Genomic DNA, 72089 nt, shown 5'->3' on the forward strand with positions numbered 1-72089 from the left:
ATGTTGAACATAAGACTTTTTTACTGTTGGTTTACCAAGGCCAAGTTGATAAGGGCATGTTAAAAACAGTATCAAAAGGACTTGATAACAGGTTTTGATAAGACAGAATCATACTCCATCCATCCACACTGTACAGACCTGGACTCGGTATCCATTTATGAAACCTCGGGTCATGCCCACTTTGACCAAGCCAGCATCTCTGTTAGTGCTGACATCTGTCCAGTTTGTAGTCCATAACCTTGGGTTCCATTTCGCGGTTTTAACTACAGCTTTCAACAACACCTCAGACCAAGAAGTTCAATAACACACTCTCTAAAGCCTCAGAGAGAAAAAAAGAAAACACTTAGTGAACTTACAGAGAAAGAAATGTGTTTGCCCTTCAGTTTACAGAACACACACACGTACCCTCGCTCACTCAACCACTGCTATACACTCTGACACTCAAACAAACATACAGACCCACAGATACATGCACACACACACAAACTTAAGAGGGATAGCTACTGGGGTGCCTGCAGGGGATTGGGCCTTAGACTTGAAAGCCAAGCCCCATAGGTTCCTGTTTTTTTTGGGTTTTTTTTCAATCTAAAAACTATATTATTGATAGTTTTACAAAATAAAAGGTCTGTGAAAGCATCCCTTTTTTCATTTTGTGACTTAAGCAAATAAAACAGATTGACCAAATTTTCCTCCCTGGATTATCAAAAAAAGCTTAGTTGGCTGTAACTATGGCAATACTTGCATGGCTGCACGCCATTATCAGTCAAGCAAAAACATGCATAAGCTCCTTTTTTTGTTGTTGTTGTGGCTTATAATGTAAATTTACCTAGAATTCATAGTTACCTTGAAATGAAGTTAATGTCTGCACCGTACAAGTAAAAATTCCGATTAATAAAATTGATGAATAAGAAAGCTTCTTCAGTTTTATAAGTGGCATGCTTTCATTTGTTACAGTAATTAACAGTAGACAATTAAAAAACGTGTTCATTATCCAAAAAATGTATTTATTTATTTTCTTCCTTCTGATTATGTCCTGAAACTAATCCAGCTTGATTTAGAAGCATAATCCTTACAATCTCTCCTTGTTAACCTTTAACAGGGACTTCCTAAATTAAATTTTGAATTTGCCACTTAAACACACACACACACACACACACACACACACACTCAATATCTCATTCTCAGTGGCCAGAGCAGGAGATGGGACTTTACTGAATTATGAAAAGCCATTTTGCCATCTTACTCTGTACATATCAGGCAAATGAATAAAGTAGGTTGAACATTAGAACACCAGAGAGGCCTAACATCCACTCAGAGAGAGCGGGAGAGCAAGGGACATAGAGAGAGAGAGAGAGGGGGGGGGTGGCTATGAAATGCAATCTCCCATATTGGCCTGCGAGTAATGGAGGGAGGCTCGGCATATCATTAAGTCGCCGCGGTGATGTATCATCCAGCCTCTTCGCATTAACTTATTAGCTTTACTTTCTGTCTTTTTCACTCACTCTCTTTCGCCTCGTCCGTCATTGAAACATAATCACCCTCTGAGAGGAGAGATAATAAAAGCAGAAGGATTAAATGACCTTAAGCGAGAATGGACAAGAAGGGAGAGGAAGAGAGAAAGAGAGAGAGCGAGAGAGAGAGACTTAAAATTCATTTGATGTGGCCATTTTGTTCCCTCACTTTTCATTGCCTTTCATTGGATCATGGACCAGGCATGAGATGTATATGTAAGCATGCATCTGCATCTGTGTGCGTGTGTGTGTGTGTGTGTGAGTGTGTGTATTAATGGCTCCCTGCTTGACTAGAGACAGTTCATTACTGAGCCTGTCCCAAACCCAATGATAAAGCCTTTTTAATTACATTTCATGAAACAATATTAAAGATTACTGAGGTGTGCCTAATTTTTCCACACACTGCCACACCTCTCTGGGGGCACCAGCATCATACAAAGAGCTGGAAATGATCGACAGCCAAGAGATGTTCCTCTACCTGACAGCTATTTCAGTATAAGTTATACTTTAATACCCTGGACTGCATTTGTAAGACGATTTGACATTTTTAGTATCACACATAAATTAATAAGTTCCGCGTATACTTCTACTGGCACTTCATTATACACATTATTAAAAACAATTCTGTTTGCTCACTCACATATTCAGGCATTGTTAGGAAGTGCACCACATGGGGCACTATTTCTCACAGTCTCACTCATTTAAAAACTGCTCAACTACAAAGGGCTGCTGTTCAGTGCTTCACATCAAAGAAAATTTAGCCCTTTTACTTTGAGGGACTTCATGCATTTTCTCTGTTAAGCAGCTCTAGATTAGTAACAATAGCATGAGGAACTTTTGCATAGCATGGCTAACTAAAGATCAAAGAAGCCTAGCTGCTGTGCTCTACCAGGGATGATCAGAGATTCTTCAAATTTTCACTGATAATACCGTCTGTGAATTAATAATACAGATGTGCAATATAAAGCTCACCTCATTATGTTATAACAGAAGAGCTTAGTCTGTGATGTCCATCCCTTTTATTGCTTATGAGTGGTTTTGGGTCACGTTTGGGATCCAAATTTGGCAGCATGCATTGGGGCTGCTCAGGCTGGATCTCAAAGCAGTGTTTACCAGTCTGGTTCGGCCCTCATTGTTATGCCCAAGCAGTTTCTGACCACAAAGCCCTTCTTGGAGGGAAAGAAAAAGTTCCAGTGTTACAGTTGTGCCTAGAATAGATATAAAAACAATTTCAGGACAACAGTGATCCTGTAGTCAGAACCTGACCAGTGATAAATGGAGTAAGGGGAAAGCAATAATGCACTTATATAACATAGGTGTTTCTAATAAAGGGCCAATGATATACAAGGGAAATCAAAGGGTTTCTAATAAGGCTGCTGGTGAGTGTGTATCTGCACTTTCATGTGAGAGAGCCATTGTGTGTGTGTGTGTATGTTTTAATCTTTGCCTCTGTTGTGATGCCACAGTGCAAGTAATGACTATGTTAGTCACTGGTAATTAACCAATTAACTTTAAATTAACTCTACACTAATAAAGATTTTCCCTCAGTATATTGGACCTCGATGGGATTTCACTTGTTAATTGTCGAGCAATATACTGAGTCAAAGAATAGGTTGATTATTAGATTAATTTATCAGTTAATTACAGCACAGATCATCCAATTAAAAGTGCTGTTCTATAATTACTCTTATTTTAATGCAGATGAATTCCTTGGACAGTTAGAATTTAGCTGATGGCCTCTTAACTCATGTGACTGGTATATTATGCCAGTATATTTATATATATATACACATTCAGTATGTTGTGTTGTGATTATTTCTTTTTAAATGTAATTAGATTTTTGAGATTTGCTCATGTTTCACATATGAAGTAATCTCTATGCTAATGTTATCATATTTTCATGATCAATGCTATATAGCTTTGTAAGTCAATATGGGATTCTCTTCCCCTCTGTCCATCTTTCTGGACAAATGTTTTAATTATTTAACCTTGGTCAGTTTGAGGCTATCTTTGTAATAGTTTGAGGGAACCCATTACGTAGAGGAGATTAGACAGTAATCTACTTGCTTAAGAAAATGGAACTAATTAACAGCTGTCAAAGACCAGGCAAACTCACAACCTGATTCAATATTAAAGCTTGCATCTTTGAGAGAGAGAGAGAGAGAGAGAGAGAGAGAGAGAGAGAGAGAGAGAGAGAGAGAGAGAGAAAGACAGAGAGAGAGAGAGAGCACAAAATTAAGTTCCACTCACTACTCATAAATTTTGATATAATCCACAGTGGTTGGTGTCCATTCTTCTTCTACCGTGAGTCTGAAAGAGTTCATAATAGGGATTTCTTGACTTGCTTTGTATTTGCATTCATTCATTCATTCATTCATTCATCTTCTGTAACCACTGCATTTTGTTCAGGGTCACAGTTGGTCTGTGGCCTCCCTGGAACTATTGGGCGCAAAACAAGAAAACACGAACCAGTCCATTTCAGGGCATCACACACTGATCCAATCACTCACACACTCACACACTCACACCTGTGGACACTTTCCCACAGCCAGCCCACCTCCTAAAGTGTCTTTGGATTGTGTGAGGAGAGAAAACCCATGCAGACACATGGAGAACACATAAAACACGTCACAGACAAGGTGTGGATTGAACCCAGACCCTGGAGCTGACCCACTTTGCAAGTGCTATGTTGTTTATTCCACATAACTACAACACTGGAGGGAAAAGGCTCTGTGCAAGCCTACTATTTTGGCTGCAATGTTTTCAGTTTGCAAGCAAAAATAATAATAATAATATTAATAATAATAATATAAATTAATGAGGGTTAAAATGCTTTACTAATTCTAAGGCTGTGATGAAAAAGTCAGTGAGTGAAAATCTCAGCAGCCACAGCAATCCATTTGTAAGGGTCATGGTCCTGTTTCCTCTCTTTCAAAATTCGGATTCTGTTACAGAGGCATTAGCTGGCTGACCCACGGTTTGCAATAGAAGTCACTCACTCATTCTCTCGATCGGTCCCCGTCTCACACACATGCGGCCCAACACACATACAAAGCTCTCGTAAAAGTGCACAAAGCTCGCTTACTTCTGATACACTAATGCATTTAATCAGAGAGGTATTTTGCAGCAGAGGCAAAGCAATCATTTCTGCACAATAAGCCACTTCTAAGGCCGTCCACTTCCATTTGTGTGAGTGCGGCTCACAGCCTCCCTGCTGCATTATTTATCCCCATGATGAATTACACTCACTGGATCCGTGCTGCTCTCCTGATACTGGATGTTTCTTTAATCAGTCACTCTGTGAGGAAATAAATAAATATTTTTGAAAAAAAAAAGCCTCAAGTTTCCTCTTGAGCCTTGAGAGGCCTGGGGCCCTCCAAGAAAAAAAAGGAAGAAAGAAAAGGTCTCCACAGAGGGAATCTGTGACAGTGCAGAAAGAAGAAAAGGGAGCACAACACAATCACTTTTTGAATGATAGAGGAATTCTTGAAATCAGACCAAGAAATCATTGTTTTGCCTGTAACAAGTGTTTATCCCATGATGCCGGAAAATGTAAGGGTTTCTGTGCCTTTTCCGAGTCACTGCAGGGATCGTTTCAAGGGCTCTTTTGAGGAAACAACCGCTGAACGCCACCGATTTTTCATGCACTTTCCTTGCCCCAGTTAAAATCTCAGCTGGACTCAAAGCAGAGTTACGCTCAAGAATTGAACTATTGATTAGGTGAAGTGGACATTCTCGGTCGATATGATTGTTTTCATTGAACGCTGCTTCTGAGCCAAGAAAAATCAAACCATAATGCCCATTCACCCCCTCTTTTACACACGCACACACACACACACACACACACACACACCCACACATTGTGGGGCCACTGAAAAGAGTTACTCTTCAGCATGTTCAGCAAGTGCTACTACTCTTAACATTCACCCTTACAGTAAGACCCTAACCCTAAGTTTAACATAAACTTAACACAGTTCCTCAGCTTGAAAGAACTCTAAGAACACTTTTTTATTCATGGTTTCTTTCCGTCCTCCAAAAGTTACATAGTGCAGTTTCAGTAGTGCCGTGCTCAGTGTAGCTAGGACAGAAGCTCTGTTCTCCATATTACAGGTCAGTGGTACATCGTAATGATAATGAAGCTGTAATTTTAAGGCAAAAATATTATATAGTCATTCATTCATTATCTGTAAGCGCTTATCCAGTTCAGGGTCGCGGTGGGTCCAGAGCCTCCCTGGAATCATTGGGCACAAAGCCCAATGGAGGGGGCGCCAGTCCTTCACAGGGCAACACAAACACATACACACTCACACCTATGGACACTTTTGAGTCACCAATCCACCTACCAATGTGTGTTTTTGGACTGTGGGAGGACACAGGAGGAAACCCACGCAGACACAGCGAGAACACACCACACTCCTCATAGACAGTCACCCGGAGGAAACCCACACGGACACAGGGAGAACACACCACACTCCTCATAGACAGTCACCCGGAGGAAACCCACACGGACACAGGGAGAACACACCACACTCCTCATAGACAGTCACCCGGAGGAAACTCACACGGACACACACCACACTCCTCACAGACAGTCACCCGGAGGAAACCCACGCAGACACAGGGAGAAGACACCACACTCCTCACAGACAGTCACCTGGAGGAAACTCACACAGATACAGGAAGAACACACCACACTCCTCACAGACAGTCACCCGGAGGAAACCCACACGGACACAGGGAGAACACACCACACTCCTCATAGACAGTCACCCGGAGGAAACCCACACGGACACAGGGAGAACACACCACACTCCTCATAGACAGTCACCCGGAGGAAACCCACACGGACACACACCACACTCCTCACAGACAGTCACCCGGAGGAAACCCACGCAGACACAGGGAGAAGACACCACACTCCTCACAGACAGTCACCCGGAGGAAACCGGACACAGGGAGAACACACCACACTCCTCACAGACAGTCACCCAGAGGAAACCCATGCAGACACAGGAAGAACACACTACACTCCTCACAGACAGTTACCCGGAGGAAACCCACACGGACACAGGAAGAACACACCACACTCCTCACAGACAGTCACCCAGAGGAAACCCACGTGGACACAGGGAGAACACACCAATGCCTCACAGACAGTCACCTGGAGCAGGACTCGAACCAACAACCTCCAGGTCCCTGGAGCTGCGTGACTTTGACACTACCTGCTGCGCCACCGTGCCACCCTATAATACATAGTGTTCGTTTAAAATAATAATGACAATTTACCATGTGGGAACCAACCTGTGGTCCTAACAATGCAGATAAATTTCCAAAATGTCATGGTATAAACATGTTCTCACGTTCTTTGGTGAGCACGAGGAACAAACACTAAGAGGAACCATGACGAAACGCCACAAGAGCACGAAGAACTCATTGCCCTGACTCGCTGCCTTGGGAGATTTCCATAATGATGCCATATGGTGTATATTCAGCATTAACAACCAAAGCATGTGCTGTACATCCCTGCCATTAAAAGGAAACCTCCACTGCCAGTAGAAACATTTCTCCCTCATATCGTGATACTGACTGCAGATGTCTGGGCTCTAACGCAATCTTTCATTTTGCTAATATGCTGCAGGTTGAAAAGTTTGTAGACACCCAATTAATAAGTATAATTCGCATCAACCCCTGAGAAATAGATAGCTCCCTGTATCTGTGCACTCTGGAGTGACAGAGCCATCCAAAACTTTGTTTATGATCCATAATCATCCAACATCAGCACCTGACTCACTAATTCTCTCCTGACTGAATTGTGTTCTAGTGGGAAGCTTTTTCTGTCTTCAAACATTTGAGGACTTTTCCGGAAGTCACACTTTTCTCCACCTTCGGAAAATCAAAATGTGATTCCACTGTCACCTACTAATTTTGTTTATGGTTACTCTGAGGGATCCAAGTTCTCCCAATGACTATTCCTATGCAGATACCACCTGATGGGATAACTTTTCTGCTTTCAATCTATCTTTCTTTTTATTAGGCTTTATTCCAAAGACCCCAAAGGCCCTTATGGTTTGTTCTCTATTTTGGGTGACAGCGGTTATTTTGCAGTGCCACTTTGTTATAATATTTCAAGGATAAATAATCAATTTGATGCGTCACCTAGATTACATTGATTCATTAAAAAACTGCTACAAATAAAAGGTCTTTGGCATGATCACCTCCATTAAAAACTAATTATTTTAATAAAAAATTCTCCACAGACAGCTTTAATGTTTAGTTTAAATAGCAGGGCATTATATAATGCAATACATTTCTCTGGAACTATCCTATAATTCCACTTTTGTGACTGATTATAAAGCTTCACACAAAGCTCAGTTCAAAAGTCATTACCTTTGAAGCATGCAACTGGGTGAAATGAAAACACATTACAATGGACAGTGATGACCATATGGCCGTTACACAGGCACAGAACTAGCCAATTTTGGGGGTGGAGGGGTCGTTTAGCTGTTGTCTCCATCAAAGCTTTGTTATGGTCTGATTCTCTCTGCAAGTAAAGCTTGAACCTATAAAGACAAAATGGAGGAGATGATCTTATGACCATATTTAATTTTCTCACTTCTCATAGAGCCCAAGTCTGATTTTAAATGCAAGGGTATTTGCTAATTTCTTTTTCTAGAATTTGTGAATATTTTTAAGAATGCAACAATCATTTTTTATATACATATAGAATGCTGAATGGTCACATTATGCATGGTAATATCTTAATAGAAAATAGCCTTATGTTGAAGAGACTGAACTCAGCAGCATGCTTATAATTTAATAATAAAATCATGCTGTAAATGCGTATGTAAATTAATCTAAATTACCTGAGTAATTTAATACGTTGGAACTTTAATAGATGTATAATAGTTTCAAAACTCTCCGCTCATATTTTAGTGTGCTACCGTTTCCGGTTCCAAAATCAAAAAATGCTGCCATCTGTTGGACGAATAAGAAACTGAAGGACCAGGTTGTTTGGACTGACAACTGCTTTATCATCTACTGCCAAATTAGTGCATCATGGTTACACTACATTACTCCCACAGTGAACGGTCAAAATTACAGTCTCTCTCCTCCATTGTTATTATATTTGATGTGTTGTTTTTAGTCTTGTGTAGGTGAGTCATTCTTTATAGCACCTTAGTCTCGGAGGAACATTGTTGTTTCACTATGAACTGAACTCTGAAAAATGACTCAACATTTGAGCTGATCTGGATTGTAGCGTTGACTACTAAGACTCATCTAGAGACAGTGTCCAGAGATATAGAAAAGCAGCTTATGAAGGAATATAAATATTCAGACATCTGGTGCCCATCACCACTAATGTGAATGATGAAGTTTCTTCTGAATGCCTTTGTTTACATTTCAGCATCGTAATTACATTCTGATAAGTTGGTCGAACTCTCATCTAGGGTTACACATTATTTATAGCTTGTGGTGGCTGTAGTTGATTCTCTGTTTGTTGTCTGCTCAGGCTCAGTTGTGTTGCTCAGTCTGACAAATTATATAATAATAACAGCACAGAGATAATCACAGCTAGACAAGGCAATGTATAAATTTACTTACAATCATTTTTCATACAATGCTTATTCCTATATATATATATATTCTGCTTTTTATATATAACCAGGGCTTCAAATTAAGCACCAAAGAAGCCCAAAACCCTTTTTTTTCCCCAAATATGCACCAGACACACAGAAATTTTCAAATCTTACGCAGTGAAAACACTATCAAAAATGGGCCTGAAAAGAAATGAATGAACTATAATATAAAGAGGAAAATAATCAAATAAATTAGATTAAAGTTGTAACATTCCACAGCATGTAGTTTCCAATATAAAAAAATGTAGTAAACAAACAAAAATAAAACAATGATCCCTATATAATAAACAAATTAACAGTACAGAAAAATACATGTTAATACGTTTCAGCATTTTTACACTGTACAAATATAAGACACTTGTAAAGCATTTCTGATTACGACGCACCAACAAATGAATGGGGGAATTTTCCACAACATCCTGTAAAAATCCAGAAAAAGGACTATATTTGTTTCCTATCAGTGGTGCGCGCTCTCCCTGTTATTCAACTCTTGCTCAGCCTCAAAAAGGTGTAACTCTGCAGACAGGATTGTTTTTGCAGCTGCTGTAATAAACATAAACAAAAATCGCATAATTTATTCCAAATGCAAAATATAGGATTTCAGCCACAATTGACTGTACTTAAGTAAACAGCAATAAGATTAACTTTAATTATGGCAGAATGCATTATTTGTGTAACACAAAATATTTATAGAAAAATAACTAGTGCTGATAGTTGATTTGAGAATACTTTATTAAGACTTGTCATGGGTAATTCTCATGCTTTGGGGCTCTATTTAGAAAATATGGGTCCTTTCACGTGAAAGACTGAAGTGTGTGAACTTGTACCATGGGCACATACTGTTTCAACAAGAAAACAATAAATTTGCAAACAATAAATGCCATGTACTGATAGCAGTAAAATGAGAAATATGTTATGGACTTGTTCACTAGACCACAGCAAAAGGAGGTATGAAAAAGGAGAAGAAAGCAACGTACCGCAAACTGGGTCGGTCCTCAGACCACAAACTTGTTCTTGGTGGTGGAGCCACTTTTTGTAGCTGTGTCTACATGTGACTGGTACCCAAGGATGACTTGAGGCGGCAGGCCTAACCTGGCCTTATACACTTGTCTGGGCAAAGGCAACAATAAGATCAGCAAATATCTGCAGCTTGGCAGCAACAAAGACACATTGATGGTTACTGATGAGCATATGTGTGTTCTGCTCGTACTGACTTCAGCTCTACTCCAGGGATTTTCACATACACTCACAACCAGAAGAAAGAATCCATAGTTTTATCAACAGGTACCTCCTGATATATACTTGGATATTCAGGCTTACTATTAGTAGCAGAATTTCTGTGCTGCAGATGTATTTCTAGATAAAACATATGTAATGAGAGGGTCTCTGAGCAGAGCTCAGCATTCTCTCGCAGTGATAAATGGTGGTGGGAAGGTGAGTTAAAACATAATATTACTGGTAATTATTCATCTGCCCTGCCTGGTTAAGTAATCACACATATCAGAGGCAGGTATAGCTAGTGGGTCTTACTCTACGGTGTGTTTAAGTGCATATGTCACCAGGTTGCCTTTCCAGTACAATCCAAGTAGTAATTATACTAGAACACTGCAAAATCTCTACACAAACAGCAGCACTCAATTACCCGATGTGGATGATTGCATCTTTGTTTTCATAATCTGTCGTCCATATTGCTATTTTGTCTCCTTTCGTCCGAATGTTAACAACTGCGCCACAGACGTCATCGCTGTGGTCATCAAACGCCTCACCCACAAGGCACAGAAGCTGAAAAATAAACCTGCTCCATCAGCAAACAAAACATCTATCTCCTCATATTTCAACTTAAAATATACTTGGAATGTGAGCATATATACATTCATTCATTCATTATCTGTAACCGCTTATCCAGTTCAGGGTCACGGTGGGTCCAGAGCCTACTTGGATTCACTGGGCGCAAGGCAGGAATTCACAGGGCAACACACACTCACACATTCACTCTAACACTCAGACACTTTTTACCAACGTGTTTTTGGACTGTGGGAGGAAACCGGAGCACCCGGAGGAAACCCACGCAGACACAGGAAGAACACACCAAACTCCTTACAGACAGTCACCCGGAGCAGGACAAGAACCCACAAACTCCAGGCCCCTGGAGCTGTGTGACTGTGACACTACCTGCTTTTTTAAGAATGATCTGAAATCAGACTATCTTAACAACATTGTAACCAACCACCAAAACACAATTATTTCCCAAGGAACTGTAATCAAATTAAATTAAAAATAATAAATTATTATTATTTATATTTTTTTTTGTATAACTTCCAAATAAACTGGAACTGAATCTGAATCATAAGGAGGCTGGAAGTTTCCAGCCTTGTTGTTGAAAAGATACCGTCTCGAGCCAGAAGCTGTCTAGGTCAGCTCTTCGTTGCTGTTTGGAAAGAGTGATGAGCCAGCGGCCTCCTTTCTTATTCCTCTCATCTTCCCACATGGGTTCAATACCATCCTGACACAAAAAACAGCACAGATCAACATGGGGTCACATACTTCTCTTTCTCTTTCTCTCCCTCTCTCTCTCTCTCACACACACACACACACACAAACAAAGACAGAGACAGAGACACACAGACACCTCTCTGTATCAGTGTGGCTGTACAAACTTCAGAACTAAGGATAATAATGCCCCTTCTACAATGAAACAATGAATGACAGTATAAAGAATGTAATGTCAGTCTGGTGCTTACTTTGAAGAGAGAGTAGTCACATCCAGACATCAAGTTACTTGATAACTGAATGTGATTGTAAAGCCTAGGAACACAGGATCAAAACATTTGCATTACTTAAGGGCACAGGTTTGAGTGTATTATGAGGCAAAAGTAAGACAGAAATAAACATTACACTAGAATTAAATTATGTCCACATCGATAGCCTATTCCATACTGAATGCAATGGTTAATGATCAAAAGTGTTGTGAATTTTTAGTGATAAGAATGCCATTTCTGTTTAAATATTAACATGTTTTGTATTTCCCTAAGCAACTATTTAAACAACACATTCAAACATTAGAAGCTGCCAAAACAATGAACAGAGAACAGAGCTGTAACTCACGCCCAAAAGTCTTCAACTGTGTCAAACTTGGAGACGAGCCGCAGGTTGGCTTGCCAGGTTTTGCTTTTGTCATTTTTAAAAAACCAAAGAGCCCATCTGAACCACACACACACAAAAACATTCCCACAGATGGTGTAAGACACTGCCTGGTCATAGTTATGTGTGTGTGTGTGTTTTTTTTTTTTTTACCTGTTCTGTAGTGGATGTTTAATGTAATCTTCAGGACTCACAATTGCTTGCCCAGAGGCAGCATTTTTCTCTTCTTCAGAATTCTGTATATTTGGGTTTATATCCTACAAAAGATAAGACACTTGGCACTAGAGACAATCTTAGAGAAAAAAATAAAACAAAACAAACAAACAAACAAACAAACAAAAACACTAAATATACTAACCCCATTGTCCATTTTATCATCTCCTTTACCTTTATAGGTGAACACTATTTTGACAGTTTCAAATGGTTACATTTGTTGCTCTGCATACTCTTACCCGTTCTGCCAAATGGGAGGTATTATTTGAGTAGTGGATCATGTGGCCACTTAGGAATGACTAGAGGAGGCATAACACAAATTGTGCAGTAAATGTTGAATTAGTGCCTTTGACTTTTCTACAATGTGAACCAACAAGGTAAATATTACTATATCAGTGCAACTCTGAAAATGATACACCATCAAATCATAGCTGATCTGTGGTGGTCCCCTCCATTCAGGAACATGGTGAACGGGGCTAACAACGCAGACAAAGCAACAGATGGACTACAGTCAGAAAAACAGTGTGAACGTACATGGCCATAATTGATTAAATGGATTTGGAGTGTTTGAACAGACAGTTTATGAAGAGCCCGTGACATTAATATTTCTCATGGATATCAGGTTCAAAACCATGCAATCTGCCCAAAGTCCTTTAAAGCACAACGACGTTGTTTGGAAATGTAAAGAATATTAGCCAGTAGTTACTGAGAAAATGGGCTGAGGTCAAATATGCACCTTTAACATGAACTGAAACACCGTGTCTGTGTTGACACTACATTAGATGCATTTATACATCAGAAAACCGCCTAACTGTCCACTTTTGAACTGACAAATCAGTAAAAATAAACACTGTAACTAGCTATAACGAACTCTGAAACAGTTGCCTACTCTGAGCTAACTTTTGACAACGTTAGCTAACAAGTTTACCCTAAACAGCTAAAGTAGACAGTTAGCTTGCTAAGGTAAGTTAAAACTACCGTATTGAGTAATGTAAAACAGGAATAACTACATTTAGTTGACTTTAAAACAGCAGCAATATCGAAGATAAATGCTTATTAGGTGCTAGCGGTCCTAGCAGTTCTAGCCCCGAGAACAGCCCAGTCTGTTTATTATTACAGCAGGGTTACATGAAGCCCGAGGACAGTGTTTGTAAAACACAGCGCGTACCTTCTTTGTAAATTCTGTTTAAACGAAGAAAATACTGCTAGATATGTTAATCAAATGCATGTGTTTAACTCCGAAATCAGCCACTCACCGGCTCAGCAGTCGCCATCTTCTAAATGGGAGGGGGATGATGAAGATGAAGAGGAGGATGAAAGTACCCCTAAAAGAAAAGCAATAGTTCTAAGCATTTCTCTACCTTGTAAATAAAGTCATTGATATGGAATGTGTTGCAAATAACTCTTCTCTTCTAGGAAAGATTTAGCCTACATTACTATATCATTGCTGTGAGGGTTAAATGGTTTTGTGTGGTTTAGGCTACTGGACCTAGTTCTGCAACTCATCTTTCTTCTCTACTGAGTAGATGTTGGTATATGTTGGATTTGATTCTGCCACATTATAGCGATATTGGATTACTGCTCCACTCCAGATCTGCCCAAATGTATCATAAATTGCTCCATCACATTAGAGAACAATTTCATTCCTGGACAGCCATCTAGACAACACTTGGCACTAAGCAAATAAGTATTTTTTATGGACATTTTATACAGTTTGTGCCTAGTAAAATATATCAGCTTGTATGTCATAGATCATTTTGTTATTTATTATTCCTGTATGTCACTTTTGATTCTGGTTTTGAAATATCAAAATACACCTTTCTATAGAAATTCAGATGTCACATATTGTGTGCACTGTCCAAAACTTTGTTGTAAGAACAGTTTGACTCTATTCATAGCAGAGTTGTAAGGTAAACATTTTTGTTTCAAATTAATTGTCAACTTTGCCTGTAAAAATTCTTAACACTTAAGCAGGTTCACTACACTTGGTAGGGTCCTGTTTCACTGGAAAGAAATCTGAACCTGGCTTATCTATATTGCTAAATCACAAACAACATATTTGAATGGTGTGTGTGTGTGTGTGTGTGTCAATCATAGAGGAGTTAGCAAAAATAATTACATTTCTCATCATAACTTAATTAAAAGGGGTCTCTGAAAAGAGATACTTGGTAGTATGGTACCTCTTAGAATCGATGTCATATGCAGACATGGTTTTGAAGGATGTTCCTTTTTTCTCTGCAGATATTGTCATTTTATAATCACACCAAGGTATCACAATGAAAAGTCTTGCAACAAAAATAACTACAATTACTTTTCTCTTAGTATATTCATTTAATAACCGGGGTTCAATCTGATGCAGAAATTCAAAAAATATGTACGCATAAATGCCATATTTAAAAGACACTACTGGAAACCCAGCAGTATAACTGTACCTGTTCCAGCTATGCACCAAAACATTTTTAAACAATGTAAAACAGAAAAAAAGACAATGCAATTTTGTCTCTGAATCAATTTTATTGACTCTTCCACACAAATGTAATCAAAAAGTTAAGTGCTCAACGTGTAAGTGCCCGAAGATTAAACACTAAACATTAATGCGATTGCTCAACAACAGTGTGAGTTAAGGCTTCAGGATTTTCAAGCTGGACTTTAGAAGGTCAGGACGGCTCTGATGCTGTGGGAGATAAACAGGAATTCATTACAACATGTAAACACAGTAGAGGGGAAAATACAGGAAAATAAGGGGGACTCAAACCTCTTTCCAGCATGCATCAGGTCAAAGGATTCGTTGATCTGAGCAAAAGGCATTGTGTGAGTTACAAATTCATCCACCATCAGCTTCTTGTTCATGTAGTCATCCACTAGTTTGGGGACACTCTCGACACTCTTCCAGCCTACAGATATGCAGTGATGAAAAAATAAATAATAATAATAAACAGGTTTGTTTCACTTTTTTCCCTCCATTGATTTCAAGGAACATTGTCACATTTTAGTTGGAGACCATGCAGCACCATTACTACTCATGTGTTTTTTATACTTTTTATTACCATTACACTTGAGTAACCTTTTGATTATTTCCCTGCAAATCAAATCTAAGTTATGTTGTTAAACTATTAGACTTTAATATTCGTTCACTGGTACCACACAATTTTGGTCATAGAGATAAACCAAATATGAAAAAGATGAAAATAAAGAATGCTTGGTGAAATGTATGCTCATTTTATAATCAAATTTGACTGTACACAACTGTGATGAATAAGGGCCACTGTGCATGAACGCCTACTGTTTTTTTCCCCCCTTGATGCCCTGTGACAAAGGATTAAACAAAGACCCCATATCAATATGGATATAGGAATGAGAAAACAAACTGCACCCAACAAAAGGGATACTGGCCTCCAAAAGCTGTGCCTTTCCAAGTGCGTCCAGTAACCAGCTGGAACGGACGTGTTGAGATCTCCTGTCCTGCTCCAGCCACACCAATGATCACACTTGTCCCCCAGCCCTTATGGCAAGCCTCCAGAGCAGCTCGCTACAAAACAAGCCAACAATCACATCTCTCAACAATGGCGTAACAAAGGCAAATCAAATGCATTATCAATACTGATAAGTGCAATACAATAAGTAAATTCTTAGTAATAATGACCCTGGCCATGACAGATTGCAACAGCAAATATTATTTTGTTTTACTTTCACCCACTTACCATAATGCCAACATTGCCAATGCACTCAAAGGAGTAGTCCACTCCGCCATCCGTCATGTCCACCAGTACCTCCTGAATGGGTTTGCTGTGGTCTTTAGGATTCACAAACTCAGTGGCTCCAAACTTCTTGGCCATCTCAAATTTATCCGGGTTGATATCGATGCCAATGATTCTGCTGGCACCAGCGGTCTTGCAACCCATAATAGCTGCCAGACCTACAGCTCCCAAACCAAACACAGCACAGATGGAGCCTGGTTCAACCTGCAGAAAAGTAAGAGTAAACATCATTATATTCATTGATTTCATTCATTATCTGTAACTGCTTATCCAGTTCAGGGTCACTGTGGGTCCGGAGTCTACCTGGAATCAGTCCTTCACAGGGCACCACACACTTACACCTGCGTACACTTAAGTCACCACCTACCAATGTGTGTTTTTTTTGGGAGGAAACCAGAGCACCTGGAGGAAACCCACGTGGACACGGGGAGAACACACAAAACTCCTCACAGTCAGTCACCCGAAGTGGGATTTGAACCCACAACCTCCAGGTCCTTGGAGCTGTGCGACAGCCAAAATACCTGCTGCACCACCGTGCTGACCTATTCATGGATTTATATTATTTGCTTTGAATTAGAAATATAATAGTAGTGAAAAAGGCAAACCTTGGCGGTGTTGAGAGCAGCCCCGTATCCGGTGGAGATACCACAGCCCAGCAGACACACTTTGTCCAGGGGAGCTTTCTCGTCCACTTTAGCCAGAGAGATCTCAGCCACCACGGTATACTCAGAGAAGGTGCTAGTGCCCATAAAGTGGAAGACTGTCTTTCCCTTACAGGTGAACCTGGAGGTCTTATCAGGCATGAGACCCTGGCCTTGAGTAACTCTGAGACGAGAAAGAAAACGTTAACATGGGTCCATTGGACTTATCTGCTATGGAAATCTCTCAAACTGTCAATAAAGTAATAATGTAAAACAATACATTTTATTACCTGATTTTCTGACAAAGGTTAGTTTTAGGATTTTTACAGAACTTGCATTCCCCACACTGAGGTACGTACAGGGGAATAACCGTGTCTCCTGAACAGAAGAACAAAGGTCACAATTTATAACCATTTTCAAACTCCAGGTATCCAATCTCCCTTTACAAAAATGATAACTAAATAAAAAAAATCCTTCATTTTATCCTACATTAGTGTAACAACACATTTTATGTGGAGTCACTGCTAAGAAGTGTCATCTGCAAACACTGACACATTTTGCCAAGCTCCCAGACCCCTTGTCAACACTAATCATGGACTAAATTTTTGCATCAAACCTGGTTTGAACTTGGTGACTCCCTCTCCTACACTCTCCACCGTTCCTGCCCCCTCATGTCCCAGGATGACAGGAAACAGCCCCTCAGGATCACTCCCACTCAGAGTGTAAGCATCAGTGTGACACACTCCTGTAGCATGGACCTGAAAATCAAACAATTATTTCACAGTGTTTTCATGTAATGCTTAATGTGTGTGTCAAGTGTGTGCACTGAGCTGTTAGTGATTTTTTTCAGTGAATTACATCCTATAGTTTTAGCTTTAGGACTTACATACAACACCAACCGTCCAATGATCAGGAAAGCATTAAAATGAACTTAGGCATTACATATTTCTAACACTTTTTCACAACCTCTGATGATCAATATTCCAACTGATTTACTGCCAGCAAGGGGCTGCGAGCTGCAAGGAGTTCAGTGTTTGTCCTTGGTTTGATGGAGTAGGTAGTATTCAGAGATGATTCTAACTGGCCGAGAAGTATGTTACTCATGAATCTGCAAATTTAGAAGTAAAACCTGCTATAACTGTCATTGCACAGAAGTCCATTAATATTAAAACTCCACATTTAACCCAATACATGGCAATGAAAACACAAACATTGCGGGGAGCAGCCGGCACTAGTGGCCAGGCAGTGGACAGTGTTTTTTTTCCTTGCTCAAGGGCAATTAAACCCTGAATATTGAAGGAGGAGAAAGGGCATTTCATTCCTCTTTTCTGCCACCATTACTCTGAGACCAAAGGATCCAACCACCGACCTTCAAGCTTTAGTCCAGTGTTTCTCAATCCAGACTCTAGTGGGCCAGCACCAGAAATTCCCCTGCTCTCAACAAACCTGATGCATCTAATGATCTAATTAACAACCCCTTCTGAAGCTTAAGTTGGTGTGATGGAGTGCAGAGAAACCTACAACATGCAGGACACCAGGACATGGACTGAGTACCACTTCTTCAGACCATAGCTACATTTAGGCAACAGCTGCTGAAAATGGCAGAGACTGCTTATGCAGTTTTACCTTAATCCGAACTTCATGGGCTTTGGGTGGTGCTACCTCCACCTCCTCCAATGATAGGGGCTGGCCAGCCTCCCAGGCAACTGCAGCCTTGCACTTGATGACCTACAGTTAAATTACAAATGAGATATGTACATGACAGAAATATATGCTAAGGGTACGTATAGAAATGTATCACATTCTAAATATTCCCTCTAGTGAAAGTCAGGTGTATAACGTCCATAGCATTTCAGTCTGTAGTTGTTTATATGCTAGAAAATGTGTAGTGCATGAAAATAAGTGCCATGTTATATCCACTATCTAACTGCAGGGTCCCAGAGACAGTTTCAAACAGGAAAATGCATACTGCCAGGATTTCTTACGTCTGTTTAAATAAAAAAAGAAAAAAAAAAACTGTACTCAAAATCCTGCTCGTAATTAAATATCGTAAATATGAAAAAGACCTCTTACAGAAGCCTGCGCGTAATTAAGAGTTAAGTTTGAGAAGTGGATGTTAATGTACAACAGGTCCAGCCAACGTTCATTTCCCTCTAAGTAGAGTTAATTAAGGTGAGTGGTTTTTTTTCGTTCACTTGTTACATAAGACGCGCTAGCTTTAAAATGGGTCGGTTCCGCACATGAATCTGTGTGTGCATCTGTGGTGAAACTAACACACCAACTCGTGCAGTTAACACACACACACACACACACACACACACAGAGAGAGAGAGAGACACAGCGCACATACTTTCAAGTTCAGACGATTATAAACAATGCCCTATAAGCATATAATACTGCCTCTTCAAACAGAGAAAGGCAACTGAATATCAGCCTTAAATCTGCAGGAGTTTGAGTTCAATGTTAAAATTCACTCACTTGTCCAACCGTGGCCATGTTCAGCTGCAGCAGAAAGGAGGGCGAGGAGGGGGAAAAAAAATCAACGCATCAGATTTCGACGAATTACAGGCGACTCGAGCTCAAAGCCAGCCAATCAGAGAGAAGGACGATTCCACCGCGCTAACAAAGAATGCCTTTTCTCATCGCTTCAGCAGCGCGGTTTACAACGATTGGCTCATAGACACATCGGTAAATCACAATGTTTATAATTATTAAAAAAAATCTTCCTATTATGTAGATGTTTTATACACTTCTACAACTCTGTAAAAGTAAAACAAGAATAACAGAGCAGACAAACACAAAAGCATAAGTTTATTTGCTTGATTTGAGTCACTAACCCGAGTCAGGCTGCAGGCCCGAGGAAATTCCAAAGGTCAAAGACCCACTGCTGAATTCTCAAATTCATATCCATCCACTAATGTGTCATTTAGCTTTCTGCGTTAGTTCAGCGCAGTCTGATTTGTAGCTTTTTCCATCGGGCACTGGTCCAGAATGAAATACCGTATCAAGTAGACTCTGATAAACACTTTCAGCGATAAGTAGAAAAGGATTTGGAGCAGTTTTCATTTAGCGAGAGTGAGAGCCGAGTGCTGTTTTAAACGAACGCCCCTCAGTTTGTCCCTGTGTTGAACAGGTTTCATTTGGGATTAAACTGAGCAAGAGAGATGATTTGGTCTTTAAAAATAAAATTTCACCATTTGGGCATCTCATGACAGGATATACTGGAGTAGTAAAGTGATAAATATCGATTTTCTGGCAGACTTAAATAATAATAATAATAATAATAATAATTAAAAATAAACTCGGTTTTCGCAGGAGCCGCTAGATGGAGTTGTTGAGCTTTTTGACATGTCTCAAATGTATTAAGGGAATATAAAACACCACAGATACTTGTAATTCCATATTACCTAACATTTGTGCAAATGTAATGTAAAACATAAAATCTACGACTAAGTAGATCCACCCCTTTCCTCAGAGAAAGTGTAACAGTCCAATGAATCAGTAAAGCACTGTTCATTGAAAATTACAGCCTGAATTACTTCCTATAAATGTTTACCCACTTAGTGAATGTCAAAAACTCTTCAATAAAGAAGACAACAGACAATAATAAAATTTGTACAAACCAGAGATTTTATTCAGCCTCAGTGTGGCAGTACTCCAACTGTACATAAAGTCTATAATACCTAAAGTGTGATTCTGTAACACAGTCCTGGTCCATATTCCTCACTTTAACACACTAAAAAATTAGCACAGGGCACTGAGCTTTCCACTGCACAATGATGTTTGCATTATACAGAGCTGCGGCGTTCTATCCTCCGTCAAATGCAAAACATAAGCCTGTAATCACAGTTAAACTTTGCACTTAAGCAAGTTCCAAACATGAATATTTAACACTGGATGCATGTTCATCATCATCCCTCAAAACATATATATAGATAAAAAAATAAAATAAAAAATTGAAGTTCATCCATAGGAAGAGGCACCAGTTCACAGCCTGAGAAATGAAGCCTCCATCAGCTGCTTCTCTGTGGCTTCATCCACTGAAGCTTCTTCTTAGAAAGACAGAAGAAACTCTTGCTTTCACAATCATCTTCCACCTGCGTAGAACGGGGAAAATGACACATTACAGTAAAGCCATGTTTATTTTAAAGTTACTGCATTTCCAGACTATGGTTGTGAGTTTATGTCCCAAAAAGGGAGTCATAAAATAATAATTTTACAGGAATATTTCTCAACGTCCATCATTTACAATACACTGATTTGGTTACAGTTTATGAACACACAATAGAATAATAAACCATTTAGAGTGCAAGAAAACAAATCTATTCAAATCAACTGCCTGGAGTTTTGTTATAGCCATCATACAACGGTTTACCACCAGCTGATTTGGTTTTAAAAGGGCTTTCAGCCACACATTTTCAACGTGAGACAAATCTGGACAGCAGCAAGGTCAGGTCTTTCCAGGACTTTTTAATACCCAACTACAATAGCTTTATCAGTTTATGCTTTTTCACATTTGTAATCTTACAGTTACCCCACTCCAATCTTGTAGTTCCCATTTGGGACTGAAATGCTTTATCATCACTCACCTCTAAATCCACGGCCACCGCCACCTCCTCTTCCTCCTCTGAATCCTCCTCCTCTACCTCCTCCAAACCCACCCCCAAATCCACCTCCACGACCTCCGCCACCTCTCCCCCCACGGAAACCACCTGCAACCGTACGATTCATTAGGATCTTCCTTTCACGATTACAAACACCTTATACTTTTTGTAGAAAGAAAAAAAAAAGCATAATGACACACAATTTGCTTAAATCTTTAGACGAGTCTAAATTTCTTACCTCCTCTTCCCCCCCCTCTGCCACCTCCTCTGCCCCCACGAGGAGGACCCTTCTCACCCGGCGGTCGGGGAAGAAATCTCTGGAGTGGCAACAACTTCATGGGATCAATGTAAAACTGAGGCACAAAGCAAAGGCAGAAGGAATACTGAGTTTATAACATGAATAATAAATTCATATAGCTATTAAAATTTCAGAAAAACATCCATTCAGAGGTATCAATCTAGATTCCTTCCGGGCCACATTTCTCAAAGCGTTCTGCCTCACTGTGGACATCTGGTTCAGCTGACTTCTAAAGAGCTATGATCTGCAAAGAACCCAGATTGATGTTCCTGTTCTAAATTAAACTATAATCTATTTACTTGGAGATTTATAATAATAGTCACAAAGAAATATATAAAGGCTGTAGAAAGGTTGTTCCAAGTTCTGTAGTACATAAAATGCTGAAGTTCTCAAACACACACACATTTTAATTCAAGAGAAAACCACCTACTTTCTGTAGTTTCTTGAATGATGCTGCTTTCATGTTTTCAGAGAGTTTGACTGAAAAGTACTGCAGAAATAATTAAGGATGCAAGCCCCAATGCCGAACAGTAAAAACAATGTGGAAACAAGAAAGAAACTGAATAAAAACATCAAAACAGGAAGAGTATAAATTGTGTGGCTTTTACCGCTGAGATACTAATAAAACTAAATCTATCTGAACATTGTAATACAGTTATATACAAAAAATACTACACTGGAATATGGCATAAACAGAACATGAAGGTTTCTCATCTGAAACACGAATGATGTAGCGATCAAGGATACAAAGTCTCGAAGCTGGCCGAAAATTTCATCAACTTTCCCGATCTGCTCCTTATTCTCCAGGTACACAGGAGCATTGAAGTAAGGCACTTTGTTTTCCTCCGTCACACACTTACAAACAATGTCATCTTCACAAGGGTGCATGAATTCTCCCAACGCTATGGACCAAAACACAAATTAACATATACAATATGAAGTGACGTGCTGGTGGTGGAACAAAGCCTAGAAATCTGACAAAAAAATAAATAAATAAATAAATAAAAAAAAAATAAAGCAGTTCCAACTGGAGGAAACGAGGAATCTATTTTAGACGTGGTTCACACATACTGTGGACATGGCACAGTGCACGCAGCCAAAATGGCAAAATTGCAGACAAAACAGATGGGCAAGATAGCTTTTACCACTCCAAAAAGTTAAACATGTCATTCCACGTAGGTACCAACCAGCCTTTAGCATCAATGCACATATTTACCAACAACATGGTCCGGAGGGCCAAAGTCCTGCTGTCTGTTGAAACCACCTCTACCTCGTCCACCTCCTCTGCCAAAGCCGCCTCCTCCGCCACCACCACCTCTCCAGCCTCCTCCTCCACCACCACTCCAGCCTCCTCCTCCACCACCACCACCACCACCACCTCTCCAGCCTCCTCCTCCACCTCTCCCACCTCCACCACGACCTCCTCCTCGGTAAGACATGACCACAACTTAAACCTGTGGAAAAAAGAACAGAAAAAAATACTCTGATTAGATTTAAAGAGAAAGAGTGAGCGAGTGACAGTGTGAATGTGTGAGAGAGAAAGTGAGCAAGCGACAGAGTGTGAAAGTGTGTGAGAGAAAGTGTGAGCGAGTGACAGTGTGAATGTGTGTGAGAGAGAAAGAGTGAGCGAGTGACAGTGTGAATGTGTGTGAGAGAGAAAGAGTGAGCGAGTGACAGTGTGAATGTGTGTGAGAGAGAAAGAGTGAGCAAGTGACAGTGTGAGAGAGAGAAAGAGTGAGCGAGTGACAGTGTGAGAATGTGTGTGAGAGAAAGAGTGAGCGAGTGACAGTGTGAATGTGTGTGAGAAAGAATGAGCGAGTGACAGTGTGAATGTGTGTGAGAGAGAAAGAGTGAGCGAGTGACAGTGTGAATGTGAGAGAGAGAAAGAGTGAGCGAGTGACAGTGTGTGAGAGAGAGAAAGAAAGTGAGCGAGTGACAGTGTGAATGTGTGAGAGAGTGACAGTGTGAGAATGTGTGTGAGAGAGAGAAAGAATGAGCGAGTGACAGTGTGAATGTGTGTGAGAGAGAGAAAGAATGAGCGAGTGACAGTGTGAATGTGTGAGAGAGAGAAAGAGTGAGCGAGTGACAGTGTGTGAATGTGAGAGAGAGAAAGAGTGTAAATGTGTGAGAGAGAAAAAGAGTGAGTGACAGAGTGAATGTGTGTTGTGAAAGATCATTTGAAAGTCATAGAAAAACAAAGGTGAGAATAGAAGCAGAATTTACAGCAAATTGTATTAAACATTAGAAAGGAATGAATTAGAACCACCTACAGAAGTCTGAAATAAGGCGGAAACCTTTGGTGTTGAGTCGGATTATGTCCCCGAGCAAAACAAGCACCACAAGGACCCTTTAGGCAGCTATGGTGCCTGCCTGATTTAAATCACCGCTCGTAAACAGAGTCAAAATCAAATAAAACACAATAACATTAACTAAAAAAAAAAAAATAAAAAAAAATCAGCATGTAAACTGCTACAGAGTATAAAAAACGCAGAAACGTGGAGCGTGTGGTTGTTCGTCATTCGATAACAAACGAGATGGAGGCTAAACAGTGAGGGGTGCAGGATTTGCGGGGTTTCGGATTCGGACGAAGCAGGGACATTTTATCAAACACACTAACATCATTTTACACGAAAAGGATTACAAAATTAAAGACCAAAATCACCAGTAAACAACTGTGGTCGACTTTTTAGTTTAATTCCACTCCCCAACACACAACATTCGTGTCTTAGGATCGTGGAAACGTTAGACAAACACCGCGTATACGTTCATTCATTCATTTATTTATTCATTTCGTGGAGACTTAAAGTTACGTTACGAACCTAAGCTTTACTCTTAATTATAGCTATCACATTAAATATGGAAAAGAAGCCTCTAATGTAAATGTGTAAATATATGTATGTCCTCAGATAGTTATTTACACGTTACATAGACACATACAGATAGCTAAATCAAACAAAGCCTTTCGACGGATATGAACTACACCACTGATGATATGATGGGAAACAAAACAGATAAGATAATAAGTTCAGCCATATCAAAAAATAACAACGATTAGAAACCATCGTATTAAAGCAGAACTATTCTCCAGCCGCTGTTTGAAGGACCACGTGTTTCAACACATCATTACTCTGTAAAAATATGATACTCACTCGGACCCGGTGAGAAACGGCACGAAGCTCCGAGAAGATGGAGAAACAATAAACACCAAAAACAAATCAGCGAAACGAGCAAAAGCTGAAGTAAAGTGGCTGTCGGACCCGCGCAGCTCCCCGCAGAGGAACACGTGGAGCCACCGCTGCCGCAGAAAGGCACAATGTCGTAAAAAAATATCTCAAGGGGTGTGTGTGTGTGTATGTGTGGGTCGGCAGAGGGCGCTGAAGGACTTTATCGCCATTGTTTTAGTAGGCGGCACAATGTTATAAACAAATATTCTAATAAATAGGCCAATTACATGATAAATACCACATTTAATATTAACATAACATCATTTCTATCATCATTTGTAACTTTAAAGGAAAAAAAAGAATAGAATGACTAAATTACAAACATATTAAACATTTAATAATTTATTCATATTCCATATCAGTTCCATATAGTGTTGTTGTAGATGTGAAACATACATGAACATATTGACGTTTAAAGTTAGGAACACACCCTGGACAGGACACCAGTCCACCAGACCAGGCATCACACACTCACCTATTCACTCACATCTGTAGACAGTTTCACAAAACCAGTCCACCTACCAAGAAGAACTGTGAGAAGAATCCAGAGCACTCAGAGGATAATCACACAGACACAGGGAGAACACAGACAGGGGTCTGTCTGTGTGTGTGTGTGTGTGTATGAAAGAGAGAGAGAGAGAGAGAGAGAGAGAGAGAGAGCGGAAGAGATGAATGTGTTCCAGCAGGGAGCAGCAGAGATCCATTCATGTAAGGCTCCACGTTTTGCTCTTTTCTCTCAGGAGCAGGTGCAGCTACTTTTAAACTGAACTGCAGTTGGGGGAAAGATGGACACACACACATACAGAGAGAGAAAGACAGCAAGAGAGAGAAATAGGAAAACTGTATCTGTAAATAGTACTTGGGTTCCTTACCCTCTGCTGTCTTCTACTTCGCTCACTTTATTTTTTTTTCTGTTTCCACTTTCCCCCAAAAAGCCTCAGGCAACTGTCAGCATCCTGCGTGGGAACACACACACACAAAAGTCAGACAGGGAGAAAGAGGTACGAAAAGAGTGAAAGTGTGTGTGTGTTTCTGGGGGGTTGGGGCGGGGGGTGTTAAATGTGAGAGCAATGGGGAAGAGAGGGAGTTAAAGAAAAAAAACGTGAGAGATATATTAGCGAGGCTAAGGGAAGAGAGATGGAGGAAATTAGAGACAAATCCTTAAGAGAGAAGGTGAGGGAGATTTAAGATAGAGAGTAAGGGAGAGAGAGTAAGTGAGAGAGGGTGAGGAGGGAAGTAGTGTAGGAGAGTCAAGAGGAGTGCTGCACTTTGTCTGTTTCATTTTATTACTCTGTGTTATATATCTTGCTCCACAGATACCTTTATTCATCCCCTTCGCCCTTTTTCGAGGATAAATCCAGGCTCCGTGACTAAGGCTAAATGGGCCCGTCTACAACCCAGGGAGCGCCCAATGTTGACTGGGATTCCAAAGCACAATCCCAGAAGGCCATGGGTGAATGTCATGAGCTGTGGGCGAATAGCTTCTATGGTCTGCCATGATTATACCCAGAGTAGCTCAGCCTCAGAACAGCATGGAACATTAGAGCAACACGGAAATACATCCAGTGGAAAAAACCTACCAACATGAAACAGGCCAGTGGGTGCATTTGAAGTGTAGCCCACTGCTTTTCCAAAAATGTTGCGCACTTCACCATTTCATGAACAAGTCTGTAAGTGGACAACATGAGCAATTTGCACATTGAAGCACATTGAAAATGCAGCTTCCACCCAAAAGTCAACCGAGCAGTTAACATCTCATCATACTTTGGGTAATGTGTGGAAAAGATGGGCCGGACCGGACCCAGCTCATAGCTCTGGCTGCTGTGGCTTCAGTGACATACAAGTGGTAGATCTGGAGTGGCCATTAAACATCAAATCAACAAACTTTCTCCCTGATTTAATGTGAAAGTTTACGAAATGCTGCACTTATTCCAAAAGTAGTTGGTGTTTGAACTTTGCTGCTTTAAAAGCCACTGTACAAATATCAGAGCCCACCCTTCATATATTTAACTAATATTTATTCATTAATCCCAAGTTATGTTTATATGACCAAAGATTTTGTGGACACCTACTCGTACAACATTGCTTCTGACATTCTGTGTAGAGTCGGACTTTACTTCATTGTGGAAACTGCTTCAGATCTGTAGGGAAGTCTGTAGGCTAGATGTTGAAGCTTTTCTGTGATGGTTGGATGGCAGCACCAGAGCGTTATTGAGGTCAGTTACTGAAAACAGGTGATTGATTCTGGCCCGCTAATTACTGGGTAAGTACAGAGTATATGTGGTTATTACTAGGTGTCTCCTAAGTATGTGATGACGATTATTCTGGTAAATCACAAGTTCTGAACCTAATGTGTACAAAGCACAATGAAACTGCTAGAGCCTGTAATGAAAGTAGCTGATCATGTCCTTCTCTGTAGATGCAAGTGTAAAGGATCTAGAATTACATTCAGAACACACAGTGAAAGCAAAATATTAGCTGCATTCCTTATTTATAAAAAAATGACAGTAATAGTCACTTGCACAAACTGTCATACTTTTAATTCAGTTTTGTAATCTATAATTGTTCTCAGAAGTACAATGTATTGGTAAAGCAGTTACGTGCCGTATTTGTAAAGTGTTTGTAAGATGCACAGTAATAGCCACATATTTCTAGTATCGTACACTTTGTTACTCTGTACTTATATTTTCTTACACCTTACTTATTAAGTACTTACTCTGTACTAACCCAGTAATTCATGGGCTTCAATTATTTAAAGTGTTGCCCAAATTTCACTACTCATTTCAAAATTATCACATGGAGCTGCTCCAGTGTGTGTCATGATACAAACAAAGATTGTGTATCTGTCTTCTCACTTTGGAAAGATCCAAAGATCTTTCTCTTCCTCTTTAAAGCAACACTATGCAAGATTTGGTATTTTGCTCCTGGCCTTGTCTTAGAATTGCAGAGTGTTATTTACATTTCCAGCATGGTCTTGAAATCAAGTCACTATCGCCTGGTCTCTCCCTCTTTTTCATTTCTTCCCTTCCCCCACAGGTGCTAGTGTATATGGCTTGTGCTTGAAGCATTACACAGTTCTTGTGAGCAGTTTCCTACCCTCCTACAAAATGAACAAAGTCTAGTTTCTCCTGTGCTGAGCCTGGAGTAGTAATGGCAAAGGTGCTGATCTGTCATTTACAGATCACAACATGATCACAATAATTATGAAGCTGTAACTTTAAAATAAAAATGTTACATAGTATAGCTTTAAGTATGGTAACCATGGTGATAAGATCATGGGAATGTAAGCAACAAAAAAAAGGTGTTTGATTTATTTACCTGGCCTCTTAAAATGGACTTCATGAGTCCACGTATTGTAAATAAATGCACAGATTTAAAGCCTTTACAGTTATTATATAGAGATATGTAAATGTGTGATCAGGAGAGAATTAATTAAGCTATCATTTTACATCTGTAGGAACATTTGTCTTCTTTTACTTTTGGAACGTGAAATGGATCTGCAAGACAAAAAAGACAACACTAACAAGGCTGTTCTTGTAACATTTCACAGCCCAAAATGAAATTAATTCCTGTCACATTAGCTCATATCTGTGTTTCTTTATTTCCGTCATCACCTGAATGAAGCAGTGAGTCAACTGTTTGTTCATGACTCACTGAGTCAGTGTGTGTTTCATCCTTTTCAAACGTGATCGGCAAAAACAACCAAGCACTGATCACTGTCTCACACCCACCTGCCGGCAGCACAGCAGTGGGAAGCCCACACTCTTGTTTTTGTGCGTGATTGAATGAAAATCTGGGCCAGAAACATATATCTGTAAGAATACTGCCACGTCTAAGGAGCACTGAGTTATAAAGGATCATAGCCACGAAAAAAGAAACTTTATAAAAGTTTTAAAAGTTGCAGATCAATTAACTTTTTATACTTTCCCTCCCTCTGGGGAGCCTGAAGTGAAATAGTCTGCCTGAGGAATGCTTCTGTCCTGGTCTGGCTCCTCCTTCTCTCTGTCTGTCTGTCTCTCTCTCTCTCTCTCTCTCTCTCTCTCTCTCTTTTCCTACAAGCACACACAGGATGCACCCTTCGAACCCTCAAACTCCTTTTCTCATATATGTAAGTCTATATTTTTGTTATCATCAATGTGTAGATTTTGGTGCTTTTCCACTGCATGGTAACTATACAACTTGAATCTACTCAGCTCTAGCTTTGTGGAACCTCGTACCTGGTTCATTTTCCACTATCACAGCTCCTCCCAAAATGTAGATGGTGACGTCATATAGGCTTTGGAAACAGCAAAAACGATGGTGCTGACATTAAGCATTGTGCATTTAATGTGTATTTGAGTTTTGTGTTTGTTTTTGGGACTCAACACATCTCTACGCATCAGTTCTCACAGTTCAGTGGAGTTATTCTTTGTTCCCTGTTGCACAATTCAGCTTTTGCTGGATTCTTTAATTGGCCACAAATCCAAGGACAGTTTGAACCTATTGAAAAGACAATGGCATAATTTTATGAGCTGCCACTGTGAGTGAGATAAGCTTCTCTGTATATTTTACATAAGCTTCTCTGGATATTTTACAAATGGTTTGTTTGTGCTGGATGTCTGCATTTTGACAGCCATTGCCATTGGCAAGTCTCTGTGGCCAATCAACACAGGTTGTATAAATGAAAAATAAACTAATACACACCAGGACATAAAATGAGTAAGAGAGTCAACAGTCTAGTCACACATGGACTTCTAAGCCCTGCGGACCTTCTCCATTTTCCACTACTATGTAAAAAAGCTGCAAAAGCAAAAAAAAAAAAAAAAAAAGTAGGGTAGTGTAGGTACCATGTAGTGGAAAATGGAGGAGGTCCGCAGGGCTTAGAAGTCCATGTGTGACTAGACTGTTGACTCTCTTACTCATTTTATGTCCTGGTGTGTATTAGTTTATGTCTCATTTATACAACCTGTGTTTATACTGCTGTGATGTACTGTCTTTTTGTTTATCTTCTATCTGAAGAACTATTTCATGTGTATCAGGTGTGAATCCTTCTGCATATCCTTTGTTTCAATCCCCTTGTTCTACCCTGGCTGTTTGCCCTGCCCTATTTAAAGCAACTTCACACTTACATCCTGCCAACATGCCTCCTGCATTACAGATCTATTCAGGTTTGATTTGATTCAAATGGCTGGTTTGGTTCTGGTCCTTTACATTCTAGTCAGTAACCAGTGCAACTAGATATAGGTCTGGACTGGATGTACTGAACAAACTGATTGGGATTGCTGGCTCTGGATGCTGCTTGTCATTATGGCCAATGCATTATATTCTTTGCATACAACACTGAACCACATTGAGAGGAAGACTGATACAGATTTGCTATAGACTGCCATGTGAGAGTTTTCCTTCCCCCTACAATAAGACTCTAAAACGATCCTCCTTACTGCAGAGACACTACTGATCTTCCACTGTTGGGTCTGTGCTGAGCTAAATCATGCAACACCATGTTTAAAGTAGATTACTACACACTAATGAACACATTGTGCCTTTACCAAACTTGCTACTTCCATTCCACAGTCTATATTTAATAATGTGTTTGACAGTTTACATCCTCATACCCTATTTCATGCAATAGTTACTGATGTTGTCAAAGTAAAAGTCATATCACGCTACTCTCAACCGCCCTCCTTGTTTTTGATTAATCTCTGCTTTAACGGCAGCTTCCTTCAGAATCAATAAAGTCTGATCATATCTTACCTCGTTTCATCATGTATTTCAGTGTAATTCCATTGTCTTTTACTTGGACTGGCTGGGACAGTAGCGACACATTTGAAAGCAGAGCATTAAATACCATGGGAGCAGGAAGTAAACAGTAAATGATAGAATTCTTGAGGCTTACTTTGTCAAATATGGAGGTGAGCTGCCCCCAGCTTAGAAATCAATAAACAAATGTACACAGACTTTAGTTGGAATAATCTGTGGTCATATCGTACTTTCCATTTGACTGTAATATTCCAACTATTTAATACCATCACTTTCTTTCAGGCAAAATCATTTCATATCTCCTTTCTGTGGAGTGGATCCAGAACACCTACATGTTTGACACACAGGGCTGGTTTCTTGGACTCACAGCACTCTGTGAAAGTCACCATTTAAATAATTTATTTAATTTAGCCTCAAAAAAAACATACTGAGAATGTCTGAGACAAGTTTTCATAAGCTGGACTCTAGTTACAGATCTAAAGAATAACCAAAGGTGTTTGTAGTCATCCTTCCACTGTGATAATGCACTGGTTCTGAAAGGATGGAGAACTGAGAAAAATAAATAGACAATAAAAGAAGAAGCACAAGTGACAATTACAGCCGCACAAAGAAGCTGCTGGCGTTCTCATAACAACTGACGTGCTACCCCAGAGCCCACACCTCCAGATCCCTGAAGATGTTTCTTTTTTACATAGATCCTGATAGACAGAAAATGTAACATCTTAGCTGAAGTACAATGGAAGGCTATAGCATTTTGTATTGATCTGCCATAACATTAAAACCTTCTTTTTTTTCTACACAAAATGTCCTTTTTAGCAGCTCCACTGACCATTCGGGTGCACCCAGGTATAGACTGTAGTCCTTCTGTTGCTCTTCATACTTTGTAAGGTTGATTTATTGCAACCTTATTGGAAGTTTGTAAAAGTAGAATGCCAACATTATTATCTTCTTATTCTTGGATCTATAGACACTCCTGTAAGCCCTTGTTGAATTTACTACTGGGTCAGAATGATCTCCAACAGAAAGTTGTAAGAAGCTTTGAGCACTGTTAATTTTACACACTCTCGGGCAAGGGGTTAGAATCTCCATACTTTGGCAGAAAATGGACTTTCTCTGGGATAATGGGGCTCATTTGTTGTCACTGAATTCAGGTAGTTATCACCAGTGGAGGCATGGGTCATGAAGCATGCGATTCAATCGCCCCAGAACCAAGGTGTCTTGCATTGTGTTCCATCGATTCCCGTGTTCGCTAATCCCTGATTGTCACAATGGTCAGTCAGATTAGGGCTAAAAGAAGCACCGTGGCCTTTTAGGCTGGTAATGGGGGAAAAAGCCTGTTAATTGCCCCTGACTGCTGAAAGTAAATTAATTATTGATCGCATTCTCCACTCCCTCTTCTGTACTTACATAGCCTTACAAATCCTTTTATCTCCCCCTGGTGTAAGTACATTTCCTCTCTGGCATAATTACGTACGCAGAAAAGCCCACAGACCACTAAGCACCTCATTAGCCCCAAAAGTTGTTTGTGAGTTTTCTCTCTTTTTCTTCTTTTTCTTTATGTATGAATGGGTGCTATGGATGAAAAAAAAAAGAGGAAATGCCTCTTCTTTCACTCTGTCCTCTTCCCGCTTGGGGCTCCTCCACTATCAGTGCTATCCTTCTATTACCTGCCACTCGTCAGTGGAAATAAATAAAGAAAAGCCGGCGAATAAATAAAATGGGGAACACGAAGTCTGCCGGCTGCATTCTGAGTGGATGTCCAGACGTCCTGGGCCTCCATCATTATTCTCCCCATTGATCTTGCCACAGGCCGTCTAAAAAGGTGCCTGAAATAAACTATAAACAAAGTACAACAGACCATAACAGCATATTTATTCATGCTCAGCAGGAAGCGAGGTCTGCTGATTGGAGGCCTAACCTCCAGTAAGATTGGCTCTAACTCTCTAACCCTGTATTCTTAGCATTTTATAAAGCCATTTAATAAGCACTATGTGCTAATACCTTGTAATGCATGGCATAAGCAATTATAAAGGCATGCAAAAAAAAAAAAAAAAAAATAGAACTTTATGAACTGATTTTACAATGTGTAATGTTTTATTAAATGTCATACAGTCATATATGTCATATACAGTTATAATAATGTAGTGCATGCCTTATATCACAGCATGGATGCATTTATACTGCATTATGAATACATGATTCATTGGAGGTCTTAACATATTGGCAAGTTTGTTTGTGTATGGGTGTGTGGAGTTGATTTCACTTCTATTCCAAACCTTTGCTGGTCATCATATGCTCTTTTTTTGACAGGCTGAGCCAAACACAGCAAATTGCTGCTTTTTTCTGAAGCCAGGGACATCTGATGGTTAGTTAGAGTCAGCCAGTCATTTTGATCTGATCTGTTGCGTGTAAATGAGCAATGTAAATGAAAGAGTAAGGAAGCGAGGGTTGTGTTTTTTTTTCTCTTTGATGCTGCGACTACAAAAGATGCCACTACATTTCCTCAAAGTTGCTGCAGTGTCAGGTGTGTGAGTTCATTCATGTCTATTGACACTCCAGTGGCCTAGCTAATATCAACAACATCACAATACAGCAGTGTAAACAACCAGAAGTAAAAATAAATCCATGCATCCTTCCTGATCCAAAGTGAAGAAAGGCATGTCCAGTTATCTACCCTTAGATGTGATCGGTAGCAAAATAAAGTTGTAGTTTTGTGTAAAATATTTTACCCTTGTAGGTTATTGAAACAAGGGAATAAATTCTGTATAAAATAATTAAAAGATAGAAAGTGAGATATTTTAATTGTAATTGTAATTGTAGTCTTTTCTTGATAATATAAAGACATAAAAGATCATAAATGCACATAAACCACTAAAGACAGGGACAATGACAATTTAACAATCACTTAATTGCATACACAAGTAATATTTTTAACCATGTAATTACAATGTAATAATACAGAAAGAAATTAACACATTTGAGCACTGGTTAGAATATTCATGAACATTAATAGATTTAATAATAATATTTGATTATAAAATGTGATCAATTAACTATAATGTTGAAATATGTTACTGAATGTACTCTGCAACCTCATTCATAAAGAAGTGCTTTGTTCTTTTAGAAGAAAAAAAATGTGGAATAAATCACATCTTGCCCTTTGCCTCTAGCTTTTAGGCATTGCTTGTTGTGCTTTCAGGTTCAAATTTATAAATTCATGCTGTTCAGAAGCCAGCATTTTCTTGAATGTATTCTCAGTGAAGTGTGAGTGATCGATAAGATATTACACCCCTCTGGCAGTTGTATTTTGAAAAAGAAAAAAGGAAAGAAACAAAAAAATATATATATAGTAGTGTAGTGTATTATGAAGAAAAGCTCAGTCAGGAATTACTCCAGGAAAGAGAGCAAAAAATATATTTATTTATTGAATTATTTAAACATTATTATTGTTGTGGCTGCTGCTGTGGTTGTTAAGGGGTAAAAAAAATATGTATGGAGCTGAAAATATGGAAGACTGTTAAAAGAAGTCTCAGAGAGAGATAAATCCACAGAGAAATCCCTAGACCCAAAAGAAAAGCCCCTTAAAAACAAAATGAATAGAGTAAACCATGCTTCAAAAAGAAAAAAAAAAAACTCGTAAGACCAAGACAAAGAACCAATACTCAAATTAACGGGAACCAGAATTCAAAGTGAAGGCAATCTAATGAGAAGGACCAATACTGTGTCTGAAACTGTGCCCTGTTTATTATATCGCACACTGTTTTGGGGTTCTGCCATTTTGTAGTGCGTTCTAATAGCATAGTGTATGTTCCAATCAGTTCCCTAAGATGTGGACTGCACAGGGAAATTAGAATCATAAGTGAGATTCCAAACAATAAGAAATGAAGATATTCAGTTTGATGGGAACTGCGTAGGGAGCAGTGAGTAATGATTTATCACTACACAGGAAGATGACAGTGACGTTTATGCATCAGTCATCATGTTCTATTAGGGGTTATAACAGCTGTTAGTTTGTTATCTGAGATCAGCTTTTAGGAGTGGAAACTAAACTTTAATTAATTTTTGCTGAAAACCTCCTACAGTGTAAAAGTATTGAATGTTTAGAAATTCTACAAAATCCACCGTGGATTCCTCAAACCAATTTAACTAATGGACTTCCATTTTAACGTGCTATACTTTAGAAATCAAAGGAGCTGTCAAAGATGCTGTTTTATGTGATGACAATGCAGGACATTCAAGATGAAGGGATTTATTCAAATGAAGTTCACTTAGCTGATATCACATGATTAGTGTATAGGGATTATAAAGACACTGCTTATGACCCTGTTGAATGGAATGCAGCTATAGTTAATTAGTAAAATTAATTAAATAGTAAAATGAGTGCACTAGATCACTCCCAAAATGCACCACTTTAGCACCACAAATACCCACCATGAATTGAGTTGTTTGGTTTGACCATTCCAGCGCAGTTGATAGACTTGACATTGATTTTGTTGGTGTGACCCAATCTACTGTTGTGAAATAACAAGCTGATACATAGAAGGCAATGTCCCAAACCATTGACTAAGTTTACAAATCCTTCTCCCTATAATGGGGCACTATAAAGATCCAGGTTTGGATGTGCAGAGAAAAATATACAGGGCACATACTGGGACACAGTTCAGAACTCGCCTTCCTCTGGACCGCAGCCGATAACAATGCTACATAGAACAGATTAAACACAGAGAGACTGAGATCATACAGAGTTACTAACTGCAATAAAAGTTAAAGAAAACAGCACAAACTAGAAAACATCTCCAGCTCATACAATGTGCCATTAGGTCAGATAATAGCTTTTGCTGTTAGTACAAAAAAAAGGACACATATGGTCTTTGATGTGGCTAAATCTAACAATAATGTAGCTGCTTTCCTTTGATATTTCCCTGTTTTGTTGGTTCCATTTTCCTCTGCCTTTCACCCTTCAGCATGGGGTGATGACCAGTATTACACCCATGAGAGTGCCTCTGCATACCGATAGCAGCATCATTAGAGCTCACTGTGGCTTTTCCCAACATTTGAAACTAGACTTTATGCTTAGGAAAGCTACCTTACTCAGCCAAAAGTTTATGAACGTCTGACCATGTCTAATTTCTTTTAAAATCCAGTGTTATTATTGTGGACCTGTCACAATGTAAAATCTAGAGGGTCTGTCCTACCTCTGTCATAGTCTGTTCAACGTCATGATTTGAACAGTAGATGCTGCAGTCTGTGCAATCTATATTCTGGGAGGGCTAGTCCTAACCTGACTTTGCCATACATAGCTCGAGGTACGTTCTAAATAGCCCACTAATCACTATTCCCTAAATTACTAACTATATGTTGCATACCGATAGCAGCATCAATAGAGCTCACTGTAGCTTTTCCCAACATTTGAAACTAGACTTTATGCTTAGGAAAGCTACCTTACTCAGCCAAAAGTTTATGAACGTCTGACCATATCTAATTTCTTTTAAAATCCAGTGTTATTATTGTGGACCTGTCATTTATTTGCTGCAGGAACAGGCTCTATTTATTGGGATTGGCACAGGGCATGGTCCAACTTTTTGCATACAGTTATAAGCGAATGTTGAAACATCTTGATTCAAATGAAGATGTTAAATGAAAGGTTAAAAACATAAAATAAAATAAAAGGTTTCCTCACTGCTAGCACTTTTTTTACACAATTAGTTTCTGCTGGAAAACAGTCATCTCGTCCTCCCACTCCAGTGTGTGTCCTCTGTGCTGGAGGGTATAATACACACTGTTTAAAAAACACCCTGGTCCCACAGTCCCCCCGCCCCTGACCCCCATCATCCACATGGGATTGCTCCAGGTGAGACGTCTCTCTGCCTTTACTTTGCCTTTATGTGTCACATCAAAGTTTCAAAGCAGTTGCCTTGTTTTTGTACCAAATGGGGCCTCCATTCATTTTTAATAGCTCCTCAATACTTTTGCTGAATCCCGCCCAGAGCCAGGAAAGAGTGACCACCACAGAATCTCTTGCTTTGACCCCAACAGCAACCTGCAGAGACAAAGGAGACACTGCTGTTAAAACTGCACTAAAGCTCAAACATCTCCAGCAGAGTACAGCAGCTACTGTCTGTGTTTACGTCCCAAACGTAAGGCAGTGGGGAAATTGTTTTCAGAGGCTGTCACAAACACTTAAAATGTGTTGCTCACCTCAGGACCATCCACTGAGAGCACCCATGTCTACGTGTGTGTCCCAGCCAAACAGGGCGTCTACATCTCCAAACTGTCTATCCTTTAAAAGAAAGTTGGTGAAGAAAAGAAAAAATTAATTTTAGAAAACAGGTACTGTCACTATGGTGATACCTTTCACATCACCATTGGCATCTTTCATGCCTTTATTCCTTTCATGTTTTATTGCAATAATTTGGGAAGAAGACTGGGGTCAATCATAATTTCTAATGTGAGTGGGTTTATGGCACCCACCATAGGCACAGGTATGATTTTTTTCTTCTGTCACATTCTACCACAGTGTTATTCAATGTAAAATCTAGAGGGTCTGTCCTACCTCTGTCATAGTCTGTTCAACGTCATGATTTGAACAGTAGATGCTGCAGTCTGTGCAATCTATATTCTGGGAGGGCTAATCCTAACCTGACTTTGCCATACATAGCTCGAGGTGTGTTCTAAATAGCCCACTAATCACTATTCCCTAAATTACTAACTATATGTTGCACTAGGGAACTGGATTCAGAAGGGTAGTGAATGCATAAATGGTTAGAGGTGACCAGAAAAAAAAAAGAAAGAAAAGAAAAAGAAATCCCATTCCACCATCCAAGGAAAAATATGTTTTTCTACATTTTTGTCCATTTTTAGTTTATATCATTAAAACACAGCAGCTGTCCATCACAATGTGTGAACATTTCATTATAAAAGGACCAATAGAAATGCTCCAAAATTACATGGAAGACTTCTCCTTATCCTACAAGGTTACAAGGTTTTGGAGATACATGGTTTTCTTTGATACATTGTTTCCACTGAGGAAGTCACCTTACCCGTCATCACAACAACTGCCCACCCCCTAGAGATTTGGCAAGAGCTGCCACTGATTTCTAATGACTTAAATCTACTGAGGTGACAAGAGAAGCTGCATATGCTTGCCATATTTACAACGGCAATTTATCCACATACCTTTTTAATGGATATATTGAACATTCCCATCTGCCACATCATTTAATCCAGATCCTACATCTTCTGTACAGTCTTCACTTTAAGAATGTGAACATTTGCATCATCAGATGTGTATGCTGTGTAAATTCCCACTGCTCAGTGCTGCATCGTATGAGTTAAGATAAATTACGACTGGGATACAATGTTTAAAATCATGTACAATCATAAACATTCACAACCTAAAAGGTGTTCAAATTTAAAGTAATTCCTTGGGTACAACAAGAACACTTTAAGTTGTTGAACAATGCATTACTTATTCATTTAATTGTTCATTCATCTTTCAGAACTGTTTCATCCAGGTCAGGGTCATGGTGGGTTCGGACTCTACTCAGAATCTCTGAGCGCAAGGCAGCAACACCCTCTGGGCAGGACACTAGTCCAATCACAGGGCATCACACAGTCACTCACACACTCACTCCTTGGACAATTTTGCACAGCCAGGAGCCCAAGACCCTGGACCTAGATGGAAGTGACATTTCCTGTTGCCATTCATGTATCATCCATATAATCCAACATTGTTATAGGTAAAATATTATTAGGGTGACAATACTTAGTTCCTGCTTGTTAATGAAAACCAGTGGTATTGTGCAGGGCTGGGAGCAACACAATAAAGTGGTCAGTTCTTAGTGTTTACTGGCCAATGGTTTGTATCATGTTTAGGAGTCGAGGGGCTTAATGTAAAATCTATTAGTGTGAGAAGCTGCACTTGAGAAAATACACACAGTTTGCATGAAGGTAAAGTGTGTAGTGGCACAGTCACAGCATGTGTCGAGGTGAGTGGGAGTTCGCAGTGTGTGTGTGTTTGCATGTGTGTGTGTGTGTGTGGAGAAGAGATTTGGAGTGAAAAGCTTCGGAGTCACTTGAGTATGGAAACTGCCTCCCACACAGCTGCAGAGAGAGTCTCCAGTTAGATGTTTATGGCCCTTAATTCCCTTATGCGCCGTTATAATCTACCACATGCCTCTTTATCTTTTTTATTCTCCCTCCCTTTCTTTCATGGTCCTTTGCTCATTCTATCATGCCCCTGCTCTTGTGCCCCTTTGTGCCATTGGTTTGCTGAATTCATGTGTTTCATCATCATGCAATGGGCTCTCATCACTGGCAGCTGTTTTAGTGAGAGTCCAGGGGAGGCTTTGTCATAAGAATGAGAAAAAAACACCTTTTAATTCTCAGGCTTAGGACTTTATCTATGTCTTTGTGTGTGTATTTATCTCTTTGTATGGACCAAATGTCTTGAGATGGCCATTGTAAGACATTTAGTAGTACCTCACAAAATTAAAAATACATTTGTCCTTGTTGTAGTCTTTTTGTCTGAGTGTATTGTACAAGTGGGGCATCTAAACTTAACAAACTCAAATGTATACCACATTTCAAGATGAGAAGAATATATTGCAATGTAATTTTGTGCTTTTGTACTATTTTTCTATTCATGAAAGAGAGGTATCATTTGAATAATGTTAATGAATGAATTAATTCATTCATTGTCTGTAAGCATTTATCCAGTTCAGGGTCGCAGTGGGTCTGAAGCCAACCCGGAATCATTGTGGGCAAGGAGGGAGGGGGCGCCAGTCCTTTCGCAGGGCGATACACACTCACACATTCACTCACACACATGAACGTTTTTAGGGTCACCAGTCCACCTACCAGTGTGTGATTTTGGACCATGGGAGGAAATTGGAGCACCCAGAGGAAACCCACACGGACAACTCCTTACAGCCAGTCACCCAGAGAGGGGCTCATTTTAATTAATTAATTCATTAATTCGTTCATTATCTGTAAGCACTTATCCGTGACCAGGGTCACGGTGGGTCCAGAGCCTACCTGGAATCATTGGGCGCAAGGCGGGAATACACCCTGGAAGGGGCACCAGTCCTTCACAGTGCAACACACACACAAACCTACAGACACTTGAGTCGCCAATCCACCTACCAACATGTGTTTTTGGACTGTGGGAGGAAACCGGAGCACCCGGAGGAAACCCACGCGGACACAGGGAAAACACACCAACTCCTCACAGACAGTCCCCCGGTGCGGGAATCGAACCCACAACCTCCAGGCCCCTGGAGCTGTGTGACTGCGACACTACCTGCTGTGCTACCGTGCCGCCCCATAATTGTAACTTAAATACTGGCATAATCTAAGGCACAGTCACTTCTCATTCACTGTATATTTGTACCTGCTACAAATTATATGTGACAAATAAAAATCTTGAATCTTGAATAATGCCTGTAGATTTATTTAAAAACTAAAAAAGTTTGTAATGAAAGGCACCTAAAGACAAACATAACACTAAAATAATTGTTATATTTAGTTTTATTTTGTAATATTTTGAACTTAAAGGCCATTTTGACTAGACATAATTGCACGGGCCTCAGTCTTGTTTACTGTATGTGTTTGTGAAAAGTGTAGTGCTTCTGGTACCAAAGAAACATAATATTTGTTTTCACAGCCTTATGCCTCCGCACTCTCCACACACAGCTCTGAAACTCTCTGGCAGTACTGACATTAATCTACTCACTGAATGAGTCCCTTAATTCACCTTAGCGTACCCTAGCTTATCATAGCTAACCTCCTTTCACTGGATCGTGGCTAGACCACCGCATGCTGCTCACAACCAACTTTACTACAACTTACTAATGAGTCTGGCTATGCACCAGGAAGCAGCATGTTTAAAGCAGGTGAGCCCAGAGGGCTCCATGTGCCCAGCTGTGATAAACTGACTTAGTTTAACTCTGACAGACCCTGGCTCTTAAGTAATTATTCACATATTCACAGATGTTTAATACGATGAAATTAAGACTTATATCATGCTCATAACTGCAGTAACAGTAAGTGAATTATTGTAATATATATCCTCCTACTGTGATTGCACATAGGGCCAATTGCAATTGTTTGAAAATCATTACTTTGTATGATTTGTGGGTTTTCTAAATGAAAATATGTAAACAGACATTACATATAGGGGAACATATATGGAGTATAAGTACAGCTGATCTTACATATTATAATATATTAAACATCTCTCATTATGAGAACCCTGATCACAACCCTGATAGGATCATTTCAATGTAAGAATGAAGGAAATAATTTTCTGAATCAAACAAAACATACAAACAAAAAACAAATGGTGAGTGTGGCCACAACTTTGAGAGAAGACCTGAGGGTTTGTTATTTAGCAGCTCAGCGGATTATTAAAATCAAAAAGCCACGCACGATTGGAGAAAAGCTTCGTCAAATAAATATGATAATGCATATTTACATAATCTGCCACACATTTGAACCGTGGGATTGTATTAATAGAATAAGTCTGTGGGGGTCCGTGGCATTTTTATTTTGTGCACTGAAAGAAGTCTTCTGCAGCAGAATGTTTAAAAACCTCTGCTATTGCTTGTAATATATGGAAATAAAAATAACAAATACTATGACAATATTAGAATCCGCACACATTCAATCAAACAGAATGAAGTAACAAAATTCTGGATTTAATCTAAAATGTATTTGTCATCAATGAAAATTTTTCATCTCATTCTAAAATGATAAAAAGATATATGTAGCAATTTTGGATGGAGTTTTTAAAAAAGAATAGTGGCTAGCAGCATGAAAAGCATAGTCTTGATATTTCATGTATAGAGCACACCATGTGCACAGTGGTGGTAAAAATATATAGCCAACAGTGTCCTGTGGGCAACAACATGTGACCACTAACGAAGGACTAGAGGACGACCAACACAAACACTGCAGCAACATGTGTTACTATCACATGTAAATAGGCACAGCTTGTAAATACTCCAGTAGCATTGCTGTGTCTGATCCACTTATACCAGCACAACACATATCAACACGCCACCACTTAAAATAATATATGCTCCGTTGTGTTCCTGGCTAACAATGCATATAGAACCAGCCTGTAATTTGACCAAGTATAAAAGTTATCTATTTGATAAGTGAAGCTGATCAAATTTTTTGAAATCTATAAAATAATAATTTGATCAAAATTAAAAAAAAAAAAAATAATGATTCATTTCCCACAGTGCAGTGCATGAGAGCCTGGCGCATCACCGTCGGAACAGCAGGGGTCTCTGTTCCTTTGATTTTGTTTATTAAAGGCTGTTTAAACTGAGGTTTTTGGAGCAGACGACATTGCATGCTATATTTTATTAATTGAAGCTGCCTACAAAAATATTGACCCCGGTATTTGTTGAACCTAATCGTGTTTACTCTGCTTCCCAGTGGCATGTAAATAATCCCAAATCAGCTTTAATGACAGAGGAGAGAGTTTGAACTGCCTGCGAGCATCAAATGCGGATGATGCGCTAATGTTGAGCTGCAGCAGATGCTTTTTCTACAGACGGATAAAAAATGGCAGGCCAAGGAAGTCATGAGGCAGAAACACATGTCCTGAGCATTTTGCTGCAGATTAAGGTGAGGCTTCTTTTTCGAAATTTAATGCGGCCTTCATGTCATATTGATTTTATCAGTTCTGGGAAAAGCATGTAAAGAAATGTAGGAAAATAATTAATTCATTTATTCATTTATTCATTCATTGTCTGAACCCGCGTATTCAATTCAGGGTCATGTTGGGTCAGGAGCCTACCTGGAATCATCTGGGCGCAAGGCGGGAACACACCCTGGAGGAGGCGCCTGTCCTTCGGAATATAGGAAATGCCTTATTTTTTTTTTCTTTTTCTCTCAAAGCAGTATTTGGTAGACAATGCAGGAGAGGTAAAATGTCAACCTTTAGTTCCTAAGATTAAATGACTACCCTAACTTTATATTTGTCTGCTGTATGTGTCTCAGAAAGCTAAGAAAGTGTTTTTGTAGGGATCATTTAAGGGTACATCATTTTTTTTCCCTGGCAGACAAGAATGTAGTAGATAGAGCTGAAATGTATATTATGAATTATGTAATTTTTTTAATCTTATGGGAAACAGACATTATGTCCTAGAGGATTGTATAGTGGATTGCTGCAAACTTTAGATGAATTCATATCTGACCAATCAGGATCTGTATAAAATCCTTGATGAATGTACACTGTACATGTGAATATCTGATGCCTACACTATGTGATGTTCAGCGATGTTCAACTTTATAAAAAACAATGTGAGTAAAAGTGCACAAAAGATTGCATTTATTATAATACTTCATCATTTTTCATCTTATTAGGAAACTGAATAAAAAGCTTATAATCTACTGAATATTTCCTACAAGTTGAATACAGTGAAGGGGGGAGAGAGAGAGTAGAGAAAAAAAAAACAAGACATGCAAGACGTGGCTGAAAAAAGAAAACAAAACTCTGGCATAGTGAACATTGTTTAATGTGGTACATAGAGGCAAAATCAGAAGTAAACAAAAATGGCCCAAAATAATCGAAGGAGAAGTTGTGGTGCTTCTGAGCGAGAGAGAACATCAGCAACTATAAAGCAGTACAAACTGGAGGATGTTCTTTTCTTTTAGACCCAAGTAAAATTTTGATCTGATGCTGATGGTCATGGGTTTAATATCAGAGTGGTAGCCAATGCCAACCCAACACACTTTCCAAAGATCTTTGTAGGACAAAGAACACACATCACACACACAACTCTCTCTGACAAATGAGCTCATGAGAGATACCAGTGATGTAGTTATTAACATCATATTACACCTAATGATGTGGGTGAAAGCAGATAGATAGATCATCCATCAGGCTCATCCCTTTTCAGCTTTCTGATTGCTTTTCATTAAATGCATATTCAGTTCTATACTTAGACTTGCTAGACACTTTCCATGCAGGCTAACGTTTGCTTGCATCATTAAAAGGAAGAGCAAGAGACACACATACAAACAGATAGAGAGAGAGAGAGAGAGAGAGAGAGAGAGAGAGAGAGAGAGAGAGAGAGAGAGAGAGAGAGAGAGAGAGACTTGATGACTGAAACTTGATGCAGTGTGCAGGCATCTGATCACACTCATGTAATGAGAAAAATTAAGCTTTCATGACTATATGTGAGAGAGGTGCTAATGTGTTGACTCATTAGTTGCAGTCAGCAAGCAGATAAAAACTAAACAGAATTAAACTGCTTTAAACTCTGAGTGTATTTGGGAGATTATTATGACTATTTAGCATTCACTATTTTAATTATAGTCAACAGTCTATTTTAAATATGAGTAATTACTTGTAACCATTATACAACATCTGGTAGAATTTACTGCATACCATACACTAACCTCTCAGTAACTACCACACTACATGTGGTACTACATCACAAAGGAAAGAATGTGATGTTTGGAATAATTTGGAACTTCCAAATGTTAGAGAGACACAGAATTAAATAATAATAATTAAAATGTGTTTTTATAGGTTCTTATAACAAGGGGATAATAATAACTTAAATGACATTTGATTTATGTGTAAATACAACTTCTTATCATTGTTTTTTAAAACTCGTATCCACATGAAGTTATGAAGTTAAACCAATATAATGAATATTGGTAATGTTGACTGGATACAATATGACATTATCACTGTGCTAAAAATTTAGTTTTTTAATTTGGTATTAATAAGCTTATAGTATGAATATATATATATATATATATGTCCTACAAATGCTTACCTTGTAAAAAACCTATAAGCCCAGGTATTATTATTATAGATCTCCTCTAAAAATTTATATTTATCCTGAGACTGGCATTTTACTGCAAATATCATGAAGCGATAGTTAACTGCTTATTATGCCATTCTTCTTTTATTGTCTTGATTTTATGTGAACTATAAAACAAATTAGCAGCCCATGAATTCATAAAAGAATTTGGACCAAAGGGAGCCAGAGGTTTGGATCTAAACTCAAAGCTGTTTACAATTCATACTCCCAAACTAAAACAGCTTCTGCTGTCCTTGGAAATCTGCTCTTTCCGCCCAGTTTTAAGTTTAAAGTTAGCTGTCAAAGCAATAAACCCTTCCTCTGGAAGACGGATAAGAAAGTAGTTTTGTGAATTCTAAGCCCCAGAACATGTGACCTAAATCACAGAATGCATGATAGTTAGCATGTGAACGGCAGCAGATATATAAAGGGAACTGTAGACTGTGCAGTGTTGTGATGCAGGGGGTATGAATCAGGATATATTTTGTAGAACATACATTTTAATGTAGACACTAGTGTGACTGAAAGAACTGACACACTGTTCTTAGCCCATGTCATGGCCTCACATTGTCAATGCAGGGATCAGACCTGTGTGTGTGTGTGTGTGTGTGTGTGTGTGACACACACACAGAGAGAGAGAGAGAGAGAGAGAGAGAGAGAGAGAGAGAGAGAATATATGAACCATGCTTTTATAATGCATGTTCTTTTAAATGGATGAGCCTGTGTGGGCAGAAAGGTTTCAGGGTGTGTTTGAGGTGAGAATGGGGTCATTTTGTGTGTGTGTGTCCTATAGCTGTGTGAAGCATTAGGAAGCTGTGTTATTAAAGATCTGATGCCTTCACCTTGAATCTGGGGTCACGTTCAACCTCCATAACCCATAACACACTTATAATAGGGTTTGTTGTAAGGCTTGACCTCACAGGAAACTGCCTGGTTAAAGATGAATCCTGGGAACAAACAGTTCTGCCCACATCTCCAGCTGCCCACCACATCTATACACACACGCACACGTATGTCATGACAGGTCAATAAGATCTGTCCAAAATGCAGATGATAATACGAATGTCCAAATGTGGCCCAATAATGTTTTCTATTATTTTTACATCAATACATTCAGATAAATTAGTATAAGTGAGAAATATATCATTTATTTTTAGGGTTACATACACAGGTAAGTAATAAAACCAATTAGTACTACATAAGCAGTTTTATATGGTATATATATATATATAAAACAAAATATAAATATATATATATATATTATGTCAAATGGTATATTGTACTAGTGGAAACGTCTACTATGGTGGACAACAACCTAATAAAATATTTTTAAGTTTTTAAAAAACACTATTACTACAACTAATATAATAAACTAATATTAATAACAATAATGGTAGTAGTAGTAGTAGTAATTATATAATATGAGTTATATTAATACCAATTCATTATAAGTGAAAATCAGAAACGAGACAATCTGATTAAATTTTGATTGGCCAATTATTTTCCTCGAACTAATGTGGCAAGATGAGTGTGTGTGGTGTTAATGAGTGTGCAGCAGGTGGCTACAGAGAGGGACAGTTTGACTGTTCTGGTCATGCTGACCCGTCACCTCCCAGAGAACAGCTGGCCAGTGTCATAAACCTCATTATCCCTCTGCCACAAAGTAGTCTGCTCTGCTAGGGTCAGTCTGACCCACACAAGCGCACACACACACACACACACACACACACACACACACACACACACACACATGCTTGTCCTCACACTTATCTATTCTCTGTACCAAACTGTTCACTCTGACTGATCATTCAAAATGACTGGATTGCAAGCCCTGTCTAATGTGTGGTGACATATAATTAATCAGATTGATACAACCCTGCCTCGCACATATGAACAAACTCCAGAATTTGGAATTAGTGAAAAAAAAGTTTTACGGATAAACTTCTGAAATATATATATATATATATATATATATATATATATATATATATATAATTCATATTAATAACAAATGTCAAAACTAATAATACATGGCTGAAATACATATAATTACCAGCACTAACATCCAGCACTAATTTACTAGTAGCAATACCACAAATTTCCAGCAGTACCAACCACTCACTAACACTAACTGATCCCTAACACTAACCCACTTCTACCACTAATATACCACACCTCCCATCATCTTTTGAGCTACTATGAGCTACTAACTCATGCTTTCACCACTGTAGACACCAATCTATAGTGTGTACCAAACCCTACCACTAACCCAAAAACAACCCTATGCATTTACTATATTCCATAGACTTTATTTTTTTCCCATTCCTGTCTCTACATTTACCTCCACCAAGCCCCAGCTTCAAACTTGCCTTAGCTCAGTAACCGTCATCCTACTGCCAACCTTATTCTATTCCACATTCTTACCCATTATTATACTATGGCATGCTGGGCAGGTAAGGTTAATGCTAATGTCAAGTCTTTCCTGAATACTAGAACTGAATACACCTTTTAAACCATCCTCCACCCAGCCAAAGCCTTTATCTATATGTCTTAAAATCTCTCACTCCTCCACCAGTCCCAGCAGATTCACTCACATATTCTATGTCTAGCCCCAAATGCATTTGGGAGTCATACACTCTCTCATGCAGTCTTCCCGTCTGTCTCATTTTCCTGAGCAGACATGGGGGATTCCAGACAAGATGGAAGTTTTCTGCATTTCCATTTTCCCTGTGCGTTCCTGTCTGATCAGATGGTGGCAGGACTGGACTGTAGATGTCCCGAGCCGGCGTGCTCTTCATCAAAAGCTTTTTGGTGCATCAGCCGCGGATGTGCGCTACCTTTGTAGTGCCAAGGCCCGACAGGAACAAAGCCTTGCTGAAATGGTGCCTTCAGCATTGCAGATGGGGGAAAGCTCATAAAATGACATCTCAATGTCACTGGACTGGAAAACTTTCAAAAAATGTGCTTCAGTTCCCGCGGGGGAGTCCCCTCTCATTTAGGATGCTTGGCACACGCCCGACATATTGTTATTCATTCTTTTTCAAGTCAACTCAAGTTCACACACTTTATTACCCATACAGATTAAGGCACTTAGTCTTTCTCTATCCTTTCCTGCAGGTAAAAATAAATTTAAGTGAAAAAGTGAATGACAGGAGCCGTCCTCTTGCCCAGAAAGCATTGACATGACATCTACAGATTGCTGGTTTTCCATCTCATCTTGAATGCAACAAATTGGTTTCTCACCTTGCCTTCTAGCTTTAGAATCAATTTCATGAATACAGTCTTGTGCCGGCTCTACCGGGCAGTACATGCATCACTGCATCAAACAGGAGAAATGAACACTAGCACCGGGCCCCCAGGGGCCTGTCCGGGCTTGACAGCAGTAAGGGCTTTTCAGATGGCAGATGACAAATCACTTATTTCCTGTCTGTCTGAGTCCGCTTACCATATAAAGGCCTGAACTGGCTCCTATAAGCAATCAAAAGTATTGATAACAAATCTTCCATTTCATTCCAGTTGTATTTATTTTTTTAAATTTCACTGAGAGATGTTAAACAGATTTTCACTTCACTGAGTTATTTCAAGTTGTTTGACCTCCACTCACGTCCATTTTGTAGGAAACATTCTGTTCTATTAATAATAGCATGGATTCTACTTTGCTATTGCTCACACCTCTCACTTTGGAGGTTTGACTTTTTATTTAAGGCTAAAAAGAAAATCCCAAAAAGAATAGTGCTTGAAAAAAAGAAAAAAACTTCATAGGAGCTGAGAGATGCTGGCTGAAGTTCCACTGCAGTTCTATAAGGAATTCAATACTTGAACAATGTGTGGGTGAGCTAGTAGCTGATATGAAACCCAAGACAAGTTGGAATTTATTCCACTGACACCAGTAACTGTAGGCGCACCTAGAGCATTCCAGCAGCTGTAGTTTTGTAATGTACACTCACCATCCATTTTATGAGAAACTCCTACCTACTACTTCCACTCAATGGCCACTTTATGAGCTGCACCTACCTTATAGGTCCGTTATATAGGTTTACAATTATAGACTCGTGATAGCAGTGGTCTCATTGACCCCATCACTAGAACATTCATGGGAATTATCCACATTGACAATACAAAGCTCATTGTTGAATTAAGGAATCTTTAGTAGTACTTTACTGCTTTGTTGGTGACTCAAGTTAGTTGCACAGGATAAGTTCTGGTTACTAGTTACAGTTGTATGCATCTGTGCTATTACAGAGAGAATGCACACAAACATTGTCAATTTGTTAATAATCAAAGGGTATTTCAGCACCCCCTGTCAGGGTGTGTTCCTTGTGTTCTTCCTTTAAAGACTGGACTCAGAGACAAAGCATAGTAAATACATACTCTCTCTCTGTCTCTCTCTCTCTCTCTCTCTCTCTCTCTCTCTCTCTCTCTCTCTCTCTCTCTCTCTCTCTCTCTGTCTGTCTTTATGACTCAGCTATGGGAAGTGATTAATGAGGAGTTATAGCTGCACAACTTATGGACTTCAAGAGGTCATCATAGGCAGAGATTCTCATTCCAATTCCTGTGCTATCACTTATCATGGCTAATAAGCCATGTTGTTTAACTACTGCAACAAGCTACTGTCTCAGAGGTCTCAGATCATTACAGTGGCAATGAGTCAAACAGTTCTTTTGCAACGGATATTTCAAATATTTCAAAGGAACTACCCATACAGAACTGAAACAAACTTTAAATTTTAAGCAGTGGTCAGGTCAGAAGCCAGGCTTATCCCAGGCTGCCACTTATTCCTCCTTAAAATAGGCAGAATTTTGATGAGACTGTTTCTGAAGGCATTATAAAGTTTATGAAAAAAAAAAAATGTGCAAAATCCATACTCAGAATGGTTCTGAAAGCAGCGCTGCCTTCAAGGCAGAGTGAACAAAATAGGTTTAGAGAGTAACTTTTTAACTATAAAAAGACAGAACGTATTTTAAGAAATGTGTCTCTTCATATGTGATGCACTGTGTAAAATGTAGTTTGAATTTAATACATTCTATATTTTTTAATATATCCCTCCAGGACGCAGAAACATTAGTACATGCCTTTATTACTTCAAGGCTTGACTACTGTAACGCACTACTGTCAGGATGCACCAGCAGCAATTTAAGAAAACTTCAACTAGTTCAAAATGCTGCAGCTAGGGTCCTCACTAAAACTAGAAAATTTGAACATATCAGCCCAGTTTTATCATCACTTCATTGGCTGCCTGTTAAATTCCGCATTGACTACAAAATTTTGTTATTAACATATAAAGCTCTACATGGGCTTGCTCCTGAATATCTTCAAGATACAATTTCCTATTATGAGCCTCCACGTTCACTCAGATCACAGAATACTGGATTTTTAAATGTTCCCAGAATTCAGAAGGCCTCAGCTGGGGGAAGAGCCTTTTCTTATAAAGCCCCCCAACTCTGGAATGATCTTCCAAAAAATGTTCGGGACTCAGACACAGTCGCAATCTTCAAATGTAGGCTAAAAACTCATTTGTTTAGTTTATCATTTGGTAGCTAATGCTCCCCCATAGATAAAGGCGGCAGATCCGGGGGGTCCATGGACACAGGGAATTATAGTATACTGAGACGCTGGTGCTGTCGTCCCGCCGCTTCTCGCGATCACTCAGGTTTGTTGACGGTGGAGCGGAGGGATGCCAGTGTTTCAGGATGCTCCCGTGTCTGTGTGTCCTTCTGGTTCTCTCCTTTTAGTTAATGCTGTCATAGTCAGATCTGCCGGAGTCATTAGCCACACTCTGGAAATTTTCATATTTTCTACTTTACAAACACAAAACAGTTCAAAACTAATTCCATCCCTTTACATCTTTCCGAGTAAACGACTGCCCACCTGTCTGTCTGGACACTGATGGATGACTGTCGAGATCCTCCTCCACGCTTCAGACCAGCTGCCCACGCTCCAGCAACCACCAAGTGCCTTGAAGCTGTCCCTACACTGAAGTTCTCATGGACTACTAACTATCATCACCAGTAGATTGACCAGAGGAGGATGGGTCACCCCTTGTGAGCCTTGGTTCCTCCCAAGGTTTCTTCCTCAGCTGGGGGAGTTTTTCCTTGCCACTGTCGCCCCTGGCTTGCTCACTTGAGGGTTTTACATTTGTCTTTACATTTCATGTCAAATCTTGTCTTACTGGAATTCTGTGAAGCTGCTTTGTGACAACATCAGTTGTGAAAAGCGCTATATAAATAAATTTGATTTGATTTGATTTGATTTAATATTTCCATGCTTTTAGTCTCTCAGAAAACTGTTCACTTTGCTTCAAAGCAGCACTGCTTTCAAAACCATGTTAGACCCCAACTACTGAACTTTACACTGGTAGAAGAGTCTGGTTTCGTTTATTTACTTGAGCATTAAAACTGCTTTAGAGACAGTCTCATCAAAAATCTGCTTTTTTAATTGTTAAAAGGTTACTCTCTGAAATTTTCACACCTGTAGTACCATTAACATTTTGTGGAATTCATGATTTGTACTTTATGTATTTTCAATCATATCAATTAATAATTTTTTAAATGTAGATGTTCCTTTAATTTTTCTTTCCCACTGCCAGGCAGATTTCACATCAAACCTAAGAAGGACTCACAAACATTAAAAAGACACTGCCTCCTTTTGATGATAGAAGCTATGTAAAGACGTGAGGGACAAAAAGGAGCTTTCAGAAACAAGTTTGAGAATCATGGGCATGCACATCAATCCTCCACATAATCCAGCAAAGGCTTAACCGTTATTCAGAGATACAGAATTCTTCAGCATTCTTCACAGCATCTGCAGCCTTTTTCGTTGCCGTGCAGAAAACAGCAGGTGAGAGAAAGGCCCATGTGAATGAGGACAGGGTAAATAACAGGATTGTAAACGCGGAGGGGAGGAATTGTTGGGAGAAATCTCTCTTCAGTTTGGCTCAGGTGGAATAATGGCTACCTGAGCAGAATAAAAGATTGGGAATGATTTGTGTTTTAGCATTGCCAAAAGCGTCTTCGCCCCAATCGAGCACTTGCTGTGACAGCTGCCGGATGAGAGGTTATCAGAGGCAATGCTGCGTGTTGAAGAAAGAGATTTACAGCTTTCTGGGGAGTCATTTTGTGGGTGACAGTATTTATATAACCTCCTCACGACTGCGCAAACTAAATCATGTTGTTACAACAGTGTCAACGTTTGATGCTAATTAATTTCACCACCTGGCAGACGAAAAATAATAAAATCAGATTTTATAAACCTTCTTGCAGACATTGTGCTAACTGCAAGATGTTTAATACATTACAGAATGTTGGAGAAGACCAGTGGCAGTGTTGTATAATGAGGCAGACCTGTTTCATCTACCCTCTTCTCTTTCAGTTTCCAAGCAGAAAATATTTTCAATCTCCAGCAATTTCCAGCAAAGTCATCATAATGGCCTCTGTGGTCACACTACCAGAATAGCAAGTAACCTGCACATCAAGCTAAGGCTAGACAGAAAACAGCAGCATATCCTCAGTTCACATACAGCCATGAGCCTACAGTTACATTTAATATTATAGCATTTGGCTTTATTAAATATAATCAAATTGCAGACATAGACAAAAACATTAGGAGCCTTGCTCAAAGGATTCTTAATGGTAAAGATCAGTGTTTCTGTCACTGATGGGGAATTGAACCCAGATGCATGCCCTACCGCATTACAGTTGGCATCATATGACCTTCCTTAGTCTCTAACTTTCAACTAAATAATATTCTTCACACCCTACACATAACCTTAAGAATCCCGAGTTTGGAAAATCAAGCATCCACTTTACGTTTGATGTTCTTCACACACAGTGTTAAGGCACATTGCAAAGTTGTGCCTGAGCCTGTTTGCACTAGCTAAGAGCAATCGGGGGTGAATTATAAAAACGTTGACTTTCCTTTGACCCTATTCTCTCATTCTCATTTCCTCTATCACACTCTAACTTCAAAAAGCTAGGATTTTTACCTCAGTCCTTCTTTCTGCGACAGACAAACACAGCTACCACCCACAGGCTCTCAGTATTCCACCACTCCTTAGTCATCAGTATTAATGCAATTTTAAGCAATACAGGAGGAAAATCTTATTTCAGAAAAATTGCTGAGGACCTTGAAATATCATGTGAGGCAGAATGAATGTTACATGATGACATGACGTTTTACAAAAACAGTCAAAAGCAGTCAAGCTAACAGTGTGGAGAAGAATTCTGGCTCTGTAATGAAGAACAAATTGTAGTTGATTTAAGCTAATGTCTATTGCTTGCAGTCACACTGTTATGCAGAGTTTCTTCTTCTTCTTATTATTATTATTAAAAATATAAATGTGGTGCAGTTAGGCAACAGCTATTGTCTTCTTTGTTATACAGCTCCAGGGTCTCAAGGTTGTTGTTTGGAAGCCCATCTTGAGTCATTGTCTGTGAGGTGTTTGATATGTTCTCCCAATGTTTGTGTGGGTTTCAGCTGACTGCTCTGGTTTCCTCCCACAGTCATATGCTGGTAACATTGTCCACAGGCATGAGTGCGTGAGCAAGTGTGTGTTGACTTGTACCCAGCAAAAGAGTTACATAAAAATAATGAATTTAGAACAAATAAATATTTTATTATTGAATATCATCAGCTCAAAAAAAGCCCAAATATTTGTGGACAACTCCAACATTTCTTCTCAAGCAACAGTCAATAGATAGAGTGTCCATCTTTGTTGATGATGCTTTAGACTAGGTATTGGAACATTGCTTAGAAAACTTGCTCACATTCAGTAACATTTTGGTTGATTAGTTCTAGATCACACGCATCATTCTAACTAATCCCGGACATCCTAGATTGAGCTCCATCGCTAGAGTTCCAGCACTCTGCAGCTCAAATGCATGGGTATGTTATATTTTTCAAGATGATTCTTGTCATTGAGCATGTTGATTTTATCTGTGATGTACTGGTACATAAAGTGTAGTGGCTGTTTCTTCATGATATCAAAATCTTATATCATAAAAAAGAATGCAATGTCAATAAACTAGAAATTTCAAAAGAATGAAGGGTCTGCAAACTTTTGATGGTTAGTGTTTACTCTATTGCCAGCCTGTCCACACCCTGCAGACTTCAGCTTACAACAAAGCACCCTTGTGATGTGCAGTAGACAGTCATTGTTTTCTTTTTTTCCCTTGCCTCTCACACTAACTGGATTGCATCTGGCTGCAGGCTGGCTGAGGGAGCAAGTAGAAGTGTGTGTTAAGCTCAGAACTAGCCTCTCTCTTTCTCATTCTCTTTTTCTCTCCCTCCCTCTCTCTCACTCTCTCTCACACTCTTTCTCTCCTTCCTTCTCGGCCTGAAGTTCACACAGCAGCAGATAATGAGCTGGCATTTAGGCAGTGCTGTGTTGCGCATTGCCTGTGAGCCACTGGGTCTCTTGCTCTCTCTCCCCTACTCTCTTTCTTCCCACCATGTTGCCTTGGCTACTGCTCCACTCCTGCTCGGCTGCTTGCGTGGAGGACTCGAAGGCAAGGTCGCAGCTCAAAACATTTCTGAGCAAAATCAAACACTTCCAACACAGGCAACAGACAACAAATGGAGAGGTGCACATGGGGTCTGCTGGTCTAGAGGCACATAACCCAACACGATTACTTCAATCTGAGCTGGTTTCTAAATCACACACACTTCTAAAGGACTGTGAGTGAATACTGTGAAGAATCTACAATGGAACAATAACAGTAGGACAGTACGATGTAATCCTGGCTCACCCTTCACTGACACAAGTCTTGATATTCTGAGCTTCATGTACAAGTCAGGGTCTTTTCTCTGTTCCCAAAGACCTTTTTTGTACAGAGAATGAAATCCTTCTTAATATTTAATAAGTAACAGATGTCACTACAGAACTTTTGGCCTCTAAAATCAAGTCTCACAGCACTATGTTTGTTGTTTATATGGGATGACAAAAACAACTCCAGAGAACACAGTTTCACTGTTCCACTCAGCACTTGGGGTTCTTTTATTTTAACCTTCTGATCCTGATAAGACATAATTTTAGAAAAATGTAGACTTGAAAAAAATAAGAAATCAGTATAAAAATAAAATTTATTTGAGGCCCCACTCTGGGTGACTATGAGAAGTTTGGTGTGTCCCCCTCACGTCTGCATGGGTTTCCTCTGGATGTTCAGGTTTCCTCCTGCGGTCCAAAAAACACACATTGGCAGGTTTGGCTTCTCAAAAGTGTCCATAGGTATGAGTGTGTGAGTGAATGTATGAGTGTGTGTCGCCCTTGAAGGACTGGCACCCCCAGGCTCTGGACTCATTGCGACACTTAACTTAATAAGGGTTACAGACAATGAATGAGTGCATAATGTTTATATGTTAACCATTTTAGGAATTATGAAGGCTAGTAGGTTCATTATATAAGTTCATTATAAGCCCTATGAATATGAAGAATGTAATATAATGTCTACCATATCGACTTATGGGACAGAATGGGATTAGATGGAGCATTTTAAAAATATTCCATGACTTGCATTGTCAAACAATTCAAAGAATTAAAATCCCTCATATGGCAACTTGCCTGCAATAGCTCTACATACGTGAGCTCTTGGACTACAACTAGGCAGACAGCAGTGATTTGGTTTGTGGTGATTTTGTCTTAGCTTCTCAGCTGCTTCCTGGCCCAGCACAATGCACCTGTGGACAGTTGTCTGCTAATTAGCCTTCTTTCAAATCACTGCTAGTCCTTATGTAATCCTCCAAATGTGCGAGCTGTGTGGCCACTCTCCTGCTGGGAACATAACACATTAGGTACATGAGGTTTCGATATTGTGTTGTTCTTGCTTGCTTCCCCCGATAGAGACATATACTTCTAAATCTATTCCTCGCCCTTATCTATTTGGCTGGGGCTGTTGTACTACTCCCTATGTTGTTTAATCCTGCCCCAAAAGTGGTTGTAAATGCTCTTTACTCAAATCAAATATACCTCAGATAGACATCAAAGGTCTGGGAGGCACTAGCGATCCAGCTGAAATTGATGCCGGAGCATTCAATCTTTTCCAAATTGTTGTGTACATGCACAACTTGAATCATGCTTCTGCCACTGCTGTGAAAACACCAGGGAGAAATCTGGATTTCAAATGTTATCAGCTGCTCCCTTTATGCCACTGGTTTATGGTCTTTGTTGCACTGCTGCTGTGTATTTTTAGACAAAAGCAACAGCGCCCTTTTCCTAAATGCCCTTCATTCCCCTAAGTGTTTCACCTCTCGCAAAGCAGTAGCTGTTCCGTTGCCCCACCCAGGGGACGAGGAGAAGGAGAGTGAATGTTACATGTGGGATGCATCTCTGAAGAGGGAAGCACACACAGAGCTCAGCAGGGTTCCTGAGAACTGAGAAGCTTCTTGCTCCCTGGAGACCCGTCAGAAGATGTTCATGCTTCGCTTCCACAGAACACCTTCTCTTTTAATGACAAATATGATATGAACCATATAATAATGCCATCAGGACAAAGTGAACTCAACCCTGGACTTCTAAAGTTATTGGTACACTCTCTAATTTCCAGATAAACAGTGTGAGGTCAGTGTGAAACTGGGTGAGAGGAGAAAATGAGCTCTCAGTCACTTGCAGGAAGATGAGCTGGATGGAAATGTGACTCAAGAATGATTGCTGTGACATTAGCAGAAAAGCTTTGTATTTGTCAAAGGTGGGAAATAATTATATTAGGGTGGGTAACAATTCAAGTACTACACAAATACTACACAAATAGTGTTAAGGAATCTGTTTTTTTAATCAGTAACATTTTTGCCATTCATATTATAGGTGATGTTCATGATTTTAAACAAATACCTTTTTTTTTTTAATAAAATTCAGAGAATGTTTGCAAATCATCTGTAAACTCTCTGGTCTATATGCATGCTAAAAAAATGTCAGCCTTTTGGTATGCAATCCTTGTTGGATTAATGGGTAACAAACTAAGTTTCTCACTCTTTCACTCTGTGTGTTGCTAGCTGAGCTATGCAGAGAGACAGAATCTGAAGGCATTTAGACAAGTGGAGAGATCTCACAGTGTTGAAAAGCATGAAAAGAGTTGAGGATGTTGCTCCATGCCTGCTCCATAATGGGTGAGTACAGTAGTTCTTTAAGTGCTTCTAAGTTCCCAACTCCTTTATTGTGCTTAATTTCATTCTGTTTTGTTGGTGTTCTGCTTTGTAACAGGTTCATCCACTAAGCTTGGAGTTTTAGCGTGTGATTTAGGGTCAGAAAGGTCCCCCTAAAACTTTCCTATGCTGATACATGCTGGACAAACTACAAAATTCAGCTTTAGCTCTGTGATTTGCTTAGCATTACATCACCAATTTAATAATATTTTACATGAGTCTGGTTTTAGGCTACTGTATTTCAATCTGACATTGGCCTATCTACAAATACTTCTATAGAGTCTTTCCTTGCCTTTGCACTTCAACAGAGAAGGCTTTTGAAAGCAAAAGAGCCCGTCTGAGTCACTAAGTCATGGACATGAATTCAAGAAGAAGGCATGCTCTTACAAGCTGCATAATGAATAAAAAACAATTTGGCCAAGTCTTACTCCTACAAACTCTAAAATGCAAGTTCTCTCTTCCAAAAGAGTTGTTATTTTTGATACTGATTTGAGAGTAAACAAGCACCTCAAGGCATCTTTGCAGATGGTGAGGTGATTTTATTTTGCCGTTCGTAAATAATCTGTCATGTTCTTTTGCTGAGCGGGGTGTTTGCTGGGCTTGCCGAAGACACAGGGTACATTAACCTCAGCTGGGATGGTGGGCCGTGGAAATGAGGACGTTTGAAAGAGCGGATGCCGAACCTCTCTGCCGGAGGAAGAAAGACAACAGCCGTGAAAGCCAGTCAACTGCACTTGAACTCCCAACACGTATAGAGCCTGAGCCTGACTCATCGATTCATACAAGCCGCCTGGCAACGCATGCCTGGCTGTGGCTGGAACATACATCAATGGCAGCTGGTCTAATGAGGGAGCTATTGGATTTTTGCACTTTGTTACAGAGGTGCTTTGAAATGCGACTGCTCTCTGCTTTGCTGCCTCCCACTCCCGCCTCCCTCCTGACCACGTGCAGAACAACACTGACAAAGAAAAAAAATACCCTCTTCTGTCTGCTCACACTTCACCAGGCCCCAGTTGAGCATGTTACACACAAGGCCTCCACCTGCCACCAACCAAACAAGCTGAACCTCCAACGACTGGGTGATCATCTCAGTGTGTACTGCACTGTAAGTTGACAAGCTGTAAAACAAAACACCTAACACTAAGGCTGGGAGTTTTAGAGAGTTTGAGAATTGGCCTCACTATCTGGCTGGATCCTAACTTTCCCAGTCTCTCTGTTTAAAGTGCTAACTATGTGAAGTGACAGATCTGAGAAATTTGCATTCTCATCTGGAGTGTTAAGCTCTTCATTGGCATTGCATTAGCAGCAATTCGAAAAGAAGTAATGGTTTGGCCTCGTGTTCAACCCTACATTCCTGAGGTTTTTGGTACTGTGTGCAATTAGAGGAGACTCATTGAGAAGTGGAGCTTGAGGTGACTAATAAATGGGGAGAAAATTCTGCAAAAAACATGGGGATAAACAAACAAAATTAAGCGGTTTAACACTAGTGCTTCACCTATGCCATCTAATACCAAAAATTCAGATTCAAATTTATTGACATTTAAAAAAATGGGTTGTTGTTATGATTTTCCACCTGTTATGCACTTCTTATGCACATCTTTGTGATTCTGTTCCCTCATGAACACTTATGAACTATTAATATATTGTGTCTGAACTTGCAGGTATCCCTTGTATCCCTTAATCTTTATAATTCAATTCTCGATTTTTGCTCATTGTATTTTTGTGAGGTATTTAGTCTACTTTCCTTCATGTTCCTTGTCTTCATGTTCTAATTTTTGTCATTTCTTGTTTAGAGTTTTATGTTTTCCTCTGTATGTTAGATTCAGTGTGTGTGATGATAATATTCATCGCTTGTGTAATAAACATCCTTGCAAGTGCATCTGCCTTTTTGACTCCTCATTCCTCCATCCCCCTTCAGTGTTACAGTGCTCAGTCAGTTATTCCAGGTTTTGAGCAACTTGCCAGAAACTTCCAATAATAAATATATATTATAAAAGTGCCCAAAAATGGCAATATAAAATAGTGAAAACAATAGAACATATTGTTTTCCGTAATTAAAACCTCTAAAGTTTCCACATTCATCATCCTTCTATACACAAATGTTAATTTCATAGTCTTCATTAATGTTATATAGAAATTATAAAGTTACTTTTTCAAAGTTTTGTATTTTTCATATGACAGACAATAAAAGCTGAACCCAAAATGGAGTGTATGCCACTCACAGCCACATAATGATCTAAGTCATTAATGCTGGCCTTTTATTATGCAGTAGTTGTCCACAGCCTCCCCCTGGTTTTCTGCCTCTACTCATGCCTGTCATGAAATTTAATTCATTACATACACAATTGGTGAAAATTGAGGTTAATAAATACTTCATAACTTCCTTTTTTATTCTTATCTTATACTAAATGTGCACTTAGATGCCACATTTTAAGAACCCTTCCTTTGTGACTTGCCTTCAATATTCTTGTTCTTAGAAACCGATCAGCAATAAAGCACACACCCTTTGTGTGCCTTCAGTTTGGAGAATTAGTAAAATTGTATAATTTCTGTAGGCAATGTACACATTTCCTCACACACATGGCTGCAAGATATTGTTCTAAGCCAAGATCTCATTGGTATGTTGGTACTTAGGAAATGACTTTGATTTCTCAAGGTTGAAAGTAAACAATATCTCCCATCAACACAGATGTAGGTATCACATAATATACATCTACAAGAATAGAAATAGAGCTCTTTGTGATGGTGCAAAAAAAATGGTCATGTTCTAAACTGAGGGTAGGAAGAATTTGCTAAGACCCCATCATGCTATTATATAGTGATGGGCCTGGCTCTATAAAATGTCTACCAAAGCACAAGGATGTTAGGAACATTAAAATAAAGTTATTGTGACTGGTACCACTCATGCTGCTATCAGAGAGAGTGAATGTAAGTTTGGGAACATCTCAGAGTTACTTTTATACTCCCATACATTTTTTATGCTTTTTTCAAAACACACACACACACACACACACACACACACACACACACACACACACACACACACACACACCAGCAACTGTGCTCCAGAAAAGGAATTCAACCCTGGAGGTTGAATGTTCCCCTTTGATGAATCTTCTAATACAGTATGCATTGCTTCACTGTGCCAATGTTTACAGCACAAGAATAAAAAAAATGATCAAGTAATGCTTTACATTTTAATTTCACTAAAAGATAAAAAGATATATATATATATTATTTTTCTATTAAGAGGACTTCAGCAAACATTTGCCTTTGCCATTTGATCTGTGTGTTGACAGTGCTTCACAGGTCATCCACCTCAGGAAAAATCATTTGAGTTTGCTTTACAGTAATTTCCTAGTTGCATGTAAAGTTAAATTTTGCTATCATCACTCACTGCACCTACTGCAAAACTAGTGCTCGAACAGAGACAAAGCTTTGGTATCTTTACTTCACTTTATTTTTTATTATATATATTTTTTTTAACTCTGGTTTTATTCGGTTGATCCGAGCCTCATGTTCCATGCACAGAAATAATTAATAGGTGCCGGAATAATTTAGATTTACATCTCTGCATCACACAGTCAAGCAAGACAGCAAGCTGGCAGTGATAAATGAAAGTTCTCCCAAGGACGTCAGCACCGGAACTCACTTGCAAATCACGGAGATGTCAAGAGTAATTTAGTGAAGTGTTTCCTTTTGTTTTTCCCACAAGGGATTAGCACACTTGCGGATGTGGAGCTTAATGGAAAGTTCTGTTCTTGCTTTGCACTTTGCCCTGAGTAAAGGGTTTGTTTTAGTCTTGTACAATCAGCTTTCCCTTTGTATTTTTCTGTAAGCAATGCTAGAAAGTCTATTCCAGTTCGGAAATGGATTTTCATTTATTCATTTGAAATTTGGAGGGGCTGGTGGGTAGGGGGTGGTAGTGGGGGGTGGTTGTGGATAAAGCAGTGGCCCACTCCATGAGATGAGACTGTTTATTTGGTGTGTGGCACAGCGAGGTGACTCACACAAAAGGTGGAAGCTCAACTGTGGTTAACATCAGTGTTCTCCACTAAAACAACTCAAATCATGGCACTAATTGCATCGCTGCTTTTATTTTCTGCCTCGGTGGAATTAACTGAGGTTAAAACAGCCCGACTGGCTGGGTGGACGAGTTGCCACCACACCAATTACTCACTAAATAAATGTTGACATGTCACGTGTGTGTGTTGTGTGTGTGTGTGTGTGAGGTTACAGTCACGAGAGCCTCCCCACTGACTCTCCACCATAAACAAACACAAACAAACCCTGCAAACTTATTAAATGATAAGGGTTTGCCTCGCATTAACATCAACAAAGTCAACAAAACCCGTGGGATAAACCTTTGGAATTCACACTTGTTTAAATGAACACTCCAACTTTTAAAACTAATATCTGTAATAACTGTATGTTATGGTTCAAATCTGATAAAATCTGTAAATATAACCCCAGTGGTCTGTATGTTAAATACACACTACATAAAATTTGGGGTGTTGGCTCCTAGGGCTCCTACTAGTGTATATTTACATACAATAAATTGGGAAGATGAAGTAAGCCTGTAGTTCCCTACCTTCCTCCTAAAGTTACATAGTGTAGTTTCTGCAGTGCAGAGCCTGAAGTAGCAAGCACAGAGGCACTTTTATAATTTATGGTAAAAATAATTTTATGGTAAAAATATGATGTCATGTTCCTTTACATCTTCTTTGGTGACATCTCACACTGCATCTTTAAACTGACCATTGTGTTCAACCAAAGCCTGCAGTTTTTATGCTCTCACTATAGGAAACACTTGTGAATTGTGGGTGCCCACGTGAAGTGCACCCCCACAGAGACAGTCCTTTTTACGGACAATTTACAATAAAGCTTAAGTTCCATTTCAAACTACGTACTGTGAGCCAAGGTACTGAGCTGAAATGATGAGAATGTTTGCTCCAGCACTCACAGTCTCTGGCTGTGCAGTCTGGGTTATGGGAATAAATCTCATCTCTTGTTTGTCATATTGTTTTCAGTGACTGTTTTTGATTAACTGGCTTGTGTGTGATATGAAAACAGTTGTAGATATGAGTGATTCAGTAGGGCTGTAATAAGAAAAAAAAAGTTAAGTTGATGTAGTCATCACAATGCCAGTGAACTCAGTATTGGGTGCAGTATTTCAGTCAACACATCTCTATCTGAGGAGATCATACTTAATTTAGAAGTGCAGAGATATTGCACAGTGCGTATTCTTTAAGCTCGCTAAACCCTGCTCTACTTACATAATGTGTATGGACTCTGAAAGCTTCATAAATATAAATGATACAAGAGCTTTATCTGAATTCTGAACATGTCACACTGACTCTATTCAGTTATTAAGGCTTATTATTAGTATATATAATACCTATATTCTTTAATAATTATTCCTTTGGGAAACATTGCAAGTCTGTGACGATGTATAGTTGGTATAATAAAAAGTGAAACTCTGTAAATACAAAAAATAAAAAATTCTAATTCATTCTTTTTGTTTTGTTGATATTTTGTTAATGAAGTTTGGAAAAAAAATCTTTGTCTTAAGCATCCCATGTGACGGTGTTATTCTTTGAATTCATGCATGATTTTGTGTATCAGAAAAATTCACACCCTGGACACAAGTAGCCAAAGTTTTGGCCGGACCCCAGAGCTGGATGACTGTGTACTGTTCGGACACTGTCTCGCTGGTTTATGTCACAGCGGATCCAGAAAAATCACTGCACGGATTTAGGCTGGATGAGCCTGTGTAATCCACCACACTGATACTTTCACAAATCCTCAATTTAATTATATTCCATCCCCCAACAGCCATTTTGCGATATCCGTTAGGAAGCCTGATTCCTGCACAATGTCCACTTCGCAAGTAGATTTTGCAGTGTAGCACATCCCAGAAATGTACAGTGGTTTATTTGTGTTATAGTTTTAGACACTACAAGAGATGTGTTCTGTATAGTTTCAGCTGTAGGATGATACACAACCCAACTCCTAGCCGGTCTTCTGAAAGATCATGCAGCTGTTTCATTTCAAACCCATGAAACAAGCTTGCATTCACTGTGGAAGTTCAAGATGCCTCATCATATTTAGACAGATAGTCAGAGCACACGCCAGCAAAGGGTTTTTGATTTATATTTTGGGTGGAATTCCACTTTAAAGGGAATTGTTTTCCAGGATTTTGCAGTAGTCTGTCAATCTGCTCCCACACAGCGATCGCTGACAGCACTCAAAACCCCAACAAGGCTTTTGCCAGCACAGCGTCCCTGAAACTCATGTTAGGGATGAACTCCTGACTACAAACTCACTTGTACTTTGGTACAGTTTTGATAGAAATAAAGTTAAAAACTACATTTCACCATCTTTCAAAGTCCCAGTTTTTAATTTGAAAATCACCTAATTGTGATTTATTACTGAATGCACACACCTTTTAATAATCCATGTTAAGAAGCGTAAAACATAATGAACATTCTGGAGGAAATTTACATGATCCTAACTTCACAAAGCTCTATGTCAATCTTGAGATAGAAGGGTTTTAGACCCCATAGGTCTGGACTGTGAATCAACAGACTGATGAACACCTAAAAACAGATGGACCACAGTCTGTACTGTAAATTTAAAAAGAAAATGAATGTAGAAACAAGAAGGTTATTTATTAATTTATTTATTTTGTCTGATCACTGCTTATTTGTCAACTAAACTAACAATCGTAAGCATAAGTGAATGAACTATGGAGGAATCCTTCTGTGATTTGCAAACTGTAGAAGTCCAAACATCTTTTCTCTGCACTCTAATGTGGCCTTCCCTGTGGCCATTGTGAAATATTCCCAGGCTTTTGGAGAAGTAAAGACATTTAGCTAGTGCAGTTATTATTAGCCTTTTGAAATAATTCACTATTGATTTCTTGGTTTTATAAGCTCTTAGTTCAATTTCATGACATTTTCAGCCGAGAATGATTCTTAAAGAGGAAGACCGCGGTGAACATTCATCAATAATCCGCCTCGAGGTGCTCCCAAGGAGAGCTCTCTCTTTGTTTTGACACTCTCTCTCTTGCTCTCTCTCTCTCTCTCTCTCTCTCTCTCTCTCTCTCTCTCTCTCTCTGTCCTCTCCCTTCTCTCTCTTTCTATTGAAACTACCATAAAATATGAACAACGCACACATCAGCACTTACTCATCAAAGTTTCATAGAAAAGAACACTGACCAGAGAATAACTTTCAAACAGTTCCACATTTGAATCTTAGGATAAAGAAACAAGCAATTATTGTGCACCAGTTTATTGCTGAACCAGTGCTAGTAAATTATTGACATAAAATATGGCCCAGTTTAACCTCATAACCATACACACTCTATGAGCAAAAGTTTGGGTGCATTTGCTTTTCTAATCTAGGTGACTTTTTGAGGAAGTCTGTCTATGGTTTACTGCTGTTCTAGGAAGGTTATAGGTTATATGTTGGAAGGTTTCTGTGAGTATCTGATTGTATTCAGATCAGGTGCTGAAGTTGGATGAGTAGCGCTGGATCACAAACAGCCTTGTGGTACTGGATAGTGCTCCATTAGTCCAGAGATCATTATTACTTTTCCACTTCCATCTCAGTAGTGGGGGTCTTTATACACACACACACACACACACACACACACACACATATATATATATATATATATATTCTCTTTCAGGCAGAAAGGACATTGAAGCTATAGCTCTAAATCATATCCACAAATATTCCCTCCTAATGCATTGTGGATTAAATATGACAGTTGACCCCAGCTTCTGAAAAATGAGTAACAATTCATCCCATGCATTAATATTGAATGAGTCCTTATTTCATATACCTTTCATGAATATTTTTTGTATCATTTATGGCTAACAGCCCTTCTGTCTGTGCGCTACTTCAATTACACACACAGACACAGATTCTGTCTTTCTGATTTACAGGATATTTACTGCACTTCAAGCCTGGGAACCGCAGGATGCAGGACAGGCCACAAGATAATAATTAGCTTGCTTATTTATTAACTTCTCACAGTGAAACATTAAACAGTGGTCACACCCTCCATAGCCACAACACATAGAGAATAAGTTTGTCAGCAGCTGTACATGATTACATATTAGACTCATCACTAAAGTCTTTACACCAGGGGTGTTCACAATTGTGCATAGTGTAAAGTAACAAATCTCCTGTCGTAGATCAGCTTGTAGGACTGCAGAGTCAGTGAGGGAGGATTAAAATAATGTGTCCAACTCATTGAGGTGTGTGTGACGCATGGTGGAATGACTGCATGTGGCAGGAGCTTTTTTGTTGTAGTGGCTTTCTGGGGCTGCTGTTATTTACTCAGGGTGCTTAGGTCTTTATGTCAGATTATCTACAAGAGCTGTGTGAAATCTCTCTCTCTCTCTCTCTCTTTCTCTGTCTCTCTCTGTCTCTCTCTCTCTCTCTATCTATCTATCTATCTATCTATCTATCTATATATATATATATATATATATATATATATATATATATATATATATATAGATACATATACATATATATATAAACACACACAGACACACACACACACACACACACACATATATATATATATTTTTTTTTTTTTGTTTGTTTTGTTTGTGGAGAAAATGTGTTTTTATCGAGAAGTTGGAAGGCAGTACATCCCTCCTCACGGTTTGTTTATTTAGAGCTCAATCTACTCCAGGCTGACTATCAGAACCACACACACTCACACACACATACACACACACAAATATCTGGGCTTTTCCAATCTGTCATCTCACTCACAGCTTAGATGATATTCTTTAACTGAGGATTATAAAGGATCTGCCATTTCTAATTCTAGCCTCAGTGCAAATTTAGATGGCTAATCTGATCCATCACCTCATACTGGGTATTGAATCTGGTTGATGTTTGTGTGTGTGTGTGTGTGTGTGTGTGTGTGTGTGTGTGTGTGTGTGTGTGTGTGTGTGTGTGTGTGTGTGTGTCTGTGTGTGTATCCAATATCTAATGTCCTGACTTTGACTTGGGAAAGGTACAAGGATCCTGAGGGTTGGGTTTTGGATTCTTATTACAACTTATTAAATATAAATGCATACAAATGTGTAATATGACACCATATGACCATATATATATATATATAAGCAACATATTATAGAACAAATCCTGTAAGTTTGTAAGTTGTGAAGTGGTGTCTTGAAGCACTTGTCCTGATTCTCAAACCATTTCTGTACAATTTATTATAGTGTAGGGGTGAGTTTTATCCTGCTGAAAAAGGCCACTGCCTTTTCTGTGATGTTTGCCTGTGAATAACCCTCTCTAGAGTGGATAACCTGGTAACAGTGTAGCTGCTGTTTATTTCTGTCTGATACTCTGACTCTATAACAGACTTGACGTGTGTCACAAAGGTGTATTTGAACTCAGAGACCCTTGAGACCTCTTTGTCTGACCCCTGCACTAATTGACAGTGAATCAGCATGAGACTCTCGCTTCTTACATCAGAGACAGGGAAAATGATCACTCACACACTGACTGCAGAAAGGTCAAGATAAGACTTTATTGCAGTGGTGCAGGGCAGATGCTTTGAGTATATTCTCATCTATATCTGAACTCAGCTTCAGCATTCCACAACTTACTGCATAGTTCAACAATTAAAGGTGAAGTTCATTATTGTAATCAAAAAACACTTTCATAAACTTCCGAAGATTTGCAGCTATCCAGTTATTTTCGAGTGCTCGAAACTGGTTCAATGCTTTTACGAAACCCAAGTGTCTATAAATGAGTACAAAATCAAAGTGTCTCAGTCTGGTGTACTAGTTTTTCTCGCTCTCTGTGCTCATGGCAGAGGCATCTGGAGAAATTTTAGACAACAGAGAGAACCCCAAATGTTGAAAATCATGACCTGTAGTGAGGATATTGCTCTATTCCTGCTCCATCCATAGGTAATATTGACTGAATGTCTCCAAACTTGGGAGAGAGGGAACTGCATTAAAATATAATAAATCAAAACAGCTCAAGTTACAAATGATTTTCTATGGTAATTCAAACAATGAATAAAAAACTTACAAACAAGTTAAGCTTCCACCATGTACAAACAACAGTCATTATTTTCCCTCAAAAAAACAAACAGACACACATTCATACCCACAAAATAATAACTACTAATAATAAATTCCTTTTTTTTTTGCAAAGTAAGCTCTTCTCTACAAGCAGGTGCACCATTTCTGCTTGTCTTCTTAGCCGCTTTTTTTTTTTCTATCTCTCTGTGGCAGTGTTATGACCCCAAGTATGTAATGTATGTTACCAGGCTCGATAAAAATCGAGTGCTCCATTAGGTCCGAGGCTCTGCATGCTGATAGCGCTCGTCTTCTCCACTGCCCATGAAGTAATTTATCTCCATAAAGGCCTCTGCATTACTTTGACCTCTGTCTGTGTGCTTTATACTGCTTCTGCCATCAGAACACTTTGGCCTCTCTCTCTTCAGTGTTAGGTCCATTGCCGAGGGCACCTGCCACTGTCCAGTAACACAGGCGACGTCTCGTCACCAACCACTGCCACAGAGCTCAAAAGCCCCTGGCATCAACTTCACACTGTCGGATTTTTCAAAACAAATTAATGCTATTGTGGCCATCTCACTGACACACACACACACACACACACACACACACACACTGGCCTTCAACACTGTCACACAGTCTAATTTTCTTTCAAAATAATATCTTAGACTGAAATCAAATATAGACCCTAATAATCAGCCAGCCAAGACATGAACGTGAAAATTAGTTAACTACTTATTATTAATAACACAAAGGATTCAATCATAATATGTCTTTGTTCACAGCAGATCATAATGGGTAAGCTCCAGGTACTTGTGATCTTACCACATGTTTTTTCACAGACTCTAACACCCCATGATGACGGTAAAGAGCCATGTTGTGACAGATTTGGAGAATGATTTTTTGCTTATTATTACACTTTCATTTTGCAACCAGGCTGTTGTGCATTTTATTTACTTATTTATTTATTTTATGTCAGCCTTGACTCTCAACCATGACTTGTTCAGATATAAAAATATAACTCAACATACAACCCAGGAGCATCTCTACTCTTCCCCAAAATTAATTTAATGGGTGAACAACACAGGCAGCACAATGACAACACACTGTCTGCACTGAGCATAGTGAGAGGTGCATGGGGTGCACTGATGCAGAGCCGTACAACAGGCCTAAGCACAGTATAAACAAATACTATTTTAGTCAGTGAATGACAAGACCTTTTAAAATTCTGTTGGAGTAGCACTGGAGGCTGCTCCCCTTCATTTCCTCCAAGCACAAAGTGCCCTGTGCTTTCTATTGAAGCAACAAGGGGCTCTTTAAACACCGCATTTAATGTACTGCTGTTTCAAAATCGATTAAACAGATTATTGTACATGTTTTGGAAAAGTGTCACATTTGAAAGCAAAAATAGTTTTAACAATGTATTACTCTATGTATAGTGATCAACACCCTTGGTATTTATTTGTATTTTCATGTTGTAGACTACCACAGTGGCATGTCTCTGGAAAATATCAGCCACCCTTTGTGTTGAAAATGTCATGATAATTGGGCCAAAAGAAATGCTCAGTTTGTTTATATCTCTTCTTATGAATTCATTTTTTAGCTGCAATACAAATTGTGAATAAAATCTGAATGCAATGATGTGGAGGTGCCAACATCTAATATTTTTTTCAGAATAGAACACAAATCACAGATCAAAAGTTTAAACTGCGAGAATGTATCATTTTAAGGGGAAAAATATGTTGTTTCAAAATTTCATGACGTCAACAAATCCCAAAAAAGTTGGGACAAGGCCATTTTTTACCATTGTGTGGCATCCCCCCTTCTTCTTACAACACTCAACAGACGTCTGGGGACAGAGGAGACCATTTTCACAAGTTTAGAAATAGGAATGCTCTCCCATTCATGTCTAATACAGGCCTCTAACTGTTCAATCGTCTTGGGCCTTCTTTGTCGCATCTTCCTCTTTATGATGTGCCAAATGTTCTCTATAGGTGAGAGATCTGGACTGCAGGCTGGCCATTTCAGTACCTGGATCCTTCTCCTACGTAGCCATGATATTGTGATTGCTGCAGAATGTGGTCTGGCATTATCTTGTTGAAAAATGCAGGGTCTTCCCTGAAAGAGAGGACGTCTAGATGGGAGCATATGTTGTTCTAGAACCTGAACATAGTTCTCTGCATTAATGGTGCCTTTCCAGACATGCAAGCTGCCCATGCCACAAGCACTCATGCATACCACCTGTGATGCAGGCTTCTGAACGGAGCGTTGAAAACAACTTGGGTTATCCTTGTCCTCTCTGGTCCGGATGACATGGCGTCCCAGTGTTCCATAAAGAACTTCAAATCGTGACTCATCTGACCACAGAACAGTCTTCCATTTTGCCACACTCCTTTTTAAAAGACCGCTGGCCCAGTGCAAATGTCTGAGCTTGTGGAGCTTGCTTAGAAATGGCTTCCTCTTTGCACAGTAGAGTTTCAGCTGGCAACGGCAGATGGCACAGTGGATTGTGATCACTGACAAGCTTTCTGGAAGTATTCCTGAGCCCATTCTGTTATTTCCTTGACAGTGGCATTTCTGTTTGAGGTGCAGTGACGTTTAAGGGCCCAGAGATCACGAGCATCCAGTAGAGTTTTACAGCCTTGACCCTTACACACAGCAATTGTTCCAGATTCTCTGAATCTTTTGATGATGTTATGCACGGTTGATGATGATAACTTAAAAGTCTTTGCTATTTTACGCTGGGTAACACCATTCTGGTATTGCTGCACTATCTTTCTGCACAACAATGGTGGAATTGGTGATCCTCTTACCATCTTGGCTTCAGAGAGACACTGACACTCTCAGAAGCTCTTTTTATACCCAATCATGTTGTCAATTGACCTAATTAGTTAATTGGTCTTCCAGCTGTTCGTTATATGCTCAATTTCCTTTTTCCAGCCAGTTATTGCTACTTGTCCCAACTTTTTTGGGATTTGTTGACAATGTGAAATTTTGAATCAACATATTTTTCCTTTAAAATGTTACATTTACTCAGATTAAACTTTTGATCTGTCATCTATGTTCTATTACGAATAAAATATTAATATTTGCCATCTCCACATCATTGCATTCATTTTTTATTCACAATTTGTTTAGTGTCCCAACTTTTTTGGAATCCGGTTTGTATATATATACAGTATTTTATTTACAGGGTGGGCCATTTATATGGATACACCTTAATAAAATGAGAATAGTTGGTGATATTAACTTCCTGTTTGTGGCACATTAGTATATGGGATTATATTTCCTTCTAATACTAAAACTAATCTTTTATATATATTAATATTTACCTAAATATAATACTATAGTATATACAAATATTAAGCATTAAGTATAGTTTTACTTAATAAATAATTGTTATCTGTCCTTTAAAAAAAGTAATATTAGCTAATAATAATTCCGGATTAAATGAAAGTATAAAACACTGGGATGTGTAGCTTTACCCAACGATTAATTTGTTGGGACATTATAAGATATAACAAATGTCACCATCAGACATAATCATAGATGACCCTTACAGAAAGAGGGCTAAAGGCACTGACATAAATGTGTGTTCATTTCACAGTTCATTTTTAATCAACTTGAGGTGAGCTGCTGTTCCTGAAAACATTTAAGCAAATGTTAGAACATTTTAATATACCTCCCAATCACCCTCACCTTTAAATGGGCACCTGGAAGAATGAACTCAGTGAGAGAGAGCTGACTTAAGACGAACAATAAAGTGATTTGTATTTTACATTCTGACTTTGAACTATTTTATTTCATCTGGCACTAGGTGCCTTTGCCTCGAGAACATCTGATAAATGTGTTATAGCCTACGCACATGGTTCTACTCCATTGTAATGGAGATCACTATCATTCCTCAGGATTCTGTGGCAGTTGGCAGTGGGTTGTTGGTATTAAAGCTTTATTTGAGCTGAAAAATTTAGATGTTCTGCAAAAGAAACCTGTGCAAAACCCAGCAAAGAGGACTGCATGACCTGAATTTGTTGAATATTTTAGGAATAAATGTAATGAAAAAAGTTTAAGCAAAAGCTCCCCATTACTCCCATGTGGATAAGAGGGATAAGCATAAAAAAAAAAAAAAAAAAAAAAGGTAGGTGGAAGGCGTGAGTGAATGTTTGTGTGTCACCCTACAAAGGACTAGCGCCCCCCCCTCCCAATAGTGTGTTCCTGTCTTGCGCTCAAAGATTATGCGTAGGCTCCTGACCCACTGCGACCCTGAATTTGATAAGCGTTTACAGACAATGAATGAATTTATATATATTCTCATTAGTTCATAAACTATTGTTATATTTACTTGTTTGTTTGTTTCAACAGCTTTTTTTATGAAAAATTAAGTAACATATGATACAAGGTACGACTCTATTGCTTAAATCAAGGTGACCCTTTATATATTTCTCATCTTCAAATCGCTTAATGACGATTTTGTTTTGATTTGAAATGGCTTTTCAACTTTCACTCAGTAATTAAAATGTTAATTGCGGCACAAGCGAGTAACTGTCTCTAATGTTTAATTGCATACTTACCCAGCAAAGTGGGGTTAGACCACTTAATTCACAGAGATGAGGCGAAATCGTACGCATATTTGAGACATTACAGCCAAGTCAATTAGCTTAGGAAAGCATTTCCAAATGCATTTGTACCTCAGGCTGCCTGTAGTCGAGATAAAAGCAGTGATAAAAACTTGGCTGCACTTAGCTTCCAAGAGCAGCCCCATTAAAGCCTTATACACCCTCACACTTTGCATTATTCCTTTTTAAATGGTTGTTTTAGCTTTGACAGAACTCTGAAGCAAGACAGTGATAATAATGGTGGCCAGAGTCGCAGTGGTATATGAAAAGGAATGCATTTGTAAAACCTCAGGGAAGCTGAGGGGCCATTTAGAGATGCTTCCTGTGTGTGGCATCTCCGAGGATTACTGTACATTTGTCTAACACAGCAGGAATCAAGTTGATTGTTGGCTTTGAATTGGCCAGTGGTGATAAACCTTCCCTTTTTTCAATGAAAAGTGGCATCAAAAATATGTCTCATTGTTGGCATCCACATCGTTTCTCTTAGAAAACAAGATAGAAGCTGATGATTTGGATTTCCTTGCATTCAACCACTTCTTTCCTAGAAGACAGTCAATGAAACTTGACATTCTAACAGCTTCATCCACAGAAAGTGCCGCAGAGCAGTGGATCTCGTTCCTTTTCATTTTACTGTTATTCATTACCTAATTAATTTCTGTTTCTGATTGCAACTTTAAAAAGT

The 72089-nt window shown here is 39.2% G+C and overlaps 3 protein-coding genes across 4 annotated transcripts; all 3 read right to left on the reverse strand.

The window, feature by feature from the left end:
- Window positions 1-8399: 8399 nt before the first annotated feature.
- eif4ea (eukaryotic translation initiation factor 4ea) lies at window positions 8400-13873 on the reverse strand. Of its 2 annotated transcripts, none has more exons than XM_066648777.1 (8): window positions 13759-13873; window positions 12443-12546; window positions 12254-12349; window positions 11890-11953; window positions 11538-11651; window positions 10791-10930; window positions 10126-10258; window positions 8400-9688 (listed from the first exon to the last, which is right to left on the reverse strand). In XM_066648777.1, exons 1-7 carry the CDS (start codon window positions 13774-13776, stop codon window positions 10144-10146), a joined length of 651 nt encoding a protein of 216 aa, XP_066504874.1. In that variant the 5' UTR covers window positions 13777-13873; the 3' UTR covers window positions 8400-9688; window positions 10126-10143. The 2 variants fall into 2 exon arrangements, with proteins under 2 accessions (XP_066504874.1, XP_066504873.1); XM_066648776.1 differs by having other exon boundaries at window positions 8404-9691.
- A 1128-nt stretch (window positions 13874-15001) lies between these two features.
- Window positions 15002-19435, reverse strand: adh5 (alcohol dehydrogenase 5). Its single transcript, XM_066648775.1, has 9 exons — window positions 19380-19435; window positions 18528-18629; window positions 17518-17659; window positions 17192-17279; window positions 16866-17085; window positions 16204-16464; window positions 15896-16031; window positions 15258-15396; window positions 15002-15176 (listed from the first exon to the last, which is right to left on the reverse strand). Exons 1-9 carry the CDS (start codon window positions 19395-19397, stop codon window positions 15152-15154), a joined length of 1131 nt encoding a protein of 376 aa, XP_066504872.1. The 5' UTR covers window positions 19398-19435; the 3' UTR covers window positions 15002-15151.
- Window positions 19436-20510: 1075 nt separating this feature from the next.
- Window positions 20511-25120, reverse strand: gar1 (GAR1 homolog, ribonucleoprotein). Its single transcript, XM_066649814.1, has 7 exons — window positions 24953-25120; window positions 23020-23257; window positions 22551-22705; window positions 22234-22293; window positions 21744-21858; window positions 21491-21613; window positions 20511-20998 (listed from the first exon to the last, which is right to left on the reverse strand). The coding sequence occupies exons 2-7, from the start codon at window positions 23240-23242 to the stop codon at window positions 20988-20990; spliced, it is 687 nt and encodes a 228-aa protein (XP_066505911.1). The 5' UTR covers window positions 23243-23257; window positions 24953-25120; the 3' UTR covers window positions 20511-20987.
- Window positions 25121-72089: the final 46969 nt, after the last annotated feature.

This window comes from Hoplias malabaricus, chromosome 17, assembly GCF_029633855.1.
Source record: "Hoplias malabaricus isolate fHopMal1 chromosome 17, fHopMal1.hap1, whole genome shotgun sequence".
Taxonomy (NCBI): Eukaryota; Metazoa; Chordata; class Actinopteri; order Characiformes; family Erythrinidae; genus Hoplias; species Hoplias malabaricus.

Excerpts from the sequence above, each read along its gene's own strand:
- gar1 (XM_066649814.1), bottom strand. The coding sequence starts at position 23,242 with ATGTCTTACCGAGGAGGAGGTCGTGGTGGAGGTGGGAGAGGTGGAGGA. Across the intron at positions 22,294-22,550 it reads TCGGCCAGCTTCGAGACTTT|TACTTTTCAGTCAAACTCTC; the intron begins GTATCCTTGATC and ends TTATTTCTGCAG. Across the intron at positions 21,614-21,743 it reads CAGAGGGGGGGGAAGAGGAG|GTGGTTTCCGTGGGGGGAGA; the intron begins GTAAGAAATTTA and ends GTACGGTTGCAG.
- eif4ea (XM_066648777.1), bottom strand. Across the intron at positions 10,931-11,537 it reads ACAGCTTCTGGCTCGAGACG|CTTCTGTGCCTTGTGGGTGA; the intron begins GTATCTTTTCAA and ends TTTATTTTTCAG. Across the intron at positions 10,259-10,790 it reads GATGCAATCATCCACATCGG|ACAAGTGTATAAGGCCAGGT; the intron begins GTAATTGAGTGC and ends GCCTTTGCCCAG.
- adh5 (XM_066648775.1), bottom strand. Across the intron at positions 17,660-18,527 it reads CCCATGAAGTTCGGATTAAG|GTCCATGCTACAGGAGTGTG; the intron begins GTAAAACTGCAT and ends TTTGATTTTCAG. Across the intron at positions 16,465-16,865 it reads CTGCTCTCAACACCGCCAAG|GTTGAACCAGGCTCCATCTG; the intron begins GTTTGCCTTTTT and ends ACTTTTCTGCAG.